Source organism: Rhamphochromis longiceps, linkage group LG5, assembly GCF_057381845.1.
Source record: "Rhamphochromis longiceps isolate RC_006_pf linkage group LG5, R_longiceps_female_GT1.1, whole genome shotgun sequence".
NCBI classification, from domain to species: Eukaryota; Metazoa; Chordata; class Actinopteri; order Cichliformes; family Cichlidae; genus Rhamphochromis; species Rhamphochromis longiceps.
The window spans coordinates 31,738,462-31,791,064 of NC_140561.1; the positions used below are offsets into that span (position 1 = coordinate 31,738,462).

General features: G+C 38.8%; 3 protein-coding genes and 1 long non-coding RNA gene across 5 annotated transcripts; 1 reads left to right on the forward strand and 3 right to left on the reverse strand.

The window, feature by feature from the left end:
- Positions 1 to 6,481: 6,481 nt before the first annotated feature.
- On the reverse strand, positions 6,482 to 18,953 carry rem1 (RAS (RAD and GEM)-like GTP-binding 1). The gene is made up of 5 exons (XM_085407222.1): positions 18,691 to 18,953; positions 15,118 to 15,497; positions 11,888 to 11,970; positions 9,643 to 9,862; positions 6,482 to 9,537 (listed from the first exon to the last, which is right to left on the reverse strand). Exons 2-5 carry the CDS (start codon positions 15,461 to 15,463, stop codon positions 9,260 to 9,262), a joined length of 927 nt encoding a protein of 308 aa, XP_085263348.1. The 5' UTR covers positions 15,464 to 15,497; positions 18,691 to 18,953; the 3' UTR covers positions 6,482 to 9,259.
- A 6,686-nt stretch (positions 18,954 to 25,639) lies between these two features.
- Positions 25,640 to 27,743, forward strand: LOC146670346 (uncharacterized). Its single transcript, XR_014911878.1, has 3 exons — positions 25,640 to 25,768; positions 25,962 to 26,076; positions 26,573 to 27,743. It is a non-coding gene; the product is annotated as an uncharacterized LOC146670346 (long non-coding RNA).
- LOC146670347 (uncharacterized) lies at positions 25,674 to 30,408 on the reverse strand. Its single transcript, XM_085408001.1, has 4 exons — positions 28,764 to 30,408; positions 26,465 to 26,745; positions 25,929 to 26,012; positions 25,674 to 25,815 (listed from the first exon to the last, which is right to left on the reverse strand). Exons 1-4 carry the CDS (start codon positions 28,877 to 28,879, stop codon positions 25,685 to 25,687), a joined length of 612 nt encoding a protein of 203 aa, XP_085264127.1. The 5' UTR covers positions 28,880 to 30,408; the 3' UTR covers positions 25,674 to 25,684.
- A 631-nt stretch (positions 30,409 to 31,039) lies between these two features.
- Positions 31,040 to 42,868, reverse strand: LOC146670348 (purine nucleoside phosphorylase-like). Of its 2 annotated transcripts, none has more exons than XM_085408002.1 (7): positions 42,375 to 42,868; positions 35,984 to 36,147; positions 35,226 to 35,329; positions 34,234 to 34,409; positions 33,782 to 33,972; positions 31,907 to 31,986; positions 31,040 to 31,785 (listed from the first exon to the last, which is right to left on the reverse strand). In XM_085408002.1, exons 2-7 carry the CDS (start codon positions 36,111 to 36,113, stop codon positions 31,633 to 31,635), a joined length of 834 nt encoding a protein of 277 aa, XP_085264128.1. In that variant the 5' UTR covers positions 36,114 to 36,147; positions 42,375 to 42,868; the 3' UTR covers positions 31,040 to 31,632. The 2 variants fall into 2 exon arrangements, with proteins under 2 accessions (XP_085264128.1, XP_085264129.1); XM_085408003.1 differs by lacking the exon at positions 42,375 to 42,868 and adding an exon at positions 37,993 to 38,117 and having other exon boundaries at positions 31,043 to 31,785.
- Between the last annotated feature and the right edge of the window lie 9,735 nt (positions 42,869 to 52,603).

The following is a 52,603-nucleotide window of genomic DNA, read 5'->3' on the forward strand; positions in this document are numbered from 1 at the left end:
AATGAAAAACATAAAGTAAATCTGACTTCTTTGTTTGTGTATTGCTTTTACAAACTCGTGTATTTAAAGAGAAATGCACCTTTTTCAGTTTAAAGTGTGTAAATTCTTACCATTAGAGGTCACAAGATTACAAACTGCAGTCCACTGATTTCTGTTTTCTTACCGCCTAGCTATAATGGCTCTTGTAGGAAAAATGTGCTTTAGTCAGCAAAAAACAAGAAAACAAGAACAAACAAATAAACAAACAAACAAAAAAATGGACTCAATAGCCATATTTTGCAGTATGCGTTTTTACCCCCAAGTCACCGCAAAAACTGGGGTTCCTCAGATCTGTCCTATCATATTTTTTTTGTTTAGGTCTGCAAGGTTGTCAGTTAGCTGTTTACCTTAATATGCCAGGTGAGTCTCATCTATTTACTCTAGAGGAGGCTCTAAAACGTTTTAAAAGGAGTCTAATGCCAGTCAAATACACTGTTCTACTTCACATGTTGTTGAGGATATCCTTAAATGTTCTGTTGGTAAGCCCCACTTTTTTCCACTGTTAGCTGCTGTTAGCCAGCATTACTGAAAATGTCTTTCAAGTGGATCTAACGCGGTTGAACTTGACACTAACTTAATAAACTCTCATACTGTATGAGAATGTGGTCAAACTATTTATTTATCAGAAGGAAAGAGTTATTTTTAGGACACTCGAGTCTAACATTAGCTGACATAAAGTCATAACCTGCTGTGTTGGGGGGTTCTTGGGGCCCTATCCTCGGCTTGCCGCAGGGTCAGTTGCCCGCTGCCTGTAGTCCCCTGGCACTCATGCCTTTTGCTGTGGGAGCTCCATCTGGGACGGATTGATTAGTGATTGATTAATCATCAAGGAACTGACCTTCCAGCCCATTGTTCATTCAGTAGTGCTAGTTTCAGTCACTGTGCAATGTATTGTTTATAAGGTTGGGAAACCTGCAGTCAGATTAGACTAAAGAAGTCACTTGGATGAGTTATGAAATGTTTCTCCCACTGAAAACACTGCATCAAGATGGCATTTCCTTACCTGGATGATTGAGCATGCATCAAGACGTCTGGGACCTTCCTTTCCCTTGGCTTCCCTGGGGTGGACACGTTTGTCATTAGGACATGTGGCCTCAGATCTTCAGCTTACTTGGGGTCCGTCGGCATCCGGTTTCTTGTGGGTCTTTTGTTTCATCCCCCATCCCCTTCTTTTCTGTCCTTTTTTCCATCCCCCCTTTCCCCTGTTGTCTTCTATCTTTTGCCAATCTGGCCTTTATTCCTTGTCTGCTCCAGCATAATATCCACACAGATAATAACACCAATAATAGAAATTAAATAATTAATTAAACAAAAACAATTAAAAACACTATGGTGCTCCTCTTGGGAAAGTAAATAAGTTTGGCTCAACAAAGCATTCAGACCATGATTCTGCTTGCTACAACTGATGGACAGGTAAAAAACAAAAACAAAAAAGATGTAGGGGCGGGGCCATATGGCAGGTTCCAGGAACTGGGTTACATGTATGTCATCAGTTTGCTAGAAGTAATTACAAAACTTTTTTTTATCCCCCCCAAAAACAACAAAAAAACCCAAAAACCAACAACTCAAAAAATGGCTGAGTACATCTTTAAAGAAAACAACATTCAGCCTCCAGGTGGAGCCACAGTATCATGAAGCTAAACTGCAGTCAGTTTACATTCCTGTAGATCTTCATCGTGTCACAGTGAATAAAGAGGCAGAGTTACAGGACTGATGTCTGCACACTGAACCAGAGACATGGACACATACAGAGTGGAAACTGTTCAGTTTAAATAAACACAGGCGAGTGCTTGATTTTCTCTCTTTTGTACTCCATGTCGGCAAATCAAACGCACCTCAAAGGGTCTGAAATGTTTGAAATGGTATTAAGAATAAGCCTGAGGTCAGTGGCAGCGTGTTAAGGTGCAGATATACCCACAGAGGGTTTCTCTCAGTCTGTGACATTCAGGTTTGCCTGTTGCTCAGCAATTAGCCATGTACAGTGTTTCATGATTTTACAGGTAAAAGAACAAAGGGCCGAGCAGAGACTATTTTACTCATCATAGCTCATCAGAGACTTTAAAGGCGGGATGCCTTAGCCACATGTTAACACATTAGATGCCTTTTAGCAACATGTCGGTATGTAGGGTTTAGATTGCGACCCAAAAATGTGATCTTTTCCTAAACCAAAACAAGTAGATGTAACCCACCTAGATGATAAGTGCAAAAGCAATATTAAGACACTTGAGGCATAATATGTGGTGTGCTGGTTCGCTGCACTGTTTCAGCCTCTGTCACTCTGGCTGACTCCTTATGTGGGCGTCATCTGTTTTTGCTGGTGGTGGACCTATTATGCATGCTTGGGATTTCTCCTGTTACAAGTGTAAGTACAAAGATAAGTGTCTACTGGTAGACACTTATCTTAAACATGACCAAAGCTTTAAATAATGACATCAGTGCAAGTACAAGTAATAAGCTAGCTACAGGGAGGGACGCAAGACAGTTTACTTTAAGTGCCGGTCCCAAGACTAGATAAATAAGGAAGGTTACATCAGGAATGGCATCCGTCATAAAATCTTTGCCAAATCAAACATGAGGATGCTAAGATTTTCTTTGGGGGTGACCAGGATGGATAAGATTAGAAATAAGTACATCAGAGGCGAGGGGTCAGCTCAGGTTGAGGATTTTGGAGACAATGTTCAAGAGGGAAGGCTGAGATGGTTTGGACATGTGCAGAGGAGGGATAGTGGATATATTGGGGAAAGAATAGTAAATATGGAGCTGCCAGGCAGGAGGAAAAGAGAAAGACCACAGACAAGCGCCATAGATGTAGTGAAGGAGGACATGGGGAATGTTGGTGTGACAGGCGAGGATGCTGGGAATAGGTAAGATGGAGGCAGATGATCCACTGTAGTGACCAGTGTTGGTCAAGTTACTTGAAAAAAGAAATCAGTATCTAATTACTGATTACATCCCACCAAAAGTAATCCCGTTACTTTACTGATTACTTATTTTCAAAAGTAATTAATTACTTAGTTACTTAGTTACTTTTTAAAAACATAATTCACAACCTGAATAGGTGATAAAGCAATAGATCTTTTAGCCCAATTCTACTTTTTCTGCATAATCCATCATACAAAATGTAATCAAATGGAAACGTCTCTTTTTTTCCATCTACACCAAGCGGTGCAAGACCAAAGCTAGGAAGATTATGATGGACCTCTCCCATCCCAACAATGGACTCTTCTCACTGTTGAGGTCTGGGAAGCGCTTCCGCTTCCTTAAGGCCAAAACAGAGACAATGGAGCTTCTTCCCCCAGGCTATTCGGGCCCTGAACCAGGTGTAGGACTGGACTCTCCCACACACATCACATCACCACACGCACTCTGGTTTTTCTTCATGCACACTTCCTATAATTTACTGTAAATTTCTAAGTTAAATCTGTAAATTTTGTAAATACTGTAAAACCACTGTCATCTAATGGTCGGGCATTGGATTGCACAGCTACAAGCATTTCACCTCATGTCATACTGTGTATGGTTGTGTGTGTGACAAATAAAATTTGAATTTTAAAACTTGTTTTATTAGTTTTAATCTTTTAACCTCTTAAGCCCCAACGCCCCCTGATACGGGGCAAAAGGCAGGAGATCAGTTAGGCTTGCGGCTTAAGAGGTTAACTTTATGCATCAAGCAAAAATTTAATTATATGCAACATTCTCTGACTTGAAGAAATTAGTTTAACATTTAAACCTATTTTCTGCACATTCCAGCACATAAAATAAAATATTTTTTTTGTGTTTACACTCAGTCTTTCAAATAGATGCAAGTAAAACACAGCAGAAAATAAATAAAATCAAAGACTAGCGGTCCTGTTGCTCTGTTTTCACCTGTAAAGCAGGAGTGGGGTAGGCGGAGGTTTACCCTGGTGCAGGTGTGCCACAGCGGTCAGTGGAAGAATCCGTGAGTTTCTCTGTGAATTTCCCATTACGTGGTAGCGCACTCGAAGCTTGTTTAGGGGGGCTTTTTTCGCTGTAAAAAGAAGTTTTCTTCCCAAGCACAACGGACGCTAATGTTTTTGTCACTTTTTATGGAATCTAACTCAAAGTAAGCTCAGTACTTCCACGCTTCAAACGCTGCATGCTCAAACTCTCTCCTCCACTCTTTATATTATCCATTGTTGATCTGCACACAGCTGTTGTCACGAATGTCGCTCTCGCTTACGTCACTGTCATGAGACATTCTCGCAAAAAAATCACGGTTTTAGTAACGCAGTAACGCAGCGTTCCTACGGGAAAGTAACGGTAATCTAATTACCGTTTTTGCAATAGTAATCCCTTACTTTACTCATTACTTGAAAAAAGTAATCGGATTACAGTAACGCTGCCCATCTCTGGTAGTGACCACTAAAGGGAGCAGCTGAAAAAAGTACATGCACACGTATTCTCTGAGTGAAAATCTTAAGCTTCAGGATACTCAAAGTGCTTAAGTTTTGGACAGTTTTTGTCTATTGTTGGTTCTGTACAATGTAAATGAGTGGGAATATTCGTCATATAGCCACGTGTTTCTCTACTACTCTGGAAGAATTTAGGAATAAAAACTGATGGCGCTAGATATAAGCATAATAAGTCACTTTAAAGTTTCTATTCATAACAGATTCGGGAGGGAGTTGAACTCACAGTTCAGTCTGGTCCTCCTCCACTGAGAGGATGTTTACACCTCATTGTGTGTGTGGTGTGTGTGTGTGTGTGTGGTGTGTGTGCGCCTGGGAGCATGAGTGTGTGTATGTGTCATCCGGGTTGAGCAGAGTCATGCATTCTTTCCATTACCCTCATCAAATCAATGTTCAACAGCCCTCCTCCATCTACTGTCCCTGTACAGCTGCAGTGTGCGAGTGAGTGTGTGTATTTGTGTAAATGTATGTCACTGGAATGCTTGATCAATAAACAGATAGGATATTTGATCAGGAAAAACTGGGACGACCGCCCTGTCGATGTGGGTTCCAGATAAACTGCTGTTGATGGAAAGCTGCTTGATGTTATTTCACAGCATGTCGGCTTCAATTCTGTGAATTTTTTAGTGACTGGTTCATTATTCTTACTTTTCTTTGAGCATCGCCAACAGTCTGTGATCTTTAGCTTTGAGAGAAATACCTCAGCAGTGACTCAATAGCATTTTACACCAGGATAAACAGTAAAAACTCAAACTTGTGTTTAGTGCTAAATAGCAAAGTGCTACACATTCGTGATGTGCGGCATGATAAAAAGTTATGAATAATTAGTCCTCACCATATCTCACATACCTCATAGTACCATATTTTCGGTGCTGTCAGACTACAGGCTTTCTTCTGGTTTCTAGAGTTTATTAAAGAAGGAAGGACGCAGAACTTTCAGCTTTCACGCCCCTCGTCTGTGGAACCAGCTGTCAGGAAACAGACACCCTCTCTAATTTTAAGATCGACTCAAAGCTTTACTTTTTGATAAAGCTCATAGTTACCGATTAGGTGACCCTGAACCCATCCTTTAGTTATGCTGCCAAAGACAGTTTTTTCTTTTTGTAATAATGTTTTTTGAACACTACTTTTATTTTGCAGGATTTTAGCCAAAGGAAAATTTGAATAACAGTGTAGTATGTCTATGCTTCAGGACTTCATGTGATGCACTGATAACTTCTTTTCCCCTCTCCTCACCTCTTCTTTCTCTTGTTTTTCTTTCCCTTCACCCTCCAGCTGTTTGCTGCAGAGAACCCCCCCTCCCTGAGACGGTTATAGGGACTTTTCCTGTTAATAGGGAGTTTTTCCTTCCTACTATTGCAAAGTGCTCAGTCATAGGGTCTTTACCTTATGGTATAAAACAACCAGAGGTGACAGTTGTTGTGATTTGGTGCTGTATAAATAAAACTGAATTGACTTGAACTGATTCAATGAAAATTGCCTTTGGTGTGATAAAATGACCTACTCTAGTGCCATCCTTTTATTCTGGAACACCACAAGAGTAGCTTTGCATGAGTCACAGTTAAAAAATATAACTAAAACCTTCCTTTGAATGGCCAATATTTAGAAATATGACAATGTGTAGCAACCTAATTTTTAAGTTTTATTTTTTAAGCTTAAATCTTTTAGTAAATCTTACAGTAAAACCTGATTAAAGGAGTTGAATATATGTCGCTGAGACGGTGAAGTTCAGAGGTGTCAAACATATGGCCCTGTACGATAGACTTATATCCATCCTGCATGATAATTTCATATGTCAGTTATTAATGACCTGTCGGTATCTGGGAACCGAATCTTCAGCCCTGCTTTGAGTAGCAGAGATGCAGAAATGTGTGCATGTAGCACAGAGCCATGGCTCAGTGTCTGAGTGTTTAAATGAGTCTCACAGGCCTGAATGTGCGCTTGAAGCCATTTTTAATTCTTAATTTGCTTGATCTGCTGCTCACCACAAACAAGCACAACATTTTGGACTTTTAACTGTATTTTCATAAGTTTTCAGCTTTTCCTACTTATAAAAAACTTCCTAATGGTTATTCATACTATTCAAAGTAATTAAGCAATAAACAATTAACCTGTTGAACCCCAATCTCTGTACCTCTCTGAGGCGAGAGGGAGAACATCTGGTTTAACACGATATACTGCTGGATCTGTTATCTAAATATAGACATGTGTGGTATTGACAGAAATGTCAGAATATCAGCTAAAAGCTCACAAAACCATTTCAACAACCGCTGAACAGCTAAAACAGCAAACAATTAAAGTCCAAACAGATTCTACAAAAAGATGTAAACACAAAGTGCGAACCAACAGCAAAAGAAGACCACAACTACACTTCACGTTTGAAAAACATTGTAATGAATTACCTGAATTTGACCATGATAAAAAGTGCACTTCCTGCATAGCTCTCTGTTTGCTTTGAGACCAGTTTTCCATAAGAGATCTCTATTTCGTGCATTATTTGCTTGCTTATTACCACTCTACTGTTGTGTACAGTGATGTTGGCCACTGTTTTTTGTTTTTCCGCCTCCAAAAATGACCTCTGACAAAAGATTTTGCAATTCAATTTCAAGGAAATTTCAACTTTTACAAATTATGTCAAACCGCAAAATGCTTAGCTATTTGAATAATAAAACCTCTGTAACTTTGTGAAAAACAGAAAAATTTCTCTTGTTCACTTTTTACTGTAAAATTCATTTTTTATGAGTACAGTTAAAAAAAAGACGAAAAACAACAACAACAACAAACTGGACAGTCTGGGCAATTAGCTGCAGGAACTATTTCTGTAATTTTATTTTTTTTTATTACAATGTAAGTCCAAAGAGTCAAGCTGACAGATGTTTTGATTTGTCACAGCAGGCTTTCATTTATCGTGTAGAAAAAGAGCCCAACTTATGATCAAAGTGGGCTGTATGTGGCCTGTAAAGTGTAAAGTGGTTTTAGAGTTTTTCAGGCCTTTGTCTATGTGTAGTAGCTGTGCACTGTCACCAGGGGGCAGTGTCAAAAATATGTGGGACAACTGATCCCTTAAATTAGCTCCTGAAGTAAAATATTGTTTTTGTCTTTGTTGTTGCTCTCTCTCCATTACAACCTGCTTTTCAACCAGTCAATATATATATTTTTTGGAGGCTTGCATGCAGGTACATCCGTGTTGGTTGCATATTCATAATCCTTCATGTCTGTCTTACTTGTGCTCACAACATTCATATTTTAACAGTGGAAACTGGGAGTTGCTGTAAGTACTGTGTGTTTCCAGCAGGTAGATGTTAGGTTCAATCCCATAAAAAGTCACCATCCCAAACACTCACCTGCTTTATGTCAACCATACAGAGATGTCAAGATGTGACTGTGTCGTCATGGCGACCTCTCAGTAAACAAACTCTTCTTCAATGGGCCACAGCTCACCAAGACAACAGTAAATATCCAGCAGGCCTGACAGTGTGTTTATGTGAAGTGAAACACAGATTTGATCCCTGGGTCTCCTGCAAAGAAAAGATTTTAACTGGAGGGAAAGAATAAATCGGATGAGAATATTTAACTAGTATATTTCAAAATAAATGAAACTGTACACTCTGAAAACAAATATGAAACTGCGTACACTGTGTGTGTGTGTGTCCTTTGCTTTTTCAAATTTAACCTGTAACCCAACAAAATGTTAGTTAATGTTAGTTTATGATGCGCCAGTGCTTGGCTTACGCTAGTTAACTGAAATTGCTAATGTTAGCAGCTTATATTAGATGAGAAAGCAGAAGAGCCAAATTCTGAACAAATTTCAGGTATTAAGAAGCAAATCCGGAGATTGGCGCTTAAAATGCCAATCATCCATCCACCATTCATGGTGGTTAGATGATTTTAAAAAATCCTTTTCAATTTTAGGGCTTAAAGTTGAGGTGTACCAACACAGGTAATATCTGGTATCTGTTTTCACACCACATCTTCTTATTCAAGTCTGTGAAATTGACTTCTTCACCATGTTTGCAGTGTTGGTGTCCTGTCGGAGGCTTTTAAATTTCCGGTAGAATTGATTGTTGTCTAATAAGACTACACCCTATTCAGTAGGGTGCTGTTGAGTTGGTGAGTGAAAACTCAAATCAGCAGGAATCTACATCTGTGCTATGATGCTACATGTCTTGTGGATTTAGCTTGTTAACTAAGCTGTCTAGCACTCCATTTTCTAACTATGGACATCACTGGTTTCAAAAACCAAGTGACAGTCTGAGTTGATGGCACAGTGGCCACATGCATCCTTTAAAAATAGACACAAAAAGCAGTTAGTAAATTCAAATAATTTTCAAAAAAGGAGTTAACTTGGAAACAAATATGGCATCATCATAAATAATAACATATCAATATCATGTTCTTTGTGAAAAATGTGATTTTGAGATTACAATTCCTTTAAGACTTAATTAAGACTTTATTCTGCACAGTGGGGAACTAAAAACAGTCAAAACCTCAGGAAAACAACACAAGCGACACATGATCCACACACACTGAACACACTATCACAATGAACATTGAACACTTAACTGTTTGGTATCTCAATATTTAAGTCATCTGCTGTTATAGTTCCACAAATGTTAACACCAGATGCTCAAACATGATCAACAGGATCATAGTAACTATGTTACTGTCTGATGTAGTTCACTGCTGAACTTGTCTGGCGCTGCGCGTTAGAATCACCGGAGACTCTAACGTCCTTATTATCACGACCAGAGAGAGCTCTAGTGAGTCAAAAAACTTGCTGGCGGACAAATTCACAGAACGGCCAAGTCGTGGCAGCTCTTGGACCGCACTTTCACTGCCATGCGCTGGTTGTTACGTGCCACCAGTCGGTCCAGGAAGCGCCGGGCCTTACAAGTGAGGCTCTCTTTCCGTTTATAAACGGAGCGCCTGCGTTGAATGGCCTCGGTGCTGTCTCGACGAAGGCGGATCTGTCGGACCACGCCCTCAAATAGCTCGGTCACGTTGTGCTGAAGCGACGCTGACGTCTCAATGAATTTGCAATCAAACACGACTGCACATGCTCGGCCCTCTGGGGATAAATGACACAGACATATTAATATAGTAGCAGGAATTCATTATTAGTACTTTTGTAGTTTTTATTTGTTTTTATGTACGTCTTGCACTTGCACTCCACCTTCCACAGCAACTTCTCTCGATCGGACTAAGTCACTCTTGTTTCCTACGAGGATGATGGGAAGGTTTTCGGCCTGGCGGGTACGTCGGAGCGTGATGCGGAGCTCAGCAGCAGAATCAAAGCTGGAGCGGTCGGTGACCGAGTAGACGATGACGTAAGCACTCCCCACCTTCAGACAGTCATTGTGAGAGGGGCCATCCTCCCCCTCCTGACAGGAAACCTAAACACAGAGAAGGTTGAACCCAGACTTTAAATCAGATGTTATCAGCTTCTTTGTGAATACTCACATAATGAATGCCTACTTCTTAAGCTGCTTGTGCTGGACAAAGTTGTCCAACTTTTTTAGTGACTTACACTGCACACATGTCTGTAGCCCCTGCACTGGTTTAACTCATAATCCTCTACGCATAACCAGAGAGCTATGCAAATGGCCACTATAAATTATACTGCTTTGCAGCTCAAGAATCTTTTTTTAATGGTACCAAGGTAGAAAGAACTTTATTGTACAGGCTTTTTAGTACATTTTAGTACATTTGCAACATGTTTGTTAAATTTAGTCATGAAATTTGCTCCAACAGAACACTTTGTTCTGAATTTCACATTAATGTGAAAAAAACAAACTTACTGACACACGTGTTCATATTATTTGTATTTGTGCACACCTTGAGATGTTTACTTTTTGTGGTAGTTTTTTATCAACCATATCTTATTTCTTTTGGTAAAATTCATTTTGCTGTGTCAAAGCGACAAGTTTATGTTTTAGAGATCCTAAAATAAAACCTTAATCAACATAGGAAAAGTTTGTTTTTAAAAAAAATATTATCATCTCGACACAGTTCCCTACCATTGTTATTGTTTTTTTATGTGGCTGTGAAACCCAGAGATTCAAACACTGTAAATTTCCTGGCCTGCCCTACAGCCTTACTCTGTAACACACGGACACACCGTGGTTTTGAGTTCAGTTTAGTTTCAAACTGTCGCTTAGTTTCCACAATAATTTTTATTTTTTTAAATAAAGTGTAGTGTTTGTAGCATAGTGTTTGTCTGTGAGATTAAACGATTTAAGGAGTTCAGAGCGATCCAAAAAACAACCAAACAATGGAAACATTTGAAACACAGTAATACTGACATCCTCATCTTAATGAACAGATTCACAGAAGCTGGTTGTGCTACCAAATCTGACCCGACTGCAACTAAACACATTTCCTATACATTGCTGGTTTAGTTTGTTTTGTAGGTACACGATGCTATTTTAGTTAGTTTTTGCTTTTTATTTAATTCAGTTTTGTTAATCTCTTAGTTTTATTTTCAGTATTATATCTCTTTTCATTGTGCAGATAACTTGCAGCTGTATTTATCTTTGAATTTTGGAAATCACTGTACCATAATAAGGCTCAATAAGGGCTTTTTGGGTATAGAAAATTGGGATGTCTCAGTTTTCTGCAGCTGAGCTAGTCCAAAACAGAGATCATATTGTTTGTCTCTCCACTTTTAACTGAGAGGTTAAAAGTATCTTTGACTACCCTTTTAATGAAATAGAGGTTAAAACCAATGGAAAAATCTTTTAGAAAAATGTGAAATTCAACAAACAAATCAATGCTGTGGTTAAAAACTTTCTTTCAGCTCAGAACATTCTCCATACTAAAATAATTTTTTTAAACCACTAGATCTGCAAAGGGTTATGCATGCTTTTGTTACCTGTAGACTGGACTACTTTAATGCACTGTATACTAGAGTTAGTCAGTCACTCTTGCTGGTCTGCAATTAGTTCAAAATGCTGCAGCCAGATTAATTACTGGGACAAAAAAGAGAGATCACATTACTCCAGCGTTGGCAGCCTTGCACTGGCTCACTGTGCTCTACAGAATCCAGTGTAAAGTTGCACTATTTATATTTAAAACCTTAAATGGTCACGTGCAGCCATGCTGTATGTGGTAGACATGTTACGTCCCGATCATTAAGCCTACTTCCAGATCACTGGTGCCTTTGCTGTCATTTCAAGACTCTGTAACTGTCTTTAAATATGTTTTTTTTCTCCATCTTTTAGAAACTGCTGATATCTGCAATTTTGGTTAGAGGATATGTTATTTTATGTAAACAGCATGAATGTATGTAGCATGATTTTTTTAGGCTCCTTATTGTTTTTTATGTAAAATCATTTTATTGAAAAGCACTTTTCAATGAGTGATATAAACCAAATGTACTTTCTAGTTTTAGTTACTATATTGATATTAACACAATGTACCAGTTTGTCGTTCTCCCAGTTGTCCATGACGATGAGCGTCGTTTCCTCTCCATCTACTGTCAGTGTCCTCTCATATGTGTCTTCTGTAACATACAATAAATACAAAAAAGACAGGTTTGAGAATTTGCTTTTGAGCTAAACGCTGTGATCGGCATGCTAACGCGCTCACATGTCGGTTTTTATTTTGTTTGGCATTTTAGCGTGTTTGCATGCTGACACTTGCTAATTGGCACTGAAAGTACCGAAGAGCAGCTGTGGCTAAAGGATATCAGCTCCTACAGGGCTGTGAAAAAGTATTTGCCCCTTTGTTGTTGTTGTTTTTTGCTCATTCATTATATTTAAATGTCTCACACCATGAAACTAATTTTAATATTAGACAAAATACAGTTTTTAAAGTACAAAGCTAAACCTATCCAGCCCTGTGTGAAAGTAATTGTCCTCCTTGATAATCAGATTTATCAGTGATTACAGTCAGACCTGTTGACTCAAGAAATTGCTTAAATAAAATCTGTTTAATGAAGTAAAGTAGGCTAAAAGATCAAAACCAATACACCATGCCACCATCAAAAGAAACTCAAGAACACCTGAGAAACAAAGTCCTTCATCTGTCGGTCTAGGAAGGCGTGAAGCCATTTCTAAAGCTTTGGGACTCTATCGATCTGTGGTGAGAGCTAACATCCACAAACGGAGAAACTTCATAGAAGTGACCGGCCTACCAAAATTACTCCAAAAGCAGATCAGCGACTTATCCAGGAGATGACAAAAGAACCCAGAACAACATCTAACAAACCGTAGGCCTCACTTGGCTCAGTTAAGGTCGGAGTTCATGATTCAAAAGTCAGAAAGAGACTAAAAGACATATATGGGAAAACTCTAAGGCAAAAACTACTGCTAATCATAGAGAACACACAGGCTTGTCTCACATCTTGATGGTCCTCAAGACTTTGGGAAAACATTCTCTGGACAAAAGTTGAGCATTTTGGCATAAAAATAACAGCATTTCATAAGAACATCATACCAACAGTCAGACAAATGTGAGGGTAGTGTGGTGTTCTGGGGATGCTTTGCTTCAGGACCTGGACAACTTACCGTAATTGATGGAACCATGAATTCTGCTCTCCATCAGAAATTCCTGAATGAGAATGTCTGGCCATCAAGCTTGCGCCCTGAGACTCAAGTGCAATTGAACAGGACAATGATCAAGAACACACCAGCAAGTGTGGCTTTGTCACAGTCCGGACTTTAATCAGATTGAGCTGCTCAGTCCACGCCGGAAAACCCTCTGCCCTCTTTGAAATTAATGCGTGTGAGCAGCAACACTGATCTATAAAACATAATCTATTGGTTGATATTGAATTAAAGGGCAATGCAGAGAATTGTGCATTTTCAGAAATGCTAGTATATAACCTCTCCTCAACTTCATTTTCATTGGATGCGTGAAAAACTGAGCTGTGTGTCTAGGGTGGACAGTTGTTGCATTTTGCACGTATACAAACATACTGAAGCAGCAGTAAAGAAAGCAAAGAGGAAAAAAATGCAGGCAAAAGTTAGATGTTCAATTAATATGTGTCAAGCTATGCTCAGAAATTAGGCTGTAGGTGAACAAGCTGGAGATTCTCCTGATGGTGTATTTTTTTCTTTTTATGTTTGAAGGGGGAAATAAACTCCCTTGGCTGTTTTTCTTTTTCTTACCAGTAACATTTAGTTTGTCCTCTTTGTCCTATTTGGAACATAAGGCTGCAGAAGCAGTACTGCTTCTTTTTGTGTATGGGTCGCACACACTATGCAACATGAAAGGTGGATAGTGTTACCCTAACATGAGCCTGAACCTGTCCCTCGGTCTCAGTGTTGACTGGACTATAGCGAGATCACCCAAATCTAGTCCAGAGATTTTAGTTTGAACCAAAGTGGAGCACTGACAGAAGCAGCTGAACATCTCTGTTAGCCCTAGAGCTATGACTAAAATAATAAACAACATGGTGGACCAAAAAGAGACAACAATAAGGTAAACCCTGACAGCACAACCCACATAAAAATGAAACAGAAAAAAGCCAAAATGTTAATGTTTCAAAATGTTCTGTATGTTTCGTTGGAATAATACTCTGTAATGTCTGTGCTATGAATTACTCAGAAAAGAAGCCTTTTTGCATTCATCTCTCTAAAAATCAAACAATTACGCACAAATTATATGGATGTTGGAGGCAAATAAAAGATCACTTTGAAAAGATAAAAAAAGGCCAATCAGTGATTAACCAACAACAAAAAACAAAAGTAACAAAACAAAACATGTAAACCCATGGATGTATGACCATTCGCATCACGTCAGACTATCACCTGATCGATGCAGCTTATCAATTATGGCCTGAGGCCAGTCAACACGTGACAGATGATCAATCTCAGGCCAGCCAAGGTTGATCTCACAACAAAGTCAGAGACAGAAAGTGTGTGCTGATCCACCGTGCACTGAGTCTGAGTGTGAAAGATTGTGAAAGCATGGTTAAAAATTGTCTGTGGTTAAGGAATCCTTTTGGCTAATTTCTATTTATACAGAGTCAGTTGTCAGTTAACATATCTGTGGCTTGTGCTAAAGCTTTGCAGCCACCATGAAAAGAAACTCAAGAACAGCAGAGAAACAAAGTCCTTCATCTGTCGGTCTAGGAAGGCGTAAAGCCATTTCTAAAGCTTTGGGACTCTATCGATCTGTGGTGAGAGCTAACATCCACAAACGGAGAAACTTCCTAGGAGTGACTGGCCTAACATATCTGTGGCTTGTGCTAAAACTTTGCAGCATTTTTGATTTGACATTATGGTATTGCGCAGCAAAGGGTAACATACATCTCCATTTGTTCTTATGGGGCTGAGTTAACATCATGAAGTTAGTCTGGGATCATATGAAGACAATGAAAACAAAGAGACTGCTTGAATCCTCTGACAAGTTCTCCAAGAAGACTAGAGGAACCCTACCTGTAAAATACCCTGAATATGTGCACTGAACTGAAATAGTTTATTTTTTTACAATATTGAACAGAAAGAACATCTTTCAAGGTGTTAAGTCCATCATTTTTCGGGAAACTTTAACCCTGTCAACTAAATTAAACAACACCTATACTACTACTACTACTAATAATAATAATTAACTATCTTAACTAACTAAAAACTATGAGTAAGTGTGACGATTTAGATGTAATGACCACCAGGCACTTAAAAAACAAGCACTCATAATGTCCCACCTCCAGGTTGTTCATCCTTGTCTGTTATCCCGGCAAAGATTCCTGCGAGGCTAGTCTTTCCGACTCCATGATCACCAAGCAACACTACTCTGTAAACACAGTCCGAATCACTCTGTGAGTCATCATCAGAGTCTGAACTCCACTGGGCACGGTAATGGAGGGACTTGTCTCCAGGGTGGTAGGACGCTGACTGTCCCAGAGGGGGGTGGTTGCGCTGGGGACGGGGCTGCTCTGGGTTGGGTTGGGTGCTGCTGGGGATCCAAGGCGGTTGCTGGTAAAGGGGATGAACTGGAGTGCTGCCTCGCCTTTGGAGGGGCTCCTTCTCTCTCTGGGTGTTGAGGGTCATGTTCCTACGGTAAAGGCATTAGGACAGGATGGGCCTGAGGGAGGAAATAAGACTGTTAATGGTTCAGAGGAAAATCTGGTCCAAAAAGGTCCTTGCAAACTTTTTCAGAGAGGCAATTTGTTGTCTTTCCCAAATAACCACCTCTGTTTTTGCCACAGTGATGTAGAAATGCGCTCTGTTTTTAGGTTTACACCAGAGAAGGTGGAGAAACACAGCAAGACCTTCATTTGTTTGCTAAAAGCGTAGTCTATTTTTGTGGCATAATGTTAACTACTCTACACTATAAAATGCATAATAAAGCACCAGAGATTTCCTTGTTAAAAAAAAAGGTTAAATAAATAACAGTATTTCAAAAGGAGAGCGTGACTGTGTTCTCCGGATTTCCTGCCTGGTTTTATAGACTGACCTCCACAAGTGTATCCAGAGGGATTGTGGCAGTGACAGCTGGGGAAGTTATGGTGGTCAGGATATATTGTAGAGAGGAAAAAAAGTTTATTTAGTTAATCTGAATTCTCAGAGCTCAGCTGTATTATTGGATTATATGGTGACAAAACGCAGAAACAATATATACAAATTCATCTTTGACTTCATTCATCTTTAATTTCACTGATCGTAGGTTTTAGCAGTAGTGCTTCAGTCTTTAATGAAGATACTATAGACCAGCGGTCCCCAACCTCTTTTGCGCCACGGACCGGTTTATGCCCGACAATATTTTCACGGACCGGCCTTTAAAGTGTCGCGGATAAATACAACAAAATAAAACTAGTACCGGTACCGAAAAAAAGAAAATGTATTCATAACACACGTGAAAAGACCAAGGAAAACGGAGTAAACGATAAAAAACGCTAACAAAATAACGCTGAAAACCGGTAAAAACCCTGAAAACTATACATTTCACACCTGAGCCTCAACTCTCGCGGCCCGGTACCAAACGACTCACGGACCGGTACCGGTCCGAGGCCCGGGGGTTGGGGACCGCTGCTATAGACTACACTTAGACAGTTTATTAGATACACCTAGTACCAGATTGAACTTCCATTTTTGCCTAACTAGGTAGGCTGTGCTGTTTTAACAATGCTCGGTACTAAGAGGCCTAAGTGTGCAAAGAAAAACGCCCCTTATACCATCACAACCCTACTACCACCAGCATAAACTGGTAATACAAAGCAGTATGGATGTATGGTTTTTATATTGTTTACGCCAAATTCATCCAAAAGTCGTAGCAGAAACCCTGATTCACCGGACAGGAAAATGTTATTCCAGTCTTTTACTCTACAACTTTGGTGAACGTGTGCAAATTTTAGCCTCCATTTCCTCTTCTTAGCTGACAGGTGTGGCACTTGGTGTGGTCTTGTGTTTTTACAGCTCATCTGCTTCAAGATTCAACGGGATGCAAATTTGCATATCATTATAACCAGTGTTTATTTGAGTTGTTTCTCCTCTGACCTCAGACATTAACAAGGTATTTTTGTCCAGAGACCCACAGCTCACTGCATAGTTTCTGTTTTTCAGACCATTCAATCCCTGTAGATAAGTAGTCTCCAAAATACTCAAACTAGCCAATCTGGCACCAACAACCATGCTGCATTAAAGGCACTTAAATGACCTTTCTTCTGATGTTGACTGCTATGTGATTGGCTGATTAGATATTTGAGTGGGTGAAAAGTTGTACCTAATACAATGGACAGTGAATGCATAGAAAGAGCCTACAGATCAGAAAGGTGATGCCAATTCATGAAAACTTCATATCTGGATTTTTTTTTTAATGGCCAGCAGTCACCACTGCTTTGATTTTAAAAAATAAATCTGATTGTATGCTGTATAAAGTGCAGGAGAAAATTAGTTTGCAGCTTACAACATGTGATGATGACAATTTACTTTAAATTAGCCACTGAGCTAATTTAAAGTCTAATTTATGGCAACATGATTTTCATTCAGTAAGTTTTCAAAAGTACTTCGTTCGTTCTCAGTGACGTCCACCCCTCACCCGTGACATGTGGTTTAAAAAAACCTATGATCATGACGGCCCAAAAGCTCACCTTGTTGCTTAAAAATAGGTGTCCACAAATTAGTGAGTGACTTTATAGTGACTATGTCCATCATTTATATACAGGCTATATGTCTGCGTGCAGGTAAATTAAAAGCTGAAAGTACAGTTGATTATTTTTAGGGATTATTAAAAGATTGCAAGGCCATAGAAGGACTCAAAATGTGATAACTTTGCTGTGGACAGATAGCTGCCGAGCTAACCTTAAATAGTGTTTGTTTTAAAGTAGTTTTTTTTTTTTTTTTTTTTTTAATAAATGCATTTTTGAAGTGGTGTCTGAGTGACCTCACTCACTGATTTATGTACAGGAGAAAGCACTTTGCTAGGGAACAACACAACAAATAACATGCCCTTGCCAATTAAGAAATTTGTGAACAATTTGTACAGTGATTGCAGTTTCAGACAAAATTTACACCTTCATTACATTTCCATGTATTCTGTGGTATCACGTATCACTATCATACACAACACTTCATGCATTTCATTCAGTCATGTCATTCTTTGTTAAAAATGAGTTAAAGAAACCCAAAACTTTGTTTAATTTGATTTCTCTGTGAAAACAAATGCATTGAGACAATTAATACTATTATAACAAACATCACAGATGGGAATCAAAATTACAAACCTAAAAACATATAAACTCAAGAAACCTTCTGGAAAATGTCAAACTTAGGTCTCAATTCCAAAATCTAGCTAGAGATCAAAGAAGGAACCAAAAGCGACTTCTCCTATGCACCAGAGACACACAAAAACCCTCCTATAATGAATAATTAACACATTTAAAGGTGCCAAGTACAACAGTTAGTGGTGGTGAAGGCCGGGCAGACCAGGTGAAAGCTGTTGGTTGCAATTAAAAAGTTACAGCATCACCAGTCCCACAAAACGGATAAACTTGAAGCTAAGGATGAGCAGTAACAAATCGCTCATGTAATACATACAATATACAGACCAAATAACTGTACTTGACTAGTTAATAAGAGGTGATGAACAACATTATTTGGTTTTACTTAAAGCAAACCAAACAAACTGAAAGAATGAGAACTATTTCAAACATGATTTTAGCTCTGAAAGTGAAGTTTTTTTGAATGAAATATCTAAAACTCGTTTATTATATGACTAATAGCTAAAAACAGGACAAAACACACAGCATGTCTATAGATAGATAGATAGAGAGACTTACCATATACACTCCATGCACAGCTGCTTCCGTCCAGCTTCAGTAAACAACAGAACTGAACTGAACCCTGTCTCTCTGACTCTGTCAGTGTAACAGTACCCTGGTGCCACAGTAACCCGCCTAGAAAAAAAAAGTTCCACAACAGCGTTAAAAATTCAGCAGTGGAATCACGGTTATCTACCTCCTCCAGTGTGTGTGTATGTGTGTGTGTCTCAGAGTGACAGCAGAGGAGAAACAGATATCTGAGGAGGGAGTGTGTGTGTGTGTGTGTGTGTGTGTGTGCGCGTTTGAGAGAGAGAGTTTTATCAGTGTGGAGGGCAGGCGGTTTAGGAAAACATTTTGGTCACTTCCTGTTTGACCTAAAAGACACAGTCTGGAGTAACAAAACAGCTCAGTTGGAATAGTCTAGTTTACAATTGATATGACAACTTTTTTTAAAATTCTGGTTACATAGAAATAAAAGATACAGACAATACTTGCTCTAATTTTCTCTCATATGTTATAATGGTGGACACTTATATTAAACATGTTTAATCCTATGATTGAAATAATAATTTAAGGATGCTAAGGAGACCAAATATCAGGCTTATTTTTACTCTGCTTAGGTTTAGATAAAACAGACTTACAAAGTGCTTTGAGTGGTCAAATTGAGTAGAAAGGTGCTATGTAAGTACCAGTCCATTTACCAGTTTATTAATGGCAATTTATCAGCTCCCTAACTACTGAAGATATAATTTTACTGCCTTTCTAAGGAATGAAAACAGCTGATTTTTAGGTTAGCAGAGAAATATTTCAGCTCTGAGGCTATTTTTTTTTCCAGTTAATACAGGTAAAACCACATGTTGTTGTGGCATTGTTTAGTGTTTGCGTGATAAAATGTTGATGTCACAGCTGAAGAATTTCGTCACGTGTAGTTTGAGGCAAGACAAGTTGCATGTATTGACCAAATACAGGAAGTTCATTCACAGTAGGAGCACAAACGTTAGCTTGTATTTATGTTGTTGTTTAGCTAGTTCTTGTTAGCTGTCTGGAGATGGGAGGGTCGCATGTCTGATCTGAAATGATAACCAGACCCAACGATATTAAGAGTAAATAAGCAAGTTCATCTAGGATTTCTCATGTTAGAACCCTTACTAGTTCAGGAAGAAGTTGAAATGGAGTAGTAGCGGAGGATGCAGATGAACAAGATCAAAAGGAAAACACTAAACACCACACTACAAAACTTCTGTACAAACAGACCAGAGGAGTCGCCCCCTGCTGGTCAGTGGGAAACGAGCAGGTTTAAGGCATTCAGTGAAGGCTTAATTCAGATCCAGAAGTTAGAGTAGGCTAATAACAATTGTCCTGCTTTTTGCTTACATTTTATTTGAATAACCCAAAGTTCCTAGAAAAAGTTATTCATGATTTTGTTACTTCCTGTCTGGACTACTGTAATTCCCTGTGCTTTGGTATTGAACAGTCATCTTTACGCTGCTTGCAGTTGGTCCAGAATACAGGATGCCGTTATACGATCTTCCATGTAGAAATGAAAGAATCATTTTAAAAATGTGAAGCTTTAATAGCATGCCAAAGTTGGGATAAATCATATTCAAATTAAGTATTCAACATGAATATTTTCATATTCATTATTCTTAACTTTTTATACCTCTGGTAGAAATGGATTCCCACAGTTTACACATGAGCTGAGATGGAAAATTCACTTCCTCTGTGTCAGTGTGAGTGTTCTGACTGAAACTCAACACATCGCAGATGTTTAGCTTTTGTCCACCCCCTCAGGTTAAGAGTTTGAATATAAAAGGAGGAGTTTCTCTGTGCATTCCCATTTGTTTGAAATGTCGTTTCCTAAACAGCACAGTCTGGCACAGTTGATTCATAACTTTATCAGTCAGCTAGTCCATATCTAATCGATTTCTGATTTGAGACCAAAACAACTCTACCTTTCTACCCCCTCTTTTTGATTTTGCCATCCGCTGAGAACTGCATCTGGCTTTAATCAGGTGTAGACAGCTCATAGAAGACTCATGCCATCATTAGTTTTATGAGCTGGTTGAAAGCTTTCAGTATTTCCACTTGTTTTAAAAACAAAAAGCCTTTAAAGGGCTTTAAAAAACAAATTTAATTTGCAGGCTTTTATCAAAATAATAGACTTGCTTTATACAGTACAACCTTTCCTTATGTTGTGGCTATTAACCTTCTCCTTTTAAAAGGAAAATTTACCAACAATCAACAAATAAACACTAAAAATCTAACAGTTCAGACTAAAAACAGCAGGATATCAATTAACCTGTTGTGCAGATTCTATGGATGTACACAACAAAGCAGAGTACCCCAGTGACGAAGTGCCCCATTTTGAAGTCAATGGCCAGACTTAGTCACATCAGACCATGTACAAAATTCCAGTCCAGAGAGGTCGATTGAATCCACCACCAGTTGCCAGATTTAATTAAATCCCTCAATATTGTCCTCTAAGGTGAATGTCAGTTTTTCCAGGGGAAGAATTCTCAGAATCTTGTAATACAAATCGTCCATTATGGGTACATACCGGGAGGTCCAGTATTGAATCACCAGTCTAGCTATGTAAAAAAAATTACTATAACATTAAACAAACATTATTTTTAGCCACATCGAATGACAGTATACAGTGGATGGAGGGCATGTGCAAACTGCACCATGTCAATATGTTTTTTTTAACTTCTTTTCAGAAGCTTTAGATCTTTGAACAATCCTAAAAAAAAATATGCATGTTCTAGATTTTATTACACTTCATACAGAGGGTTTGTGTGCTGAGACTGCCCCACAGCAGTGATATGCCGTGCAGTCTGGATTATTTTAAACTGGGTTTCCCAGCCATCATTACTGTTAAGCATGGTCCGGGAATTTGTTATATGGCAGATCTCCATGCCTGATCATCAGTCATGTGTCTCATGTCCTTCTGCCACTGATTTGTGATATGTAAATAAAAAGTTTGCATGACATAAATCTGTCTCATAGAGGCTGAGATATGATTTCCTATAAGCACAATGTTAAATGCTTTTTAAGTTTATGCTTATATTGAGATGAAACGGAATCTAGCGTCAACATCGTCACACTTGATAATGCTCATGAAAATATGGAAATAAAGACGTGGCATAAAAAAATAGGAAAATACGTGCTATCTTGTCAAAATGTTTACTTAACTAAGACACCTCTTTGTCATTTAAAACTCTGTTTCAGTTTCAAAGTTACAGAAAAATAATCCACTAAAGTTCCAAGAGTTACTGGGAACTCTTAAAGAAGAGCTACTAGCTGTAAAAGCAAATAAAGTACATCTATCACAACCTAAAAAAGAGATAAAACTATTTAGTAGGAAATGAAGTTTATGTTAGAACAAACATACGGTTCATTTTATCACCCTGATTTTTAAGCTCTTATGAGAGCTCGATTTGCACTCCTTTACTGAAAATCTGTAGAGGGCGACAGGCCTGCACTGCAAGGTTTAGAGGTTTAGTGGACAGCCGATTCATATCAATTTGTCTCTTTTATTTGCAGAATGTGAAAAAAACCAAACATTTACCGTAAATGGTAACATACATTAAGGACATTATCATACCTGTAATATACAACTCACTCTATTACACACAGTTTTTTTTATGGCATTTTCTTGTCTTAAGTTTCTTATTTTACTTTGTGTATTTTGGTTTTTGTATTTTTTATTTCTATGTTTCTACAATTTTCTTCATATTGGAGCTGACAATAAAGCTAACTTTAATTTCTTTCCTTTTGTAAAAATCTAATCCAAATGTCAAATAACAGTTACTGCCCAGTGATCCTAACCTTATACTTTGAAATCATCCTATGTGAGACATTTTGTAAACCTTAAAGTAATCATCAAACATTTCCGGGAGACAAAGTGAAACATGTTGAATGTTTTTCTGCTTTCATTTGTAAGTTTAAAGCTGCGTTTTGTTTATCATATTGAATTGTTTGGCTAAATTCCTTTCCTTTGGTTAACGAAAATTCCAGATAGAGTCTGTATACATGTAGATTAGTTCCACTAAACAAGCTGTACATATGTTTCACTGACAGTAGTATGAGTATTAGTAGTAAGTCAGATATTGAGTTCTGCTGCCACCACATGGTCAGAGGAAGTCAAGCAGCGGAGAGTTTTTAAATATGTTTCTTCAGTTGCACAGTGAAAATCAAATTATAGTAAATATAGCAAAAAGAAAAACTAAAAACTGTTCTCGGCTTGTACCAGGGTGGCCAGTCTCTAGCGGGGTCGACTGCCTGTTGCTTCTAGTCCTCTGGGACTCTGAAGCTTTGTCCAAGTGTGGCCCATCTGGGGCGTCCTTGCTTCTCCTGCTAGGATGGACATGCTGTATGCTTGTTTTTTTTCTTACAGGTGCAGCAGTTGGTGATACACTCTACATGTCTATTTGTATTTGTGCTCTGTCCATTTATTATATTTTTCCCCATTTTCTCCCCCCTTTCCTTTTTCTTACCTGCCTGTCCTGTCTCAAACATTGTCATACTATGCCACATATAATGTAATTACTGAAATAACAATTTCCAGCTGTCTTTTTGTGACCTCAAGCTGAAGCGCACTTGGGTTCTGTGAGATTATAATATTATTTTATGCCATGTTAGACCCCTAATTAAAGATTGAATTATTATGTAGTTTGAGTTTGCATTATTCTCCTGAATTAGAAGGTGATAACTATTACATTTGTTAAACTGTATTACATTAGACTGCTGATTTATTGTGAATGAATGATATTGTTTTATGATGCATTATACTGCTGAGTTATAAGAAATACTGTTCGCAGAAAGTCATCGCCTTATTTGTCTGATTAGAAGAGAACAGAACATACTGGAGTTTTCTGCCCCATCTCAGCAGGAGCAGATAAACAGGGAGCCAAGGTCGTAGCTTAGGCGCCGTGTGAGAGAAAGAATGTGAATGTTTAGGCTTTTATGATTAGGTGGGGGCCACTAGAGGCTATAAGAGTTTGATCAATGCTCCACCATTTTGAGATCTGATGCTGTCTGCGTACGGTGTCCATCTCCCACGAGTGTGATCATTAAAATCATCGTTTGACTCAACCCGGCCGGACCAGTGTTGTTATTTTGGTTTTTCCTCTTGTCTCCATCCCCAATATTTGAATCCGTAACAGTTCTGCAGTAGGACAATGATCCAAAACTCTCCAGCAAGTCCACCTTTGAATGGCTCAAGAAAAACAAAATGAAAACTTTGGAGTGGCCTAGTCAAAGTCCTGAAATGAATCTGCTTGAGGTGCTGTGACATGACCTTAAAAAGTCAGTTCATGCTCGAATACTCTCCAGTGTGGCTGAATTACAACAATTCTGCAAAGATGAGTGGGCCCAAAATTCCTCCACAGTGCTGTAAAACACTCATTGCCAGTAATGCTTGATTGCAGCTGTTGCTGCTAAGGGTGACCAAACTTGTTATTAGGTTTAGGGGGCAATTTATATTGCCTCCCTGGAGCTTAGATTCTCTTTATTATTTGACTTTGTTATATTTATTTGGAGCAAACAATTTAAAAATAGTTGTATTCTTCTATAAGCATCTTAAAGTATGACACCTATCCTGTACTTGCTCATCTCACATCAAATTTGTACATAGACCAACTTGTAAATATAAAAAACAGATTGTAAATAATCTTCCAAACCCTTAAACATCTCTGAGTCTGCAGCTGGGAGAATAAAAACTAAAACTGTCAGAAGGTGGCTATGCTGACAAACTCCTTTATTAAACTGTGGGGCAGTATTATTTAAGCTTCAGTGTTTAAATGGGTCTGTCACCTTAGAAAGAAACAGTAACATAGAGAGCGTAGTGGCTAATTAAGCTGAATTTAAATTGTTATCACTTTGTGTGCTAAATCACCAGATTAATGATTTTCTGCAGCATTCATCACATTGTCTGTGGAGGTTCTCAGTCATCCAGGTCAGAGTAATCTAAGGAGCTTGGAACGAAAAGCAACTGGAAGTTTCTTGAGAGGTTTCTGTGTTACACAGTTTCTGTGTAGGAGAAGTCATCTGTTCCAGAAAATGCCCCTTCTAAATGATCAGACACTGCAACACCGCCCCTTTCATGAGAATATGCAGGAAAAACCCTGGGTTGCCTTGGCAAGCTGATAATAGTTTCATGTGACTGCTTATAGCGATTGCCAGTGTTAATGCCAGTTGATACAGATAATGGAAATATACCCTTGGTATGTTGAACTTGCTTTGTAGTTCAGGGCCCAGAGTTACAAAATCCATAAACTGAAATGGCAAAAAAAATCCAGATAATTCCATGTCAGCAAACACAAAACGATGATAACAGATAATTAAAAACACAAGACGACTGACTAATAAAGTAAAACAGGAAGTAAGCAACGAAAACTAAGCAGAGAATCACAGATGTAAAAGTAAACTTAACATGGGGAAGAGACAGAACAAGAAAACTCAGTGTGTCCGAAACCCAGGACAACATTTCCATGCTGCGTTTATGCTTCAGATACATTCACACACATTGATTTACAAGTGATAATGATCTCATCATTATTGTATTTAAAATGCATTAATGTATTTTAGTCACACTTTAGTTTTTATTGTATTCTTTTTAGATTATGATTTAGTGTGCTAGGTTACGCTTAACGTTTTGGCTGCTGTAACACAGAAATTTACCAACTTTATTTATCCCAAAAATTGGTATCATATTTGACCATATTTTATGTATAACTGTATACCATGCTCACTTTTCTGTACTCGGCACCTTTAATACTGCTGTACATTATTCCAAATTAGTTTTCTAAATGATCATTTTAAAAGAAAGACAACTGATATTTATAGATTTTGGTGTAACTCCTTTAACTTCAGTAAAGAACAAGAATTTTTCCTCTAATGCTGCGTGTTAGTGAGGTCGCCAACATGACTGTTATATGCTCTGCTGTTTTATTTGACAGATTCTTTCAGAATCTGATCAGTGTTTGTGTTTCTGATCTTCTGTCCCATCGTGCTACTTGTCTTCCTCTGAGGATTCAGTGGATGAAGGACCCTTAGATGAGGAAGAGCCATGCTGGGATTCATGGAACTGCTGCGAGTACGTGTTGTTGGTTTGATCCACAGAAGATGTTTGATGGGATGCAGCTGGAGTGAAGGATATTAAAGCAAAAATAAGCATATGAATAAATGACACTTAATATGTGGAAATATAATAACAGCTGAGTTTTTGATTTATGTAATTTGGATTTCATACAAACTTTTGAAATGTCTTTTTTTCTCATGTTGACCAGGAGCAGTCACCTGGAACCACTGCTGCAGTCTGTTATGAAGAGGATTCACAGCTGCACGAGAGAACAATCTGGATCAGTCTTCAGTCAAAATTCATTTCTTATCTGAAGCATTTCAGTATGTATTTCCAGATTAGTCAAAACTGTAAAATCTGCAGTTCCCTTTAGTTACAGGAGGTGGCGATGCTTCCACACTGTCAATAAGGAACAACTAAAACTCTGGAAGAAATTAACCAGTATTTGTACTACACCAAATCACAGATTTAATTCAGTCTGACTTAATTCACTGCATGCCAGTTCAAATGCCTATTTCAGGACTATTGAAGCTATTTTGGGGTTTCAGCTCGACTTTGAGACACATTTTAGTTTGTGTTATTCAGATGACTAAACATATATTCCTGACTTTTTAAACGTAATTATCATTTTTTAAAATGTATTTATATTTCTGGACTGCATATTAACTACTTATGACAATGAAAAAGTGAAGTGAATTTGGTAACACTTACCTCTTTGAGGATGAGAAGTGGATGTTGAAGCTTCTGGGTATGATCCAGATCCTTCTCTAAGGTTCTTCTGAGGTTCTAATCCAACTTCCTTCTTGAATTCTCCTCCAGTTTGTGATTCAACGTCCGCTGGGGATTCTCCTCCAGATGCTAGTCCTGCATTCCCCTGGAGAAACACTCTGTCCAGCAGGTGGTCCAGCAGCTGGTCTGCATGGTCGGGCTTGGTTCTGACAGTCAGTTTACGACTAGGTTGTTCTGCTGAGATCTGCATCTCGGTGATGTTTCTGAGGAATCAGATCCAACTGATTATTTACACCTAATGAGATGATCAATATTTGTGGTCTCTACATCGTTGTAGCTATATTCCCTAAGGTCTGAATTAGAGAATTTGTTTCATCTTGGAAAAAGAAACACAAGAACTAGCTCTGTCCTCTGGATCCATCCAATCAGACTATACTAGTATAAAAATCCCATTGAAGGGTAATTACACCTTCATATTCTCCTTGAATCCTGCCATCCAGTAAGAGGCTATTTAACACACAGCAAGGTCAGTGGATATGGGAGAGACTAATCACTGCTCAAAGTTACTTTTAGGGTCCTTTTTTTCTCCACTGAACACACAGCCAGACCTTTATGGCCCCTTGAGTCAGTTCCATGTTGGTATCTGTAATGTAACAGATTTTTGTAATTTGGACTATATTATCCAGTAATACCAACAGTAAGATACTATAAAAAAGGTTATAAAACATTCATTGTAAAGGGAAAATCATTTTGAGAAAACATGGGCTCACTAACTTCACTACTTTCATTCATTTTTACGCTAGTAAACCAGCCTGGGAAAAACTGACCAACAGCAGAGGAGATTTCCTTTAAAAGTCATAATTTTAACCTAAAATATCATTTAACCAAATACTTAAATCTATTTAATATCCATCCATTCGATATACTGGCATTATCCTGCAGAGGGCTGCTGTAAGCTGGAGCCTACCCCATCTGATGAAAGGTTTGCCTGAGACTTGAGCAGATCACCAGTTAGGCTAACACATAGAACGAGACAGTCTCAGTTTAGATTCCTCAACTGTGGGAGGAAACCACTGCACCACCTCAACAAGTCTTGAAGTGTCTACACATCTCCAGTATGCAAGCCAAAGACTGACGTCACCAGACTGGTCATGCTTGGGTCAACCATTACATCTGCTGAATTAATGTCAGGCTGCCCTACTTACCAGGGCTATTCATTTTCTGACTAAGGCTCGGCCTCAGTGTGAGCGCTGAAGGGATAAATGCTGCCTGCAATGTCACATGTTATTGAATTTAAGGCAGACACACAGATCCAAACAAATCCTCACCAGGTGTGCAATCCAGTTTCAATACAAAGACCTGGGTATTCTTAGAAATAACAAGTGATCATAATCAAAGCTGAAATTATAATTTGGTCTAAGTAACAGCATTTTCATACAACAGCTCTTGTGCTGGAACTGCAGTAGCTGGGACATAGGCTCAACTGTGACACACGAATCATGTCGATAGCCATATGTACTACAAAGGGATGTCTTTGTGTGCCATGTCAAGTTTAAAGTCAAAGTGTCGCAACAATGGCTGTTTTTATTCTTTTACCTGGCTAAATATCCATGATAAATTATGCTGAACATATAACTTGGTTGGGAGCAGGTAGCCATAGTAGCCACATCTCTCTGTTATGTGTCCTTTAAAGACCATGGGTTAAATTTCCTGTTTGCCACCTCAGTTATAAGCAGTCACATACTTTGGGTCTAACAGAGATTTATGAATCTTATTTACACTGTAATACTCCTATGACTCCTGTTTAGAGCTAGCTGCACCATTGTAAGAAATGCACTAACTGGGAATTAAGTCAGCCAGTGTTGTGGTTTTAATGCTTAGCATGGTAGTTGTAATATTACATACAAAGACTCTAGTGTCTTATGTATCTATTATTGTAGGATCTACTGTACAACATAAAGCGCCTTGAGGCGACTGTTGTTGTGATTTGGTGCTATATAAATAAAATTGAATTGAATTGAATTGTGCCTTTGTCAAAAGTAGGAGAGCGAGTTTGGCTAATCTGAAATGTTAAAATCAATGCCAAAGTTGTATCAAAGCAGTTTATACAAACATATGTTCTTGCAAAAAGAACCACGCTAAAAACACCAGAGATTATTGATAATTGAAGGTTTAAAGTGACCTCTAAAATAAACATAGAAGAATAGTAGTTCAGTGTAAATCTAAATAACTCTGAATTGCAGAATTGAGCGGCTGATTTTTATGAGGCAGCTGCTTTTACCTGTTTCTGATTTGTTTGAGGACGCAACAGAGCAGCAGGAGCTCAATCACAGCCAGCACTAGAGCTGCCAGGGATAAACAGAAGACTTCGTAGGTCACCTGCTCAGGCACTGTCATGGCGATATTTGGAAAGCAGGCAGCAGCAATGTGATGCAGATCTCCACACTAAACAACAGTTTGAGAGGTAGAAAAGGTAGAATAACACTGAACATGAACATTTTTTTAGATCTTTAATTCTTAGGACTAAATGTAAAAAGCCCTAAAATCAGAAAGCTCTACAATTTTTCATGACATGTGACGACACTTTATCTGGTGATGAAGATCATCTGATTCACCTGAAGGCCTTATGTTAGGGTGTTTTGGTTAAAGATTTATTCTGTTTAAGGAATCTATGCCCCAAATTACTTTTTTATGGGAAAAAAGTAATTTTTTTCCCTTTCCTCTTTTAAAGCTATCAATTTCATCCTCATGAGAAAATGTATAAAATTTTAATGGTGACAAAAGCATCAATGTGACTGAAAAGAAAGCAAAGACACGATGAAAAACATACAAAGATGCTTCAGTCACAGGCAGCAGTAAGAGGGGAGACACACTTTACAGTCTTAGTTCACTAGCCACTAATAGCCTGTAGTTGTTTTGATGAACAATGCACACTTCTACACTTGTAATCTAGTTTAAAATAAATATATTATCACATGTACACATATCAGTCACTGCTGTAAAGCATTTTCTGCTAATCTGTTTACGTACCAATGTCCGTTGTTGGTATTCTGCAACTGAAGTTTTTTCTGTTGCTTAGAAATGAAACTGTGCCATTCTTAGAAAGTTGAAAGTAAACATTCCCAGGCCAGGACTCTTCTGATAGTCATGGTTAGTGACAATGATAATCTGCACATGGCTAATGTGAAAACATGAAAAAAAAAAACATGACTCCAAGGCATACTGCAGTCTCCACGTGTTACTGTTTGCAAATTTTTGGAGCACTTGTTGTAGTTTTTGGCTTTTGTTTTTATTGCAATAAAAGAAGCTGTGATTTGGCTGAATTACACACACGGGTGTAGTTTATTAGTGCAGGTGTGAACATACAAATACCAAAACATCAGAAATGAGAAACAGCTTTGTACCTTTATCCCAGTTTCATGAAAAGATTCACTAAATGAAAACTAAAACCAACTGACTCATAGCAGAGAATTGCTTGATGGCGAACTTGCATTCAAAATCTGTTAACCTCTTTTATAAAGTATTCATAATCATAAAGTAACTTTTCCTTTCCTTTCCTTTTTTTTTTTTTTTTTTTTTTTACATTGGTCTGTGTACTCCCTTTGACTAGTGTTCTTCTGGTTAAAATGATTAGAGCTTAAAGGAGAATGTATCTGGAGTGGTTTGAGTCACATGTTTGGTCTGGAGTCATTGTTAAGCCATTCGAAGGAAGCAGGGCAGAAGGATTATTCAGCTGAAAACTCATGCTCCAGGCAGGGTGTTTTGATTCAGTTATAAAGCCAGGGCTGAATTGGTGTGATGTGGGCCGAGTGTTGATACCTATTTTTACCCTTATTACAAAATGCCAAATACATGTAATGCATTGGAACCTGACCTTGCGTGTTATTTTGTCATCAGTTGTTGGTGAACTAGGCTTTGTGTGTTTTACAAGTAGTTTTGCTTTTTGTGAAATTGTATTTATCTGCTTTTGGTTCACAATAATTATGATGGCCATAAAAGGATTCTGATATCATCAACAAATAGCTGTTTATTTTCTTGATGATTTCCAGGTTTATTGCACTTTATTATATATATATATATATATATATATATATATATATATATATATATATATATATATATATATATATATATATATATATATATATAACACTCTCCTTGTTCCAAAATATAAGTCCTGGCCTTGATGATCTTATGATCTTATTTCTGCAAAACTGGTTTCCAGTTTACGTCATTTCATTTAGAGCTGGGATGTCAAACATGAGGAGCCAGACTCCATTCTGTCCCACTGGTTGGCTTTGGAAAATGTGAAGCAGGGCATACATTTGGGACTTTTGTCTGTATTTCCATAACTTTTGCAGCTTTTTCTGCTAATAAAAACCTCCCCCGTGGCCTTTTATAGTATACCAAAGTAATAAAGTAATAACATTAAATGACAGAAACATTCCTGTTTTTTCAATATCTGCTATAGTAATGTATGTGTTGTGTGGACCAGTTTTTCATTTAGCAGCAGCATTTCTTTATCATGTAGAAAAACAGACATACTGTTGAAATTGAGCGTCTTTGTCTTAAATTAATATATCTCAGGGATTAAATGTGTATTTAAACTTCTGGGCAGTTTCACTGATCTGGTCTTGATGTGTCCTGTGGCCTGTCATGTAAAATATCCTTGATTTACAGGTTTATTACAGTAGCATCTAGTGGACAATAGAGGAACTGCAGCTACCCAAACGAGCTAATCACAATAAGTAGGAAACGGAAAGCGTTAGATGTGGCAGTTTGTTTAATCCGATTAACATCAATCAGGAAATCTGTGACATACTTTACTAATACTTTACATTACATACAATTCTACAACAAAAATGTGCAAGACAATAATACAAAAAGAAAACTGTGTCTCATGTTTTTCATATTAAAGCACCTTCAAACACAGCGGTTATTGGTATATAAAGTTTTAGGATTTAAAGTCAAATATCATAAAAGAATACTTACACTCTGATTTACCCTGATGGAGAATATTAGGCACCATGTTGATATAAATAAAGTTTAATTACAGCAAAACAAAACAGGAAGAAGTGCTAAAAATGTTGTGAATGCACCAGTGAAATATGTACACAATCTTCATGTGTTTTTGTGTGATTGTACGTTTTTCAGATAGATTTATTAAGGTTGTCGTTGTTATTGATCTCCATCCTGTCGATCAGCTCAGTCACCAGCTGCTGCACGGTGTGAGAGCGCAGCCGGCCGATCTCCAAGACGCCCTCGTGGTTCACGCTTTCCGTGTCCTCGTAACTCTTCACCACCTGAAGCAAAGTGAGATATCACAGAGTCTTTGTAACAGAGTTACTTTTGTAGCCTGCAGCTTTGTAAATGATCACAGTTATAGCTAATCAGTTGTTGATCAGTGACTCGGATGTGTACTACCTTGTTGGTGATCAAAGAGAGGCCAAAGACTCTCAGACCGCAGTGAGTTGCCACAACCACCTCAGGAGCTGTACTCATACCTAAAAAAAACCCCCAAAACAGACCAGGGGATGTTACTAAAACTAGTGATGAAACAACTGATGATAATACTGATGCTACTGCAACAAATTTTCCCACTCAACCCTATAAATAGCGAGCATTTTAGTTAAGATGGCAGATAACAGGAGTGAGATTATCTGATTTTAGTGCAGTGGGATCAGGGAGGGAGCTGATAAGAATTTAGTGATTCCGATTCTGTTATTATGTTGTGGGTCAAATATTTGTGCATGTTTGTTGAGCTATTTCCCACCTTTGTTGTGATCAGTGTTGGAATCGTTACTCAAAAAAGTAATTATTACACATTACACATTACGTTACTTAGTTAGTGCTGGGAAGAAGTAATTCATTCTACAAACTCATTACTCGTTACTTTCATTTTACTCTGTAAAATAGCTGAAACACACTGTCTCATAATCACCATTTAACAATATACATCTGAGACTAAAACCCCACAAATCAACACAAATCCTTAATGAGGACACATATCTCTAAGATCTTTCTCTTAGTAGAATACAAAGCTGACCGCACAAAGCATGTATCGATATAGGTCACATCTTCTCACAAATACTTAACTAATACTGAGGGAAAAAAGCAATTTCATCAGTAAAATCTATATACCTGTGACCTGCCAAGAGTTTGGTGGCTCTGGCCTTAAAACTGTTATGTCCATTATCTAATGACTATCCTGAAAGGCCATGTAGGAAAATCAAGAGTGCTTCCAGTTGTTCCAAAGAGCTGATGTGAGTCATATTTAAAACAGGCATAACAAGAGAGTTGTTGTAACAAATGCCACAACACTTACCAGTGCAGAGAGTAGACTTCTGTGGTTTAGGGACTTGGCACTAAGCATAAATCGAGCCTTAGGGGAGATTTACAGTCTAACACATGTAGGTGTTTTCTGTTCACATCGGAAATGGCGATGTCTGATCTCACCAGGCAAAGCTCATAATGGGCTGGTCCTCACACCTACAAGCAATTACTCCCCGGAGATTCATCATCCTGTTTACCAGCCGCTTCTTAAGGCAGCAGCTGTGAGTCCTTCGTCGCTGGACTATTGTGCAACATTCGTTAGTGGAATTTTAGTTTTCGAAATATTTTGATTTCTCTTCATGCTTTGTTTGGTATTGACAATTTGTCTTTGTATAGAGATTCTCTGTGCCCCGTCCTGAGACCCCGTTCATGAGTGTGGCAGTTGCAGTGTGGCGTGTGCGTTTTCCGTGTGGAGTGAGCTGACTGGAAGCGAGCGTGTGGAGCTGTGTGCGAGAGTGAGGACCCCGTTCCCCTGTCTTTCCTCGTGGACCTCTGGATTCCCTGGATCCCCTCTTCCCCACCTGTATATAATGCACTCGGTGTCGTGTGAGTAAAGAACTGTTTATTGTGATTCATAGTCTGCGCTTGAGTCCGTGCTGCTCTCAGACATGCTGGGGCTTGTCTTGTTCTTGTGCACACTATAGAACATAAACACTGTGTGTGATATAACAATGATGTGACAATATGACATTTTCATATTGTACAAGTTTATACCAGTATTATCGCAGTTGATATGACCCAGCCCTGACAAAAAGTGCCACTAGTTAAATAATAAATATAACAATGGTACCATTTTCTGAAGTTGTCTTTTTTCCTGTTCTCCACAGAATCAAAACTCATTCCTTTTGTGCAGAAGATGACTCTTGTTGATATTTAAAGATCTCATGGCTGTCCATGCGGTGCTAACCTTAAGTAAAACTTTACATTTTTAGCTTTTCCATGAAAATGTGGCTGTACTGAACGTACCAACAGCGTCCACACCAAGCCGATGCAACAGTCTGGCCTCAGCAATGGTTTCAAAGTTGGGGCCACCCACCATGGCGTACACGCCTTCCTGCAGAACACTGGCCACACCCAGCTCTTTGGCGATCTCCATAGCAAGGCAACGTAGACCTTTGTCATAGCAACCAGACATGGCTGGGAAGCGAGGACCAAACCTGCGAACAAAAAATAATATGAAAATGGACTCGCTCTTATATAGCGCTTCACTACCTAAACCTCATTCACCCCCTGACACCCATTCACACAAGCACTTTTTTCTATGCTTAAATGCTTTCTGTCTAACAGTCACACACACTCACATGCTGATAGTGGTCAGGCAAGGGCCTAAAACAAATTTCACAACAACAGTAAAGAGCAGTAGACACAAAAAGACCTTTAAAACGGTCGCAACAATACATAGCCATCCATGTAATTACTTCTCATCGTTGGGCCCACACAGCGGGTTCAGACCGACCAATCCGGGAAAGTTGATGTGGTCTTTGATGATCATGATGTCTCCAGTCTGGAAGCCATCGGCCAGTGAGCCAGCAGCATTTGTGACAATCAGGGTCTCCACTCCGAGCAGCTTGAAAACTCGAATGGGGAAGGTCGTCTGATGGACAGACAGGAAGTTGGAGCCTCAGTAATGAATTGACAAACACAGAAGCCTCCTGTGAAGCTGTAACTCGCACACAGGCCTCTAGCTTTTAGTGAGCTTCATTGCAGATGGTTATCTAGTAATGGTGCCCAGGAGTGAAATGTGTTTATTGAGAAGCAGCTTTCCATTTTCCACAGAGTTCCATTTACAGGAGTGTCATTATTTTCAATATTATAAAAAAGAGAGTGGGTGTGTGTGTATGTGTGTCTGGGTTATAGAGGGAAACAATGACACCATTGAACAGCTAAAAGGCTGCATGTGACCAAACCCATGCATGACTTGGGCCGGCTTCTCACATGCGGGTGTATGCACGCACACACACACACACACACACACACACACACACACACACACACACACACACACACACACACACACACTACAAGTTCAGTCTCATGCTGCTGATTACAGTTACATGTGTGCATGACTAAGCTTTTTTAATCAGCTCACTATGAGTGTGTGTGTGTGTGCGTGTGTAAGTGTGTGTGTGTGTGTGTGTGTGCGCCTGGTGTATGTGAACTTTATTACGTGCAGTCTGTAAAAATCTGTTTCTCTTTTCAGAAGTTTTTTTTTAAGAGTTTTATAATTTGTGGTTTGATCTTTAAGAAAATGTTAACTTATGAATTGTTGGTTTGGTTGGCTTGGTTCACACGTCTTCACAGAGCTGTCATGGAATTGAGGGAGTTTTAGGGTTCTGGTTTGAATCAGATTCATGAGGTCAGAAGGAAATGCATTATTTCAGCGAGGATCAGTGCATTTGCGTGCATGTACCTTGCAGAGAGAGTGTCCTTCATACATGTGGAAGCGACCCTGCATGCACACGCATGTCTTCCCCTTCAGTTCCCCAAAAACAAGCCGACCTGCATGACCCTGGACTGCAAACACAAACACATACATACAGGAACTTCTGATGTAACTATGCTTCATATATATATTTCATATAGGCTGTTCATGCATTCTTTCCTTGTTCATATTAAAATGGTTTTAACCATTTAACTGCTTGTCTTGGTTAATTTTAGGATTTATTTTCTATAAATCAGCAGGTGAACTTACAAAAAGTTGCTGTTCGACAGTCTGATATTTGTAATCCCACATATCAATTTAATTAAAAAAGAACCTATAAAACAATATAACATATTCTTAATATGTTATATTAAGAATATGATCAATGACCATTGATCAATGGCTATGATAATTTGCATTTTAATGACCATGAAACTGACCTCACAGTGCATTCTTAGTCAGTGGTGCTAGTGTGAGTCATTATGCAAATGTAATGTTTATAAGACTGAAGAAGTCACTTGGATGAGTGAGGAGATGTTTCTCCCATAAAAATAAATTAACCTCCTAACATATATATTTCCACATATTTTAGTTAGTTTGTTTTGTTCAATATGTGCAAATAGTAACTTCAAACTGCCTTGAATCCCATGTTAACATGATTAATATTTAGAAGATATGGGAACCAGTTCTTTTAAACAGAATAATGTAGCATATTTATCAGTCATTAACCTGAATATTCAGTGTACCTGTGCTCTGAGGGAAGCCTGGGATGTCAGAATAAGCAAAGGAGTCTTGACACTTCAGTGTGTCAGCGAGCATGCCCAGTCCGGATCCACAGATGATTGCTACCTGGGGTCGGTGCTTTGTTTGGGACATCAGCCAGTCAGCTGTCTTCTGGTATTCGTCATGACTACGGACACAAAAAAGAAAGAATAAATATTATTTTGCAACATCATCATGATTCACCTCATCTTGCTGTTGCTGTTGCTGTTTCCTCTCCGCTGGGATCTGTGTAGGCTCAATACATTTTGGATCAGGTCCATAACATAAAGCTTACTTTGGACTAAGTCTGGCCTTTTATGTTCATGTTTTGCAAGACCACTGCCTCACTGTATAAAGTATTTAACAAATTACTTCAATGTTGAAGGGAAATAAAATATGGGTCACAAATAATAATGAAATTGGAGGGAATTATTTTCCAAGTTCACTGAAAGACCTGATATGAGTCTGAGTTCAGTTTGTGGCCGCCTGTCCTGCACCTTTACTGTTTCTGTTTACCCTTGCTGCCCGGCAGCATTTTGAGTTGGAGCAGGAAGCTGTTTTTTTTTTAACTCACTTCTCACCACTTTCTCAGTCCCCAACAACAGATGGAGTCAACTTGTGTAAAAACAGTTCGCACAGCAGATAAAAAGGCAGCTACGTCTCTCAGGGAAATATGCAGGCCACAAACAGAGACTGTTTGTATTTCTCAGATGGAGAAAAACACGACTCCAAGTGACTGACATTAAGCAACTGTTTGCCAACAATTTCACAATATTTCTTGAGAGCTTAAAAAGAAGACAACCTGACGTCTTTAGGTTTTTGAAGATATTTTGCCTCTCAACTATCATTACCTGGAAGACTTAGAACCTACACAGACTTCACAATATGTCAATTTTCAGTTCACAACATGTTTTTACAAGTTTTAATCAAAATAAAGAAAACAAATGAACAAAAACAAAATCACTTTTGGGCCTTTTCTCATATAGATATAAACAACAGAGGATGCTCCTAGCAAAAGTTTGAAATAATGAAGTCAGCATATATGAGTAAATATTTTATTTATCTCAAAATTGGGAACATTTATTTGTTACAGCAGCCAAAGGATGAGAAAGAAAATGGATTGAAAAGATTATAAAAATGACCAAAAGAAAGAATTCAGTTATGAATGAAGAGCTCAATAAATCACATAAGATAAAATGAAGAACTTGAACACTATTGTGGTATGAGCTGGTAAAGATTTTCCATCTTTGTGACTGATGTTAGACAAAGTGTTAGGTGGTCAACTTCCATTAATTATCCATAGCCATTCTCCAAAGCTACAGTATTTTGAAAGACCTCTGTGTCAGATGAAGGAGGAATTAAAAACACTCCAGCAGCAGTTCAATTAAATTCGCTTGAGAAAAAAAGTACGATTTAAAAAACTCACCAAGGAAAGCAAATGAAAATTAAGCTACATCTTTGCTGTCTTTTAATCTTTATTTCTTAATGTACACTTTACCTGTTAAATAAGTCAGTAAAGGACCTTAAAAATATATTTAAAATAACTTATTATTTCTCCATAGACTTGATCCTTTCAACTCTTCTTCTCTCTTCAATTTTAAGGCTGTAGTAGTTGTGTGTGTGTGTATTTTTTTTTTTTAAATAAATGACTCAATATTCACTAAACTAAATGACTATGAATTGTGGACCATTATATAACATGTTACCAGGTCTACCAAGTTGTAGCTCATGAGCCTAATACGATGCTGAAAGCTGATTAACAGCTAAGCAGGCTGAAAAATATAATAATTTTTCTCTTTGATTTTCTTCACATAAATCAGTGAAAATGTAAATTTACATTTCAGGCCTCAGAAAACGAAATCACAAACATACAATAACACAACACTGTCCTCACACAAAAAGTTTAGAAACCACGACTTAGTTACCTAATGGCACTGTATCAAGAAAAACACAATATTATTACCTATAATACACAACAAAAAAAGTTTCTTACCTGATGTGCTCTTTGCTGTGCATGATGGAGCAGCCTCCGTTACTGTTAGTTTGTGTGTTTGTGTGTCTGTGTGTGTATGTGTGTGTGCGTGTGTGTGGGACGAAGAGACGGTGCGAGTGCAGCCGGTTGATGTCGACCAGCCTACATATTCACATAGTCACATGCTCCTGATTGGCAGTAGCAGCCAATTGCAGCCGTGTTGTAGTAGTGAATGTGTGTGTGGATACGTAAAGTTTTTTTTGTTTGTTATGTAAGCAGACCCCCCCCCCCCCCTTTTTGAAGTCAGCTGTTTCACATTAGAGTTACTGTAATTCCTGATGTTTTTATTAAAAAAAAAAAGCCAAAGATAGCAAAGATAAATAGTTTTGCACCAACAATGTGGTTATTAAAAACTTTCAAGCATGTTGAAACTACCTATTACTTTGTTTTTGCCTTACCTCCCTGAATTCATTGGCCATGTCTAAAAAATCATCTTCAAGAAATTGCTCTAAAACTGTATCCTAGAAAGTTGAGCTTTCTAACAAGTGTTTGATGATATAAAAGGGTTTGGGTTCTTTAAACCCAAACATGAAAGAATCATATGTTCTAATGTTAGGTCAAATTTGCCAAAATAACTTCACCTATCAGATCCTCAGATACTCTGTCCAAGCTGCAAACTCTGGGACTAAAGAAAACTAACCCAACGGTGTAGCCACAAACTGCAGTTCCTCTAATAGCCAGTAGACTCCCGTGCTAAAAAAAAATCGAACTTCAGCTATGAAATTCACATTTTTACAGTCTTGTAGAAAAAAACATATCAAGCATCCATAAATTTGAAAGCCTTTAAGAAGGACTGTAAATATTTTTTGGCTGCTATAATAGACAAGCAAGCTGACATAGTCTCTTGGTTCCCTTTCGGAGCATTTTTAATGGAATTATCAGGCTAATAAAATGTCTTTCTGTGTGGTACAGCCTGTTCAAGAAGCTGGCACCGAGCCTGGAATTATCTACTTTGAGATTTTCTTTCATAGCACATAACATGCAGCTGGATTTTAGGTAATTTTCTATAGGCTGGATTAGCAAGATGATATTTTTTTTATCAATAGAAAAATGTATACTCTTCTTATTTAAGTCTTCCAGCATTAAAATCATGAACATAATGAATTAAATACCGAAAGATGGTATTCATCTGATTCACTGAAAATTGCTTACCTGGTATATGTCAGCAATGTTTTTTAGCATTTAGGCTGTTAACCCAGTACACGAGCACTTCAGTGTTTCCCCATCCAAAATCTTTCGTTTGTGCTGCTATCCCAAGAGTAAAATCCACCTTTCATAGAGACAGGATCAATTAGGAAGCTAATTAAGCTACATAGTCCATAGACAGGTTAGTTACCTGAGAGCAATAATTCTCTTATCTGTTTAATTAAAGGAGGTATTCCCATTACATTTGGGATGTGGTGTCTCTAAGAAACTCCTGAAATATAGTCACTATAGTAACAAGACAATATTAGGAAAACTCGTCCGTGCTAATGGCAGAAATCATCAGATCTCCAGGCTTTGTCAAACCTGTGCTTCTCCTGAAAGATTTGATTGCATCATTTGGATATTGTGAGGAACACATCATTGTTTTAGAAAACAGTTGTACAGACGAGCTGTGACCTAATAATTTAAAATGTCAGCATAAATGTGAGGTTCCCTTTCTATGGTAATTGGATGAATTTTAACTGCATTTGTATGTATATAGAGATATACTTGAGTTTTTCTTAGATCTTGTTTTATTTTTGTAAATCCCTTTTTGCAAACAGGGTTTCTTTATCAATTATATGTGGATAAGGTTTTTTTTCCCTGACTTTGGTATGTAGTTTTTTAAACGTCTTACTGATCCCCCTCCCAATGTCTCTAAAAAAAGTCCTGGCCTGATGTGAAGGTCTTGCATATCATCTCGGCCTTCCAAGGTGCAAAAGTTGGTCGAGCAGTACTGCTCAGCCTCGTTCTTTGACTTCACCTGGCATCAGCGTGCTTCAGTGTTTCAGCTTTGTTAGTTTATGTTTACATAATTATCTTGTACTTAAGTGAACCTCTTGCATGGACTCGCTCCTTGTTACATAGCTGGAGGCAGTTGGTGGCACACCACCTCTTAGCTTAATGTGTTTGAGTGTGTCTGTACGTTCTATTTTTTAATGACTGTCTCCGTCAATGGGTGTGAGGATCATTAATGTTAAAGAGACAAATATGTTTTATAGAGAGATAATTTTGTATAATATTTTCAAACTATCAGTATTATTGAATTCATACCTGAACAAGGCTTTACATATGTATTAATAAAAAAAAGTGTAGAATGCACAAGTGTACACTATAACATAAGAAATAACCACATATGCCTACTGGTTGAATATTTTTCTTATTACAGCACTTAGGTGTCATTGGCTAATGAGCTTCCAACATCTTGTGTATAAATTAACATGTAACAGATTTTTTTGTTATATGCTTTCACATTGCAGCACGATTAGAAACATGTTTAAACTGTTTAAGTTAAATCTTGTCCACCTGAAGTCCATCAAGTCAAGACTCAAGAGATGTGGGAGTTTAACGAGCAGCAGCTCGTCAGTCACTTCCCTTTTAATTGAAGCTCCACGTCCAGTCTCATGACTGCTAACATACCTCACATGCTCCCTCGCTGCTGCCCTGATCAGCTAATGCTAATGAGGCTCATGTGGGTTTGATGAAGGGGTACCAGAGCTGGACTGCAACCGGAGGAACCAAGCCTGCGGTCAGATCTGATACCACCTATTAACTGCTTTGTTAAAGAAAAACGCTTATGGCAGCTGATTTATGTGTGCACTACAATTCATAAACATGCCTCTGATGATTGGATTATTGAATAAAATTATTCCCATCTGTTTTCTTCTGCTTTACCACTTCAGGGTCACAGAAACTGGAGCCTATAATCATTAATACATAAAAACATATTTTGTATATATATATTTACTCCCTGCAATCCTAGCTTGAAATGTGTGCATTGTCATTATCCTGCCCTGGATACTGAGAAAATACAATCATTTAAACTTTCTAAATCCACCATAAATCAATTAATACAAGACAGTTGTTGTTATCATTGTTGTTTTATTAAGAGTAGGTCAAAATAAAATCATGCATTGTTTAAATGCTGCCGTTAGCTCTGGGGCAAACCACAGCCTGTTACTATTTCTGCATGGAGTAAGTGGGTCGCATTCATGAATGACCTTCAAATATGTTGCCTTTTAGCAAAAGCCTGAGGCACATGTGTATCTGTAAGGTCTTTATTACGGTGGTGGGTAATTCACAATCACATAAGTAAAATTCTGGATTTAGGTAAGAAATCAAGTTCAACACAACAAATGAATGCTTTTGTTTCTGTTAAGGTCTCCAGAAATAAAGGCATTCGTTTTAGCATCCTGTGACTTTAAATGCAACTTTCACATTGAATTCACTCCTGTGTTTTTGTTTTCCTACGCTGCTCTCTGTTCTGACTCTGCTGCATCTGTACGTTTAATGCTCAGCTGAATGTTCAGCATTACTGCATTCCTTCACAACCGGCAAAATGTGAAAAATGTGACAGCGTCCATTTAAATGTCAGATATCTGGGATTCTTCTACGTACAAGCAGCCGAACCTGCTCATTTCATTCCTGCTGCTTCAGCCCTGAGGCCTGGAAATGTCTAAAAGGTTAATTGTGTTCATGTGCACAGACGAGACAAAAACGTGACAATTGTGAAACCACACACAGGAAATAAATTCCTTTTTCGTGACCGGACTGGATGAGAACAGGACACAATGTCTCTAAGCACTAACAACCTCTAATGTCTTTAGATTTCTTCAACATCTCATGTAAGATCAAAATGCATCAGCTCAAAACTGACTTTTCACACACGCTGAAGCAGAGTAGAGGCTTCCCACAGTACATGCAGTAAAACAGGAAGTCTGCACAAGTCACAATTTTAGTAACACTTAAGCAGTGTTGGGAAGGTTACTTTTAAAATGTATTCCATTACAGAATACATGCCCCAAAATGTATTGTGTAACGTATTCCGTTACGTTACTCAATGACAGTAACGTATTCTGAATACTTTAGATTACTTAATATATTATCATGCTTTTTACAACAACGTGAATGTACTATTGCTGTGTGATTTATTACTATTACTGAAGGTCCGCGACTCCGAACTGTAGTAAAGGGACCTCTGACTAATACGGCGGGGTCCCTGTCGGCTCGTAGCCGAAAAATAGCTTTACTTTGTTGTGTGGGTCAACTTTTCTTGCGAGAGACAGAGAGAGGCGTTGAAAGGCTGCTCCAACGGAACTTGTTGTTTTCGGAGGAAAACACGAACACGGTGTACAGTCGAGTCTTAATAGCTTACTTACAACTGGGCTCGTCAGGCACTCTTCTTGGCTGCAGTGGTTATTATTATATTTACATGCTTCCAGCTCCCGTTTTTCCTCGATGGCAACTCGTACCTTTCCACTCCCCTTTTTCTCCCTCCTCGCGCTCACAGACACATAACGTGTATGGCAGTCCATTCTCCCTGCAACACGGACTACACTGCCCATGATGCTACATTCTTTAGAGCTATGCTTGTAGCATTCTGCCTGTTAGCTTAGCACAACAACAACAACAACGAAAAGGCGCTCTCTCACCCAGGAAACACACAGTCGCAGAGAGAGAGAGAGCGTCGCCCTGTAACCATGGCAACCGTAACGCTGCCGCCTGGAACGACAGAACGTAGCTGTCAAACAAAACCCAAACAGTCCTGACCCGCGACAAAATGAAACAGGAAAGTACCGCAGTGTAATCCATTTATTTCAACAAAGTAACTGTATTCTGAATACCACCTTTTTAAACGGTAACTGTAACGGAATACAGTTACTCATATTTTGTATTTTAAATACGTAACGGCGGTACATGTATTCCGTTACTCCCCAACACTGCACTTAAGGTATAGAGAACAATGTTATCGTTAGCCCAATGTGCAGCCATTATCTGGGTCATCCTGCTGTTAAACAAGTTGCATCATTAATATACCAGCGTCCTGAAGTTATTTAACAGTTTTACTACAATGCAATTTTCTCATTTTAGCTTGTTAATAGACAACATTTAATCTGGAGAAATGTCAAGCTTAGATCCTAAAACCTGAAATCATTTCTTTGTCTCATGTAATGCCGTAAAAACCAGCATCTGGTTTATAGCTGAGGAGGGTGATTTCAAGTGACCTCTGTCGACGGCTACTGGTTGATTACCATGAAATTTGTAAACAGATAGTTATGATTAATATTTAGTACCATTGTCACCATCATTAGGTGAAATTTCAACATTGTGTTAAATATTATGTTGTACAACAGCGTGGCAAATTTGTTTTAGTTCATAGGTCACATAACACTTGCCTTAGCAACCCTGTGTGTTTATACAAGGACATAATCAGTAATACTTCATACAGCAATTGATTAAAAAAAATGTGTTTGTCTCCAAAATCTGTTCTCAGTCCCTTATGCATGCTAATATCAGGGTTATGGTTTTAATGGATGAGTCTAATATATTCATGTAATTCTTATGCATCAGTTTCAATTAGTTTTTTCTAGCCGTGGCCCTGTCTGATGTCTTAGAGAGAGAATATCCTCGATATGATCTTCCCACACACCTGCTGTTCAAACCTTCTGTTTGCAAGGGGTATCCACTCGGAGGAAAGTTCGGTTAATAGGAAAAGGCACTAAATTGGCTTGATTCAGACAGATGAAAAACTGAAGGGCTGCACCAAGGCTAAATATAAGATCAATCAAGATCATTGTTAGAGGTATCATGGTGAAGTGCAAGAATAAAAATACTGTGATGAAAGTGTCCATGATATGCTCACTTCAAGTACAGTGTACTTATTATTATCATGCTAACACATAACACTGAGGTGGTAACTGTTTTAAAAATATTGAGTGATCTGGAGACTGTTTCATAATAGAAAGCCTCATAAATAAAATCTCTTGGGCCACTTCTGCTCCCCAACACAGATCTCACAATCTCAACAGTAAAATAAAGGATTTTACTTTCAAACCTGCATTTTTATCCAGGCCAGACTTTCTGCAGTAAGGCCATATCTAGATTTCCCTTTAGACAAATATATAAATCACTTCAGCATGAACAATAGCTCATTCATTCAAACCTGATTCATTCATAAGTGATATAGGGCTTTTTTTTAGACTTCATATTTTATCCTGGTTTAAACTGTGTTAGTAATTTAATTTATTTGACCCATTTAAAGCTGTATGTTATTGTTTTCTGTCTCTTGGTAAGTAGGACAAACTGTCGAATTCCTCGCAGACTGACGGGTTTCTCTAAAAACAAACGTGTGTGTGTAAAATCCTGAAAACGTCAGAGAATATCTCGGATTCTCCAGGAGCTGACTCAGATCATCTCCTGATGGAAGAACGTCTTATTTTGTTTCCGACTCTCAGTGAAAATGAAATTTGCTCGTGTCTCTGCTGAGTGTCGTATGCTAAGTGCTTTTTCTGTCAGTGTGACGTCTGAGTGAAGCAGGAGAAACTGAGAGAGTTGAGATCTAAATTCCCGAAATAAGAGGGCTTTATTATCCTATTGTTAAAAACTTATTTTTTTCTGCAAACCCTGAGTCCACCGACGGAAGTCGACCCTTGTGACTCGGATGGAGAAGACCTAGCAGTTCAGCCGGATTCGGACTCAGAGCTGTCTGATCAGTCTTCCGGTTAGTTTCATTTCATGTTATTTCCTTTTTCATTTCAAACAAGTAAGTGGATGTAGTTAGTAAGTAAGATATTTCAGACATTATTCTGATACAGAGGAGGAGATACTGGAATTATAATTAGTATCTATGCATGCATTTGTGATTTTGTTTGACCTTCCCATTTTGCTCACAATTTGAATTTGTTCACACTGCAGATGAGGAGACTGCTTCTCCACCGAAAAAGAGACCTTGTTTGGGGACTGAGACAGCGAAAGATGGCACAGTGTGGCGTGAAGAACATGTGGGGACCTGTCTCCCTTTCACCCCAATAGAAGCGTACGCTGCAGATGGAGAGCCAACGGCTAAGGCCAGGAGAAGTATCTCGAGTCGCCTTCAGAGCTTCCTGTGTTTCGTCACTCTTGACATGCTTCGTAGCATTCAAGAATGGACTATTCAACATGCACAGCAAACGGAGCATGTTCATTGGTTCATGGACCTCCCTGAACTAATGGCATTTATTGCAATTGTGATCTTGCGGGGGGTTTGCAGGCTTCCATCTGTAAATGACTGCTGGTCAGCAAACCTGGGAAACCCACAGATAATTGGAATTATGGCACGAAACCGCTTCCAAGACATCATGCAACACCTACGCTTTGATGACAAGTCCACCCGCTGTGATCGAGCAAAGACTGACAAGTTTGCTGCAATTTCCAGTGTGTGGGGATCATTTGTCACCAACTGCATCACGTGCTACAACCCTGGTCTACATATCACCATTGATGAACAGCTTTTCCCATCAAAGACTCGGTGCTGTTTCCTGCAGTATATTGCAAGTAAACCTGACAAGTTTGGGATCAAGTTTTGGGTGGCTTGCGACCTAAAATCCAAGTACATTTGCAATGTCTTCCCATATCTTGGCAAGGACCCCAGTCGTCCCACTGGGGAGAGACTTTCTGAAAATGTAGTAATGAGGCTGATGGAACCATTCCTAGACAAGGGCAGAAATGTTACCACGGACAATTTTTTCACATCGCTTTCACTGGCACAAAAACTTCTTAGACGGAAAACCACCATCCTCGGCACAGTCAACAGGATTCGCAGGGAAATTCCTCAATCCACTAGACAGACAGATCGCAATGTATTCACCACTCAGGTATGTTGCAGGTCTTTTGTGGTTCTATGTTTATGTGTTTCATTGTGTGTAAAAGGGCTATGAAAATAACAATTTATCTTATTTCTTAGGTGTTTTCAACCTCTGCTGCCACGCTGACGGCGTATGCGGCCAAACGGAAGAAGACAGTCTATATTCTTAGCAGCATGCACAGCGTGGTTCAGACTGATAACACCACCAAAAGGAAGCCAAACACTGTCACCCTTTACAACAAAACAAAGTGTGGCGTGGATGTGATGGACCAGATGGTTCGGGAGTACACTGTCCGCAAAGGAACACGGCGCTGGCCAGTCGCCGTGTTTTATAACATGATTGACATGGCAGCACTGAATGCATATGTGCTGTATCAAGAAAGACGGGTGGACTTCCTGGTGGCGCTTGCAACAGAGTTGGCTCACTCTCATGTAGCTGCGAAGAAGGCAAGAAAAGATCAGTTGCTTCGGGCAGAACCCTCCACACCTAGCCCTGGAAAAAGAGCCACGTGTCAGGTCAAACACAAATGCAAGAAAAATCAGGCCACTGTGCGATGTGTTCACTGCAAAAGATACACATGTGGTAAATGCAGACTACAGGTACCATGGCAGTGCCAGGATTGTGAGTGATTGCTGACAATGTTGAATTATTTGTAAATATGTGTACAAATGGTTGGTTTTTTGTACTGTTTTTATCAATAAATGTCAGCAACAAAGGACATACACCCATGTGTGTTGATTTCTCCCCAAGATGGCAAACTGAAACACTCCACTCCCCCACCCCCACTCCCCTCCCTCCAGAATTCCTACTTAACAGCCTAATATACATATGAATGACTAGCCAATTTAGCTTCCACTTCCACCATTTGACTGCTCTCCGGGTTTTATAGGTAGGAATCCCTAAAATGATGGCTCGCGGGGGTTTAAGTGCTAAAGAATGCTCCAGCCGGACAGAAGGATAACTGCTGCCTCTGTTCTAGGATGCCCTCTGGACCCAGTGGAGGTGGTGAGTGACAGGAGAATGGCGGCTAAGCTGTCATCCCTGATGGACAACATCTCCCACCCCATGCAGCAGACTGTGACAGCACTGAGCAGCTCCTTCAGTGGGAGACTGCGGCACCCACGGTGTGGGACGGAGAGATTTCGCAGGTCTTTCCTCCCCACTGCTGTTAGACTCCATAATAAAGACTTTAACTGATCAAGCACACACATCCATACATATGCAATAACACTAAGTGCAATAATCCTTTCTGTCATCGTTGTATTTTTACTCAGTTGTATATAGTATTTGTATTTGTATTCTATTTTTATCTTATTGTATATTTATTTTTATTTTATTCTACTGTATATAGTATTTTATTTTATTCTATTCTGTACAGTTGTGTACTGTATTTATTCTTATTGTATTCTAATTTTTGCCTCATAACTTTTGCACTGTCCACTTCCTGCTGTGACAAAACAAATTTCCCACGTGTGGGACTAATAAAGGTTATCTTATCTTATCTTATCTTAAGCAAAAACCCGTAGTGATCCCGTATATGTCAGGAGTATCGGAAGAGTCTCCGTGGCTTTTAAACCTCAAAAACACATTGCGCCAAAAACTGGTCCACCCCAAGGATCGGGTCCCCCGACACAAACAGAGTAACATAGTGTACGCTGTCAAGTGCCAGGATTTATACATCGAGGAAACCAAACAACCTCCGGCGAAGCGGATGACACAACACAGAAGAGCTACCTCGTCAGGCCAGGACTCTGCAGTCTATTTACACCTACAGGCCAGTGGACACTCTTTCAATGATGAGGATGTACACATCCTGGACAGGGAGGAATGTTGGTTTGAGCGCGGAGTCAAGGAGGCCTTTTATGTGAAAAGGGAAAGACCATCTCTGAATCAAGGAGGGGGTCTAAGGGTACATCTTTCGCCATCTTACAATGCTGTGATTGCAGCCATTCCCCAACTCTCTGTGAATGGTACTCATGGCCATTGATCAATGTTCATGAGAATTTGTATATTAATGATCAAGGAACTGACCTCCCAGCCCATTGTTCATTCAGTAGTGCTAGTTTCAGTTATTATGGGGAAACCTGCAGTCAGCTGAGACTGAAGAAGTCACCTGAATGAGTGATGAAATGTTTCTCCCACTGAAAACGCTACGGAACAGAATCAACTTTTTGGGATTTGCTTACCTGGATGATTGAGCATGCATCAAGACATCTCCATTTTGTTTTTATCTGTCCAAAGGACATTGGTCCAGAATACTTGTGATTCTTCCAGATGCAGCTTTGCAAACTTAAGCTGTGCCACTAATATGTTTTCATTTGAAATCTTTTTCTCTCCATTTCGGCCCTCCGTCCACACTTAGGGCAAGGAAAAGCTTAGTTTCCCTTGCCCTTTTTGGGCACAATCAAGGTTCAAGGTTCAAGGTTCTTTATTTGTCACATGCATAGTTATACAAGTATAACACACAGTGAAATGTAGCCTGACACGCTCCTCGACATGTGCAAAAAAAAAATGTGTATGAATGTAGTTAGGAAGCACTCAGTTTAGAGCAAGTGTGTGAATTTGGCATGTTGTATAGAGCATTTTGAGTAATCTGGGAGAGTGAAAAAAAAAAAAAGTCCAATCACTCTCTGAACAGAGTTTCGTCATGTTACTTTTGCACTAATATGCTTCGGCACATGTTGTTATTACATGGCTTGATCAAGGCACACATTAGGCTGACATCTGGGGCCAGAGCTGAAACTGTTTTGGGCCAGCAAAGGACCACCAGTGTGTCTGCAACTGGCCTTGTGCTGGCCCATGTGTGGGCCACCTCTGGCAAATCAGATCTGGGCCACCATCACTCTTTGCGGTATGTGGGCCATGTGTAATCACATTGTGTGGGCCAGATCCGGGCCATACCAATGTTGCTATGTGGGTATTGGTAGCTGGCTTAAATGTTTTCTATTTGTTAATAATCATTCTCAATGTAGAATGATGAGCTTTTGATTGTTTTTAAATGCCCTAATAACCCTTCCCAGATTGATGTGTTTCTAAGATTATTGCTCATTTCCTGATTGGCATTGTGTTAGCATACACCTGAATGTTCTAAACCAGCAAACTGTCCAGCAAATGTCTGCTCCCACGGATCAAGTGCATTTGATTAAAGGCATCTCTTGCTACTCACCTGTTATTCCCTAATTCCTGTACGCACTACTTTAGCATCTTGATTTAGGTTTTTGATCAATTCTGTATCAGTTGCATGAAGCTTTTTCATTTTTGACTGCACCCCCCCCCCCCCCCCCCCCCCCCCAAGAAAAACCCCACCTCTCGTGCTCACTAAAATTAACCCTCCTGCCATCCTTTAAAAAACTCACACCCATCACCCTAGGGACCATTCTCAGCCACGCCATAAAAAGACCATATATCCATATTTTATTCCACTTTAAATTAGCCAACCTTGTAAAACTACTTCTCCCTGAAATATTCATGTAAAGTTTTAATTATATTTTCGTTGTTTTAACCCTTCAAATCCCAGTGTTATTACATGAGCGCCCTGTGTTATAAGCCCCAAAAACCAAAAAACGAAACTAAATATTTCCACAAAAAACCAGTTGAAGTAATATGTGATTGTCATTATAAGTAGGCCTTTAGATGGACCAAAGATTGGCACCAACATACATTTTGACCTGCCATTATTTTTTTTGCATTTTTTTTGCAATTTAAAAATTAAAACTTCAAGGCCCTGAGTCTTCATTGACATCCAAGAAAAGAAGAAAAAATAAAATCATATGATGATAATTTGGGGTTGAAAAATAGCGTTTATAATGGAAGTCAATGGGCAGAAAATGGTCCCCAGGGTGATGGGTGTGGGGATTTCTGCTGCTCAGCCATTTTAGGCTGATTTAAGGAATTCACACTGGAATATTAACATTGACAGGTAAAAACTATCCTGTGGCAAGTTTGGTTATATTCCACTGAACACAGTGGAAATGGCAGCCATTTAACACATAGCAGTGGCACAAAAAGGTCCCAAGAAGGCAGGAAGGTTAAACCCCCTGCACTCCTCATGCTTGCAGATGCCTGCAGCTTCTTACTAAACTCACATAGAAAATTGTAGCTGCAGATGACTTGTGACCATCAGTTCCAAGTCACAAGTTTGGATGCCAGCTTGTGTGTGACTTCACTAACGTAAAAAGCACAAGATTTTTAGTTTGTATTTGATTTGAGATTTTTCTTTTTTACAGTCATTGAATCCAACAACGCAAGTGCTTGAAAATGAGTTTATTTGACGAGTCAAAGAGGAAGAGTGGGCATTCTTTTACAATGAAAACATTTTCTAAAATTCTTTTCTTGATAAAATGTTATGAATATGGATATATCAGAGAGTAAAAAATATTGCTTTTTTTAACCATAGGCATTCTTTTAAAGTAAAAACACTTTTGTTAAGTACAGAATTCTTCCAAAGCGAGAATACTTGTATGCATAAAGGTTTACAAAAGCAACATTTGAAGAGAGTAGCAAACATTTATTTCATGTAGTTAATCGAGAAATTGCTTTCAGGTTTTTATTATTACATTGTTGAATTTTGCTATGATCCTATTCATCTATTAACTCTGATGTTGGTCACTTAACACCGAAATACAACCTGAGGACTCCTGTTACATTAAATCAAACTTCTACGTGTGTAAAATAGTTTATTACGAGTGTTTGTAAAATTTGAGTGGGAGCCATGAAATTATATTTGCTGTTATCAACAAACATACTAAGCAATCAAGGAGAAAAAGAGAGAAGGCTTTTCTCACTTCTCTGTTGTGAACCTCGTCGGCTCTTTCCTCCTTCCTGTGAGCCTGAAATTTACCTTAAGGTGACATGTTGATAGATGTCTCGGTTCCTAAAACGAAGAAGAGCAATGAGAAAAGAGGAGGCTCGCTGGAAGAGCTCTTCACTCGTGACGTATCAAAGAGGCATGACACACAGCTGGAAAACACATGCTAGGAGAAGACCGCATAAATAAGTGATGCTTTTGTATTCATGACCTTTACCATTTGTGTGATAAAAAAAAATTATAATAGAGAAAAATGGATCATATTCAAATCCTTCCTTCCTTTAAAATGAAACCTGTGAGCAAGGATGTCTCATTTCGTTAATTTCCTAGTACCTCATGTTCTCTGTTTGAATGAAGGTGTGAGATATGAGGGCAGAAGTGAGTAAATGAGGATGTAAACTTACACATGAAGCAAAGGTGGAGAGAATAAGAGTAAACTAACAGAGTAGGGGTTTGTCTCCCTCTGGTGACTGGAAGGCACACTTCTCTGCATCTAGTGACAGAAACAAATCCTGACTGTGAACACTAATCAAACAGCTGCCTCCTTATTATCAGAGTTGATGAAAAATAGACCAGCTTGGTTTTTACATCACAGTGGAAGCTGAGAAACAGAGTTTTGAGTGAGTTAACAGTCTCTGAGATCTCACTGAAGTTCACTGTCTGAGTGTCAGAATCAGGAATTCTCCACTGATCCATCACCGCTTTGGTGATTGTGTGTGTGTTGCATCATGCCTACATTCTTTGCAGATCCCAGTGGTGCAAACACACACATGTTCACGCACACACGATCAAGCAGGTGTGAGAAAACTGGGCTGCTTTTATTGTTGTTCAAAGTGTTTGCATCAATGATCAGACGATCCATATTTATTGCAACAGCCAATCAAACCACTGCTTTTGTTTGTGCTTTTGCTCATGCCTTTTATTGTTCACTGTGATCAGTAGTTTGTAGACTAGACTAGAGCAGTGCCCACTTGGAGAAAGTGTACCCCATGCTTTTTTTCAGATTTCCCTTAAATGCTTTACAATCATAAGGTGACTGTTTTAACTCTTTCCCCCATAAAGATGACATTTGAAGACCTCCCTGTACCATTAATGATGAGTTTTCATACCTCAGTTTATATAGATAAAGATGCGGTTTGACAGCCATTTGAGAAGTTTCCAGGTTTTTCCAAGGGTGGCTGCATAGGCAGAGCTCCCCCTCACTAACTTCTGATGCAAACCAAGTGATTTTGTTTTGTAAGCAAGCCTAAACTACAATACAAACCATTCAGTTCAAAAAGGAACTTGTAGGGTTACTCCTAGGCTTTCCAGAGGAAAAGAGTTAACAGAAACAACACAGCTGCAAGGATACACTCGCTGAAAAAAGTGTGTGACCGTGTTTCTACAAAACAGGCAGATCATAATAAATTAAATAAAACATTAAAAAATACGTTGTGTACCTGTCCAGTTACCTTTGAAACCAGTGAGTAACGACATTTTTTGAAAAGAAATGTTAAGTACTTTTTGTTCAGCTCTCATATGTTTTCACATCCCTTTAAAAGCCTGTTTCAAGGTAAAGACTGTTTGAGAGTTAAAGCTAGAAATAGCTTTTGGTTAGGGTTAGGTATGCTCGAGCCCTCTCTGGAACCATAAATCAGTTCCAGAGAGGGCTGGAATCTTTTTTTTTTTTTTTTTTTTGGTTGGTTTTTTTGGTTCCTTATTCACAACTCTGTGAATCTGCATCACTCAGTGTTTATTGGCCTTTTTTCTTTGCATAAATGTTAAAAGCTCTAAAGTGTTTGGAAGTGAGGACTGCTGCCACTGTTGTTAGTGCAACTGTTATAGATGTGACATCATGGCAGTATGAGGTCAACACACATACAGGAACAAGTCAACACTCTGTAACTCTTCTGCAATCAGAGGCTGACTTCATCCTTCAACCAGCCTCTCTGTGTGTGTGTGTGTGTGTGTGTGTGTG

What these genes read in the sequence shown, in the direction of transcription:
- rem1 (XM_085407222.1), bottom strand. Translation starts at nt 15,463, where the DNA reads ATGACCCTCAACACCCAGAGAGAGAAGGAGCCCCTCCAAAGGCGAGGC. An exon ending in CAAGGATGAACAACCTGGAG is followed by an intron (nt 11,971 to 15,117) that starts GTGGGACATTAT and finishes TGTATGTTACAG; the next exon opens with AAGACACATATGAGAGGACA. An exon ending in ACTGGGAGAACGACAAACTG is followed by an intron (nt 9,863 to 11,887) that starts GTACATTGTGTT and finishes CTCTGTGTTTAG; the next exon opens with GTTTCCTGTCAGGAGGGGGA.
- LOC146670347 (XM_085408001.1), bottom strand. Translation starts at nt 28,879, where the DNA reads ATGACAGTGCCTGAGCAGGTGACCTACGAAGTCTTCTGTTTATCCCTG. An exon ending in CTCAAACAAATCAGAAACAG is followed by an intron (nt 26,746 to 28,763) that starts GTAAAAGCAGCT and finishes CTGATTCCTCAG; the next exon opens with AAACATCACCGAGATGCAGA. An exon ending in GAAAAAAAGACATTTCAAAA is followed by an intron (nt 25,816 to 25,928) that starts GTTTGTATGAAA and finishes CCTTCACTCCAG; the next exon opens with CTGCATCCCATCAAACATCT.
- LOC146670348 (XM_085408003.1), bottom strand. Translation starts at nt 38,015, where the DNA reads ATGCACAGCAAAGAGCACATCAG. An exon ending in TGTGGGCCCAACGATGAGAA is followed by an intron (nt 33,973 to 34,233) that starts GTAATTACATGG and finishes TTTTGTTCGCAG; the next exon opens with GTTTGGTCCTCGCTTCCCAG. An exon ending in GCTTGGTGTGGACGCTGTTG is followed by an intron (nt 31,987 to 33,781) that starts GTACGTTCAGTA and finishes GGTTTTTTTTAG; the next exon opens with GTATGAGTACAGCTCCTGAG.